At 41.8% G+C, this 72089-nt stretch overlaps 2 protein-coding genes across 3 annotated transcripts; both read left to right on the forward strand.

Annotated features, from left to right (window-relative positions):
• The first annotated feature begins 24171 nt into the window (after nt 1–24171).
• On the forward strand, nt 24172–26071 carry LOC121977626. The gene is made up of 6 exons (XM_042530092.1): nt 24172–24490; nt 25184–25298; nt 25367–25448; nt 25518–25569; nt 25643–25697; nt 25810–26071. The coding sequence occupies exons 1-6, from the start codon at nt 24173–24175 to the stop codon at nt 26031–26033; spliced, it is 846 nt and encodes a 281-aa protein (XP_042386026.1). The 5' UTR covers nt 24172; the 3' UTR covers nt 26034–26071.
• A 9894-nt stretch (nt 26072–35965) lies between these two features.
• Nucleotides 35966–37941, forward strand: LOC121975201 (beta-carotene hydroxylase 2, chloroplastic-like). 2 transcript variants are annotated; one of them, XM_042526685.1, is made up of 6 exons: nt 35966–36949; nt 37047–37106; nt 37176–37382; nt 37453–37578; nt 37653–37709; nt 37819–37941. In XM_042526685.1, the coding sequence occupies exons 1-6, from the start codon at nt 36539–36541 to the stop codon at nt 37897–37899; spliced, it is 942 nt and encodes a 313-aa protein (XP_042382619.1). In that variant the 5' UTR covers nt 35966–36538; the 3' UTR covers nt 37900–37941. The 2 variants fall into 2 exon arrangements, with proteins under 2 accessions (XP_042382619.1, XP_042382618.1); XM_042526684.1 differs by having other exon boundaries at nt 37653–37829.
• Nucleotides 37942–72089: the final 34148 nt, after the last annotated feature.

The following is a 72089-nucleotide window of genomic DNA, read 5'->3' on the forward strand; positions in this document are numbered from 1 at the left end:
AGTGATATATTGCCTTCTGAAAAGTAGTAGGATCTCTGCTACTAGTGATAAGTGTATAAGAAATCAAGTTTTCAAAACCATACCTAGTAGGTGGTTTGTGTAGGATCCTTGACTGCCGGCTAAATGAGGTGAATAGTCTTGAAAAAAAAGTTATAAAAATTCTCTTGCTATTGAACTTAGTAAGGATGCAATATTAATAAAAGTAAAACTAACATAAAAAGAATTACAAAAAGTAAGCATGCTAAGGAATTTTTACTTAGTTACAACGTATGTTGTTTGTTAATCCAAGATAGTTGAAAACTCCACTAAAAATCTCCTACGTGAAGGTGGAGTAACCTCTTAGAGACTCTGAAAGCTCATAAATGATTAAGACAGTTGTTACAATGGTTGATGAATAATCCTTAGCTCCAGGGGCTATTTATAGCCTCCTAGGAAAAGTTATCATTGTATTGATATGACTCGAAGGCGCTTACAATAGCATATAGGGTGCCTTCAATGGATTAAACTTCATCCATGTAGCCAACGGTCATCAATGGCTCTGTTGCGTTAGAAGTGCCTTCAATGTGATTGGAGGTGCATCGGATACTGTTCATATGAGGAGCCTCTAATCAACTAAGACACCTTGGATACTATTCATTTAAGGCACCTCAAGCACATTGGAGGCGCCTCAGGTCCTAAATTCAATAGTTTTGATGCTAAAACTCGAGGCACCTTCAAATGGAGGCATCTCGAGCACTATTCATCTAAATGGTCAATAGTCATATTGACCATTTTTTTCCTTGTACTCACTTGGGTGATACTCCGGCCGTCCAAAATTAAGCTCACCTAAATCTAACTCCGGCCTTCTACTCGAGCAGAATTCCTCCCTGATGTCTCATCCCTCGGATGTGCCATATGTGTTCCTTCTTATCCACACGTGTACTCTTCTGCATCTTTTTGTCTCTCGGATGCATTGAGCCCGTCGACTTACTTTTTGTGTCATCATTCTCGCTTGCTGCGTGTTTTTCTTGACTTCTTATGTTTTTAAGTTCTTATACACTCAAACACAAAGCATCAAAATTGTAGGACCTAGCTTAACGAGGTTGACTACATCAAAACTAACCCCGAGGTACTTACAGTTTGATTATACATTTGGTCCTTACTGTGGCTATAAAGTGAGGCTTCATGTGTTTTGTGTTGTTACAAGGAACACTAGATAGTCGAATCTAGTTTTAATGTTAACAAAAAAATCAAAGTTAAGTTGTGATCTAATAAGATTAATCAAGTGTGTAAGTGGCTCAACTAGAAAGTCCTAGTGGCACTAGGTAAGGGAAAAGTTTTAGTGAATACTAGGCAAATAGAAAGCCCTAGTAGGTCATCTGGACTAGATATTATGCAGAATACTTGGCAAATCAAGCATACCAAGTGGGAAATCTAGACGGGTCTGGAGAATCGGACATCTAGCAGGTCGATAGTTCTGGAGGACTAGATATCGAAAGGAAGTCCTACGGGTCAAAGGATCAAATGCCGAGTAGGAAGTCCAAACAGGTTTGCAGCATCAGATATTTGGCAAGCCAGGAAAACTCTCCTAAGAGAAGTAGGTACAGGCATGTTTCCTTGAAGGAAATAATAGGCGTCGGTCTGACTTAGGATTTCACTAAAAATTTAAAAGTCAGGATCTGACAATCCCGAGAATATCAACTTATTTTATGTTCGCTTCTATACTTGTGCTAACTTTGTGATATAGGAGCTTGAAATCAGGAGCTTGCTAAACTAGAGTACTCCTGGTGACTGTACAAGAACCAAGCGACCAGAAGTTTGGGCAACCGAGAAGGATTCAAGTGATCGGAGGTCTGGGTTGTTGGTTCAGCGAGGTCGGTAAGAGGGGATGGGTGAATTGCCTGCAAATAAAAAATACCCTCCTCAAGACTTTTCAACTCAAAAATTAATAGCAACAATAAAATGTAAAACAGCAGTGATAAAAGAGAGATAGGAAGTTCAACTTGGTTACAACCCAGGGAGTTGTTAATCCAAGGTAGTCGAACAACTCCACTAGAATGTTATTGGAGCAATCCCAATGGTCTGTGCGACCATGTGTTTTGGTGTTTAGACAAAGGGGTTAAGTTAGGTTCACCCTTGTATTTGATATGTGTATTTGAGTTGTGCAGGTTTACAAGATACACATGTGACTCAGGTTGATGGCTTCGGGTCCGGTGAAGGATAGAGCATCCGAGGGACCGTGGACAAGGCAGCGAAGACAAGGGCCGAGGGAAGCGACTTCGAGGCATACGCGAATGATGGCATTGGGACGAGCCGCGGGCTTGAACGCATCCGAGGGACGAGAGCCAAAGGAAGTAGGCTTGAAGGTAAGAGGTCAAGGCTGCAAAGAAGCATCAAGTGAGTCATAAGGGTGAGGGTACGAGTGCACGAGAGATTGTACTCGGACTAAAATCTGAGTTTTAGGATTTTACTGTAGCAATACTGTAGCGCTACTGTAGCAGTCGACTGCATGTTTTAGCAGTCGACTGGTACAGTCGACCGCGCGGTCGATTGGGTGCGAACAGAATGATTCTATTCGTTCGGTCAGTGTGGATCAGTTGACTGCATGTTTTGGCAGTCAACTGCACCAGTCGACTGCAAGTTTTATTAGTCGACTGGTATCAAGCCGTTGGGATGTAACAGTCGAATTTCCACAGAGGGCAGTCGACTGCATGTTTTGGCAGTCGACTGGTAGGCGGGGTTTTCAACCAGCAGCCTATATAACCAAAGTTTGGGAGCTTGGTTATAGTTGACGAAATAGAGGTGGTTAATCTCTATTAGTAGTCTACCTGTGCCCTAACTTGGAAAGAGTCCTTGGTGGGAGTTGTGATGAGGTTTCTCCACCCAGAAGGAGCTACGTGAGCTAGCCGGAGGTCTTCCGGAGAGTAATCCACTGACGGATAGGGATCGTCCACCTCAAGGACACGCCGTGGAGTAGGAGCTTTATCTCCGAACCACGTAAATGATTGTGTAGCTTGGTTTGCATTCTTTCTTGTCTTTAGTTTAATTTCCTTTAGCTTGTTTGTTTTGTATATTCCGCTGCGCATACTAACAAGTGTAGGAAGATCAATCGATTTAGGGGCGCCGTTTATCCAACCCCCCTTCAAGTCGGTCGACCGATCCCCTACAAATGTCTCATTCACTGTAGGCGGAGAATCCTTTTATACACACTAAGAACGCTCAGAAGTTGTTAGGAACTTAATACAGAGTTGATTGATTTATTTCTAGCTCCAGGGGCCTTTATATAGCTCTTGAAAATTCTATCTCGGGTCTTGAAGGCGCCTCCAAGAGGGTTGAGGGCGCCTCTAATGGATTTGACCAGATAAAACCTTATCTGGTTCACAAACGCCCATCTTGACTGGGTCTAAGGTGCCTCCAATGCCCTTGAGGTGCCTCCAAGATTGCAGTCAGCGCAGGCGCCTTCAGCACTTCGTTGAAGGCACCTCCAGCTAGCTTTTTCAGCTCCTTTTGACTCCTTTTCTTCTTCCGAAACTCCGATTTCTTGGGTGATTGCGGCCAACCGAAATAGAGTTCACCCAAACCCAATTTCCGGCCTTCTTCTCGAGTAGGCTTCCGACCCGGCTTCTCATCCCTCAAACGTCGCGCACGTTCTTCTCATCTACCGGTGTACTCTTTAGCAGCTCTCTCATCCTTCGGACGCACCGAGCCCGTCGGCTCCCTTCCCGTGCCGTCCTTCTCGCTAGTTGCATCTTCCGCTCGACTTCCTGCGCTTCTAAGCTCCTGCACACTTAGACACAGAGATCAAATAACAAGCAGGGCCTAACCTAACTTGGTTGATCACATCAAAACAACTACGGGGTCCAACAATCTCCCCCTTTTTGATGTGCATTAATCCAAGTTTAAGTTAGGAAAAAAAATAGACAAACAGTAATTTATAGAAATTACTAAACTAACAGTTTAAGCATAAAGATTGCAATAATAGAATTTGCAAAACTAACAAAAATTATTTTTTAAATTTTTAACTCTCCCTAACTTGTTCTTATCTCTCCCCCTTTGATCACAGCAAAAAATGGGGGTTATAATTATCAAGTGAAAGATTTTCTAAGTAAAAAAAATTCAAGTAAAAAAATGATTTTAAAGCCCAAGTGCATTCTCAAAATCATTTCTAAGTAAAAAACTTTTAAAAGTTTTCTAAGTAAAACTTAGGTAAGATAATTTTCTGAAAAAAGGTAAATACACATTTATAATTTCAGAAAAAAAGTTAACCAAAAAATGTTATTTGAGAATCTTTCTTTTAAAAATGTTTGAACAACTTTTTAAAACATTATCTAATTCTAATTTTAAATGCTTTACTAGAAAGTTAATTAAACATTTTATTTTAATATTTTGGCTTCTAGATCGTGGCGAGACACTAGGCATTCTTGGTTATTGGAGCAACAATCACTTCCTTAGACAAAGTCTCATAAAGAAACTCACTGTTTAATTTTCTTGCAGAAAGCTCTAACTTACAAAATTTTAATCTAGCAAAGATTTTAGAACCCAGTATAGGTTCCTTCCTACTGGATTATATAAAAACTTAGGGGGTACATAATTTCTGGAAATTTGTCTAACTTGTCCCTGATGTTTTCTAATATACCAATTCAATTTTTCATAAATTTTAAGTTTTGATTTTAGAAATTTATTTGAGCATACATTATTTTAAAATTTTTCAATTTGCATTTTCAAACTGTCATTCTCTGATTTTAAGTTGTTAAATAACTCTAAGGGCATGATTTTTCTAATTCCAATTTCAATTCAGCATTTTCTTTTTCTAATTTTGCTAGATCTTTCATAAGCACTTCGATAAATTGAAAAGACTGAGTAGAGGTGAGAGCACGTACCTTACTTACCTCACTTGGTGATGCTCCCCCTTCATCGTCGCTTTCCTCTTCTTATTCTCCCCCTTGGTCTATGCTCATCTCTGATCCCAAGTCATCTTCAAAGAGATGGTTGGACATTAGTGCTACTCCTGAGAAGGCTTCGGCTTCTGACTCGGAGGATGAAGAATCATCCCATGTAACCTTCAGACTCTTGCGTTTGGAGGACTTTGGTCTTTGAGACTTCTCCTTGTCCCTTTTCTTTAACTTTGGGCAGTCATCCTTGATGTGCCCTTCCTCGTTGCAGTTGTAGCATCGGGCCGCCCTTCTGTTACGTTGATGCTTCCCAGACTGCCATTTGAATTTGTTAGCCTTAGTGAAATTATTTAATTTCCTTACCAATAGTGTCACTTCAGTTTCATCGATCGACGCTTCTGAGTCAGGATCGTCCTTTTCGGCTTGTAGTGCAACATTGAGATTTGGCTTCTCTACTTGTTTAGGCTCTACAATTCGAAACTCATGAAGTTTAAATGTAGAGAATAAACTTTCTAAAGTACTTACCTCAAAGTCCTTAGAGATGTAGTAAGCATCTACTAAGGACGCCCACTTTGGAGTTCTTGGGAAGACATTGAGCGCACACTAGATAGAATCTCGGTTCATTACCAATTCTCCGAGATTGGTCAGTTGAGTTATCAGCTCCTTTATTCTTGCTTGGAGTTGTGCTACCTTCTAGCCGTTGTTCATCCGGAGATTTGTCAACTGGGTCCGAAGAATGTCGCGCCTTGCTAACTTCGCTTCTGAGGTGCCTTCGTGGAGCTCTAGGAATCTTTCCCAGAGGTCTTTGGCGGAGTCATAGCTTCCGATCCGACTTACCTCCTGGGGCGACAGAACGCTGAGCAAGTGGAACTCAGTCTTTCTGTTAGCCACGAAATCAGCTTACTCCTTCTTCGTCCAGTTGTATTCTTCCTTGTCTTTAGGGGTTGCAAAACCATATTTCATAATAAGAAGAATATCAAATTCGGTTTTGAAGAATACCTCCATTCGGCGTTTCCACGTCGTGAAATCTCTGTCAAATTTCGGGGGGTGAATGCTGGTTTCGGCCATCATCTTGATATTTGTTCTTCAGTCGGTGGTTAGTCCTTCTAAGGCTGTCGGGCTCTGATATCACTTGTTGGTTCAGCGGGGCTGGCAAGAGGGAATGGGTGAATTGCCTGCAAATAAAGAATACCCTCCTCAAGACTTTTTAACTCAAAAATTAATAGCAACAATAAAATGTAAAACAACAGTAATAAAAGAGAGACAGGAAGTTTAACTTGGTTACAACCCAGGGGGTTGTTAATCCAAGGCAGTCGAACAACTTGTAAAATACTGGAAAATGGCGAATAATGATAAGAGAATTTTTCGAAATTTTTAGAAATTTTTCGGGAATTTTTCGGAGCTCGTATGGACGAGTTAACCGGGACAAAAATGGAGTTCGGAAAAGCCTGTTTAGGCTATCCCATTTAAATGAGGAAAAGTTGCATTTTTCTTTTTCCTTTTCTTTTATTTTTTTTTCTTTTCTATTTCCTTTCTTTATTTTTCTTCGTTCCCTGCTGTTTCTCCGCCGAAACCGTGCCATGCCCTAATCTTCTCACGGCCTTTCCTTCTTCTCCTCTCGCCCGTGCCTTAAGCCACTAGACGTCGACCCCTCCTCTCTTCTCATACTTCCTTCCCGAGCCGAACCTTTCTTCCTATTTGCGCCAGCGACGCCCACTGCCGCCAGCGACGCCACTGTGCCTTGCCGGCGCCCCATCTTTGTGCCCTAGCGCCGGCAACGCTCGAGTGATCGCCGACCGAGTCTCTTTTCTTCTCTTCTTGCGCTGACACTGACTCCCGACTGTAGGCACCTCCGATCTCCTCTTCGCGACATTTTTCTTCTGCCATAGCGCCTGTGCCGTAGTCGCCGAGTATCGCCGACACCACCTGGCACAACCGAGCCTCTCCCCTCTACCGATCTCCGGTTCTTCTCCGATTGAAGACGTTGTCGGCTATCGCCGGAGCTGCAGAGACCCTCTATCGCGGAGGTCATGCCCTAGCCCTCTGCTGTGATTTGGCAGCACAACTGCCACCTTCCTTCCGTGCCCTAGCAGCGATTCTTGAAGGTAAGGGTTGAGGATTTGATTCTATGTTCAGTTATGGAAGCGTTGATTTTGATCTAGGGGTGTTGGGTTGCAGATTGTTAGTTGTGGCAATTCTTATGGGGTCGAGGATTGCTGCTAGAGTTCGTACAAGTCATCTTTTCCGGCAGCAACCTTCTCCAGCAGCGTATCATCAGCTGAGGATTCAAAGGAGGTAAGTTGTTAGTTAAATGTTATGAATCAAGAATTTGAGTTGAATTCTTGGTTGTGGTTCTATGGATATTGATTTGGAATGTTTGAATGGACAGGTGCAGCGGGTTTACTAGGGTTTTGGCTGAGTTTCCAGCAGCATACAGTTTCATCTCTTCAATTGTGGGTCAATAACAATTCATCTGGTTTTAGGACATTGATTCGGGATGAGCACTTCGACATAGAGGTTGATTAGCTCGATCTGCATTGGAGGCGGGTACCTCTTGACTTATCTTTTATGATATTGTCATTGGATATGCATAGTATTTTATAACTACAAGCAATGAACATGTTTGCCTTTGGTATGTCACTGTTTGATATCCATAGCATGTTAGATTTGTCGCCTGTGAAGTATCCGTACTTATATCTCGTGATTTGTTACCATGAGTATCTTGTTGCCATGAGTACTTAATTACCATGAGTATCTTAGTTTCTAGAATAAGTGGCATACCATGTTTTACTGAGGTTAGGACTAGGTTCTGGACTTTTGGTTTCAGTCATGTGTATCGAGATTATCTGATACTTAGGTTTTATGCCATGACTGGCATGTGTACCTCTATTTGTATATCATATATGATTCGTGTACCTAGACCTTGATTCTTGATATGTGCATATTGTTGGTACATATGTTATGGAAGGAGATATGTTTAGGATCTAGGTTGCTATACCATAGAGGACCTGTATGCCCTAGATCTGTGGATTTGACCTACTGATACTGTGGTACCCATATTATATATATATGGATTTTTCTATGCTGATCAGGATATACCATACTTGTTATGTTCAGGACATATGTTTTGATATTCTATCTGACCTGTGTACTCTAGATTTTGGTCTGTGACCATCGCTTTTACAGTACCCATTTTGTATATATGGATATGGTTATGTTGATCAGTTTTTGCTATGCATAGTGACATGCATCATGATTGCATGCTGTGCGATTGTCGGCTCCACTATGGTTGAGCACATCGCCAGTTACATGTACTGCACACACCACCACTCATGGGTTAGTGGTATATCAGACAGGTGTGTGGCAGTTCTGCTGTTTGGCTCCGTTGGTCCGAGGACTCGGTGGTAGCCGTGACAGTTCCTTCTGTTTGGCTCACCGGCATTTAGTGTAGCAACGTAGTAGCCGCAGTGGACTCTGTTGCTCCGTTAGTCGGTGGCTCGGTGGTAGCCGGGCAGAGATACCTCCCGTCACCGTGTCAGGGAGTTGAGAGCATTGAGCTCCCCATTTATGATTTGGGGTCACAGGGCAGGAGTACTCAGAGATCCCGTCCACTCGGTCACTCATCGGGAGCAAAGTGCGCAGTTGTCATAGCCCTACCCACTCGGTCTCGCTATTTGTGTGTGAGAGGACTGACTGGCGTCAGGGGTGACCAGGACGCATCATTAGCATCATATGCATTGATGTATTTATATTATTGTGATTGTGTTTGCTGCATTTGGTTGCTGCATTTTGGTTGGATGCATACCTTTGACCTGCATACAGGATTATTGACACTTTCAGTTTGACGACCCTTTTGTCTGGATAGGAGTTCCTGGTGAGTACAGCTTCCTCAGTTACCTTTCAGTTTTGCATATTCCCTATATATGATTAGGAAGTTGTATTCCATGTTTGTTGCTGTTAGATATATCTTACTACTCATGTCCATTGGTATTCGCTGAGTTGTTGAACTCACCCCCATTGACACTATTTTTTTCAGGTACCAGGTTATTTATGGTGTCGCTTAGAGCATCCTGTCTGCTGGTCCCCACGTCACATCAGAAGACTTATCGGTTTCACATATGTTTTGTTTGTTTTATGTATCAGTTTGTTAGCTCTGTACTCCGGTTTTATTTTTTGAGTGTTGATGTTGTTATGTGGTATTTTGTATTTGTTGTTGGTTGTGTAAGCCTAGCCGGCTAGCAGTTTTTGTGCTTTGGTTAGTATTGGGTTTCTGTCGTTTTCGTTGTGTTGGTTTTGTTCCAGCCGTGTGGGCTGATGATATATATATAACTGCGTGGTTGTGTGTATATTCCAGCCGCCTGTGGCTGATGTATATTATGTCTGTAGAAATTATGTATATTATGTCTGTAGATTGTCACCGGTACAGGGGAGGTGCTGCCGAAATTTCTTCGGACAGAGACTCTTCTGGGGCGTGACACAACTCCACTAGAATGTCTCCTTTACTGTAGGCGGAGAATCCTTTTTTACACACTAAGAACGCTCAGAAGTTGCTAGGAACTTAATACAGAGTTGATTGATTTATTTCTAGCTTCAGGGGCCTTTATATAGCTCCTGGAAATTCTATCTCAGGTCTTGAAAGGCGCCTCCAAGAGGGTTGAGGGTGCCTCCAATGGATTTGACCGGATAAAACCTTATCTGGTTCGCAAACGACCATCTTGACTGGGTCTGAGGCGCCTCCAATGCCCTTGAGGCGCCTCCAAGATTGCAGTCAACGCAGGTGCCTTCAGCACTTCATTGAAGGCACCTCCAGCTAGCTTTTTCAGCTCCTTTTGACTCCTTTTCTTCTTCCGAAGCTTCGATTTCTTGGGTGATTGTGGCCAACCGAAATAGGGTTCACCCGAACCCAATTTCCGACCTTCTCCTCGAGCTGGCTTCCGACCCGGCTTCTCATCCATCGAATGCCGCACACGTTCTTCTCATCCACTGGTGTACTCTTTCGTAGCTCTCTTGTCCTTCGGACGCACCGAGCCCGTCGACTCCCTTCCCATGTCGTCCTTGTCGCTAGTTGCGTCTTCCGCTCGACTTCCTGCGCTCCTAAGCTCCTGCACACTTAGACACAGGATCAAATAACAAACAGGACCTAACTTAACTTGGTTGATCACATCAAAACAACTATGGAGTCCAACATGGGTGACCAAAGAAGTATAAGTCATGACAAAGTCGGATCGGATGAGGCCTAGCTAGGATTGATCGGGGGTGACATAGGCAACCGGGAAGAGCTATAAAAGAAGTTGCGTACAGTAGCCTCAAAAGATGACTTGCGATCAACTTGCTCATCATTCTCTTGCTCCCGCGCTGCTTTAGAAACGCCGACACTATGCTGGGATGCTACTCCAACAAACACACACAAGTTCATATCTTGATTTGTCAGTATTCTTTATTTCATCTTTCTCTTGCCTTATTCTTTGAGGATGGTAAACGTATTACCGCTCCTAGTTCTTTGTAAAGACGGATGGATAGTGAATTGTTCTTTAAAAATGATCACCAATCATGGACCTTGAACTAGTAATTATGTGACCGTGAAATAAGTAAAAACAAATGAGTATTTCTATGCTTGTAATTTTTTATTTCCACGGCTAATCTTTGAAAAGATATAAGTGTTTCCAAAATCATGGAAAAATGACACATACTATTCACACCCCCCTCCCCTCTAGCATTTTTCTTCGATCCTACATTTTGAGTTAGCATTATAAAATCATAGGTTTCTAACTCCACCTGTACAACATCCTTATTGTTGCTGTAATTTTTTTGATGACCATTTCTTTTCCTCTTGAGTACGCTATAACATAACTTTTTCATCAAGAATTACATTTCTATTGATTACCACCTTGTTTGTATTAAGATTCCAAACATTGAAGTCTTTCACCCCTTTTTAATAACCCAGAAAAACACATTGTCTAGACTTTGCATTCAACTTTGATATGTCTTGACTAGAAACGTGCATGTAGGTTATCGACCTCATTGGCAACGACGACGGAGACATAGGGTTCAAGGAGGAGGAGGAGGGTACGACGGGGATGGTCGAGATCAGAACCGATCGAGCCAAGAATGTGATCATCCTAATGGGTGACACCGGAGTAGGACACCAGCCTTCTGTTGATACAGTCTGACCTGGATGTTGTTTTTCTGTTGACACTGATTTAAGTTTGTATCAGATAATTAACTCAGATTAATTACTAATCCAGGTTGACTAGGTTGACCTGATTGAAGCAGTTGGAAAGTCCTGGTGAGTAAAGCCAGGTGAAAACCCTAGTGAGTGAAGCTAGGTGCAAGTCCTGGTGAGTGAAGCCAGATGAAAACCCTAGTGAGTGAAGCTAGGTGCAAGTCCTGGTGAGTGAAGCCGGGCAAGGAAAAATCCAGATGGATCAAGGGTGATCGGACATCTGGTGTTGAAAAGTCCAAGAAGAAAACTTGGCATGCGGAGTCAGAGAGGGTTCGGTAGCTCGTTCTCTAGGACCAGATGAAGTCGGAGAGGGCTAGGGAGCTAATTTCTCCGGACTAGGTCGAGAGGGCTCGGACCGATCGAGAAGGCTGGATCGGTCTGCGGACCGATCCGGTGGTTACTGATCGGTCCGCCGACCGATCAGAATGTCGATGGCTACCGAACGTTTGCGATCGGTGCGGACCGATCGAAATCGATCGAGCCCATCGTGATTTTGATCGATGCGGACCGATCGAAATCGATCGATTTTTTGCGATCGGTGCGGACCGATCGAAATCAATCGATAGCCTCTCGAGATTTTCTTGATCGATGCGGAGACCGATCGAGGGCTTTAAGCAGACGGCGACATCTGATCGGTCGGGGACCGATCAGATAGGCTGATCGGTCCACGGACCGATCGAAGCGCCATCTCTGAGCGACGTCTGATCGGTCCGGGACCGATCAGATTAGTTCTGATCGGTCCGCAGACCGATCAGATGATCGCGTGGTTCATGCAGACCGACCCACGGTATTGTTTGCTTTGCATGCACTTTTTCTGATTGCCGTATTTGTATTCACCCATTTGTTTTTAACCATTTGTTGTGAGTCTTTATAGCTTGCAGGTTGCAGGTCACATTCTCATGTTTGGATTCAAATTAAGCTTCATTAAGAGAAGGAGACAAGTACCCTTTTCACTGTAATTTGCTGCAACAGATGCATTTGAGGCATCAACGTTCTCTGACGAAATCTGATTACGATTGGGCTGCTCAGTTTGACCTCTAGCTATTGGTTCGTATCCAGAGACGCCAGTGATTTCCATTGGCATGGGTTCAGAGAATCAGAAGAGGAGGAGGTGTGATTGGCTACGCCTGGCTGGCAGCAGCGATTCTGCAGACGGCGGTGATTCGAGCCAGTGAAGCAGAGAGACATAAGAAGGAAGAAGAGGAGTTCAGAAAGGAGATTCTGAATTCTCTGTCTTTTGTGATCAAGCCTTCGAGAAAGCAAGTTGGTGAAGCTGTGAGCTCTTTGCTGAGAAGGTTGATTGTGCGCTCTCTGCTCTGTTCTCTTCTCCGAGTGGCTGTAAGCTCATCTTAATATTTTTCTCAGCCACTGTAAGTCTTGTGCTTAAATCTATAATCATCTGAGACTTTGTTGAGAGGTTGCTCCACCGAGAAGGAGACATCTTTAGCCGGATCTTGTCCGGGGTGTGATCTACCGAAAGATCAAGGAGTCGTCCTCCTTACGGACACGCCGAGGAGTAGGGGCAAGTTATCCCCGAACCTCGTATATCCTTGTGTCTGCTGTGTGTTTGTTTTCTTCCGTTTTAGTTTTTCTACTTCCGCTGTGCTATGCTAACAAAGTTCTTGAAGAAATTTCTGTTTAGTGTTTTTCAAAGAGGCTATTCACCCCCCTCTAGCCATCTAAGATCCCAACAAGTGGTATCAGAGCCTGGTGCTCTTCATCTGGACTAACATTCCAAGGAGCAACAAGATGGCCATGAAGGAAGGATTCAGCACCAACAGACCACCCTTCTTCGATGGAGCAGATTTCCAGTATTGGAAGAGCCGCATGGAGTATTACCTCAAGACCGATATCTCCATGTGGTTCTCCGTTAAGGAGGGATTCTCACCTCCAAAGGATGAAGAAGGTAAGGAACTTGACTCATCGAGATGGTCAACCGAGCAAACTCGCAAGGGACAAGCCGATGCCAAGGCGGTTGTCACTTTGCAATGTGGGATAGCCAAGGATCAACTTGTCAAGGTTGGTCCTTTCACAAGTGCGAAGGATCTATGGAACAAGCTCATCGAGCTCCAAGAAGGGACTCGAGACTCTCGGATCGCCAAGAGGGATTTGTTCCTAAACCAACTACAGAACCTTGTCATGAAGGAAAATGAAACTGTAAGTGAGATACATGGAAGGTTCAAGGAGATCATCAATGGTCTCCATTCGGTGGATGAACGAGTAGAAAACCGTGACCTCGTAAGGTATGCTCTAAAAGCTTTTCCTAGGAATGCCTTGTGGTCATCTATGGTGGATGCCTACAAGGTATCCAAGGATTTTTCCATTGTTAAGTTAGATGAATTTTTTTGTGAAATGGAATTACATGAACTTGTTAACAAAGGGCAAAAAGAGAAAGGTATTGCTTTGGTTGCAGAAGAAAAGAGCAAGGAGGGAAGAAGGAAGAAAGAAAAGAAGAAGGAGAAAGAAATTGTTTCATCTTCATCCTCCTCCGAGTCCGATGATGAAGGTGAATCATCATCAAGCGAGATGGCCAACTTCGTGAGAAGAATCATGAGAAGGAGCAGAAGATACAAAGGGAAAGGTAAACCTAGTGAACAAAATATTGACAAAACTAATGTTACATGTTATGAGTGCAGCAAAAAGGGACACTATCGGAGCGAGTGTCCGAAATTAAAAAGGAAGGAGGAACGAGCCAAAAAGAAGGAGGAAAGAGTCAAGAAGAAGAAGGCTCTAAAAGCTACATGGGATGAGTCTTCTTCAAGTTCATCTGAGGAAGAGAAGAGGGAGAAGAGTACACGGCAGTTAGCCCTCATGGCAAGAGAGGAGTCCGAGTCCGAGAGTGAGGACTCAAGCTCTTCAGCCGCGACTTCATCATCTTCGGATGATGAAGAGGTAACATCTCCCCATTTAGAAAAGTGTTATAAAACAATTGCACATTTGTCTACTTCCCTTAAAAAATCAAAAACAGAAACTAAATTGCTAAAAGATGAAATAGAGAAATTAAGGGCCCTTAGGGAAGATGAGGTCGATGACCTTTATCAAGAGGCCCTAGAGGATGAAAACAAAACCTTGAAGGGTGAAATTGAGAAGCTCAAGAAAATGCTTGAGAAATTCTCAACCAGCTCTAAGACCTTAGACATGATTCTAAATGCCCAAAGGGCGGTTTACAACAAGGCTGGATTAGGATACCAACCTAAGGAGTCTAGCTTTATTTCTTTAGTGTCAAGAACCCAATTTCATAGATCGCATGTTTCTAGGGTTCATGAGACTAGGAAGAAGGTAACAAAGGCATGGGTGCCTAAGTCTTTCATTGTAGATGCATTAGGTCCCAAGATTTGGGTACCTAAAACATCTATCTTTCGTGTCTTGTAGGCATTGGTAAAGGGGGAGCGTCTATCAACTTGGTTTGTTGATAGTGGATGCTCCAAGCACATGACCGGGGACAAGTCACTATTTTCTACCATTCAAAACAAAAATAGAGGTAATGTGTCATTTGGTAACAATGGTAGTCTTAAGGTTGTAGGAGTTGGAGACATTCATATATCCGAATGTCTCCATATCAAGAATGTCCTTCTAGTCAAGGGATGACTTTTAATCTCCTAAGTGTCAGTCAATTGTGTGATACGGGTTACACAATTGAATTTCATTCAAGTCAATGTTTGGTTAAACACATTGACACACTTGACACGGTACTAGTAGGCACAAGGGTTGATAATATTTATCAAGTATCGTTTAAAAGTGCTACTAATGCTTTGATTAAGTGTTTCATGTCAAAAGAAGAAGAGTCTTGGCTATGGCATAGAAGGTTGGCACATGTCAATATGAAGAACATCCGGAAGTTGGCCAACCAAGGATTAGTGCGAGACTTACCCAGCATCAAGTACCACAAGACCAAACTATGTGATGCATGTCAAAAGGGTAAGCAAACAAAAGGTGTTCATAAAGGTAAAAGCATTGTAAGTACATCTACTGCTTTAGATTTATTGCACATGGACCTATTTGATTGCAGTAGTGTAATATCATTGAATGGAAGTAGATATTGCTTGGTAATCGTTGATGATTTTACTAGATACACATGGACTTTCTTTTTGAAACATAAGGACCAAACTATAGATATTTTTATTTCCTTTTGTAGAAGAACTGAAAATGAAAAATCAACAACAATTAAAACCATTAGAAGTGATCATGGTGGTGAATTTCAAAACCATAGGTTTTTAGAATTTTGTCAAGAAAAAGGGTATAGACATGAGTTCTCAACTCCAAGGACCCCACAGCAAAATGGGGTTGTGGAGAGAAAGAACCGAGTCTTACAAGAGGCTGCACGAAGCATGCTCAATGAGTACTCACTACCGAGTTACTTGTGGGCTGAAGTTGTGAATACAGCTTGCTATGTGCAAAACCGAATCCTGATACATAGGTTCTTTGGAAAGACTCCCCATGAACTTTGGTTTGGGAAACCACCTACAATTAAACATCTTAGGGTGTTTGGTTGTAAGGTGTTTATTTTAAATACCAAGGACCATCTTGGAAAATTTTCGGCCAAGGCTGATGAGGGGATACTAGTCGGGTATTCTCTTACCAGCAAAGCCTATCGAGTCTACAACAATAGGACCAAATTGATTGAAGAGTCCTCTGATGTAGCCTTTGAAGAAATCCCTAACTTAAATGATCAACCAAGGGATGTAGGAGAAATTCAATTTGAACTTAGAAATCTAAGTTTGAATGATCAAAATGAAGAACGAGTCGAAGTTGACTCTGATGTTGATGAGCAAAGGCAACAAAGAACTCAATTTGATCCTTTGCCTGATATTGAGTCCTTGCCTGTGCCTAGTGAGACCATTCATGAGGCACCACCAACACCAAGACAATCTAGGATAACCACTAGTCATCCCCAAGACCAAATTGTGGGAGATATCCAACAAGGGGTTAGGACTAGGTCATTCTTTAGAAATGAGTCTAATGAAGTTGCATTGATTTCAGAGATTGAACCAAGACTAGTTGATGAAGCATTGCACGATCCTGATTGGATCATAGCTATGCAAGACGAATTAGGTCAATTTGAAAGGAGCCAAGTGTGGGACTTGGTTCCTAGACCGAAAAAGACCACCATTATTGGAACTAAATGGGTCTTCAAAAATAAGTTAAATCAAAAGGGAGAAGTTGTAAGAAACAAGGCAAGACTTGTAGCCAAGGGCTATAGTCAAGTCGAAGGTCTCGATTATGATGAGACTTATGCTCCCGTGGCACGATTAGAGTCCATTCGTTTGATGCTAGCTTTTGCTGCACATAGAGGTTTCAAACTCTATCAAATGGATGTTAAATCTGCCTTCTTAAATGGTTTCATTAAAGAAGAGGTTTATGTTGAACAACCACCGGGGTTTGTAAGTACCGAAGCTCCAAACCACGTGTACAAGCTCAAGAAAGCACTTTATGGGCTTAAACAAGCACCACGAGCTTGGTACGAAAAGTTGTCAACATATTTACTAGAAAAGGGTTTTGTGAGAGGCCAAATAGACCCAACACTATTTCTGCGTAGAGATGGTGAAAATATTTTTGTAGCCCAAGTATATGTCGATGACATAATTTGTGGCTCAAATAACAAGGGCTATTTGAATGAATTTATTTCTCACATGGAAAGTGAGTTTGAGATGAGTCTAGTAGGAGAATTGACATTCTTCCTTGGACTTGAAATCAAACAAACTCGAGATGGAATTTATGTCCATCAGGCAAAAAACACTCAAGAGATGCTTAGAAAATTCAATATGAGTGACTCTAAGGAAGTGTCCACTCCAATGGCGACAAACACTCGCCTTGACAATGATGAGAGTGTGAAACCAATTGATCTAACGCAATATAGAAGCATGATTGGTAGTCTTCTATATCTCACAGCTAGTCGACCGGACATACTCTTTGCTGTGGGCATGTGCGCTAGGTATCAAGTCTGTGCCAAGGAATCTCATTTAATTGCAGTTAAGAGAATATTGAGATACCTTAAGGGCACAATTCGAGTAGGTCTATGGTACCCTCGTACAGAGTCTTTTGACTTGATAGGCTATACCGATTCCGATTATGCTGGGTGCAAATTGGATCGGAAAAGTACTAGTGGGGGCTGTCAATTTTTAGGTTCATCATTAGTTAGTTGGTCAAGTCGGAAGCAACATTGTGTTGCTCTCTCCACGACCGAGGCCGAATATATTGCCATGGGAGAGAGTGTATCACAGTTGTTGTGGATGATACACACCCTAGAGGATTATGGACTTTCTTATAAGGGTGTACAAGTGCTATGTGACAACATTAGCACGATCAACCTAACTAAAAATCCAGTCCATCATTCAAGGACCAAGCACATTGAAGTGCGTCATCACTTCATAAGAGATCACGTAGCTAGGGGAGACATTGTGCTCACATATGTGGAGTCAAAGTCAAACCTAGCCGACATTTTCACCAAACCCCTTCCGGAGAATGAATTTAGTCATTTAAGGAGGGAGTTGGGAATGTGTTTGGCTCTTTAGGTCATTAGAACTTCACCATGATCAATAAGGACTATTAAAATGACAAGAGTAATTGGGACAATAATTTGGGCAACTTGGGAACATCTCACACAAACTATAAGGTTTAACAAAATATTTTTGTTTGCTAGAAATGGGGTGAGATGCTAGGATCAACCCAATTATTCAAAATGTATCATGCATCCCTTGAATAATTAGGTTGAAGAGACATTAATTGAGTATGGGGAAGGCCATTACATAATTCATGTGTATTTGACTCCTAGATCTTACTCATATATTCCAACCAAGGAATCTTGGTTGGACTTTTGCCTAGAAATTTTTCTAATCATGGTTGATGGTTGATGGTTGATGTGTTGATTGGTATTGTTGTTTGGTTCATGTCATGACTTTTGATTGATAAAACGATAGGTTATTAAAGGAAATAATAATAAATTGGATATATTTTGACAAACTTGAAACTAAACATAACAAGAATCAAGAATTTCAGCTTTCATGCCTTGATTGCAAATTAGGACAAGTTGTCTATTTTGACAAACTTGAAACTTGTCTGAAATCTCAGTGTTTGTAGTCGAATTTGAAAGTCTCAAATTATAAACAAATTCACACCATAAGAGCCCATCGTTAGGACATAGTTATGCTTGTAGATTCTCAGGGTTCTAGATATTGATTTTGAAAGTTTTACTGGAGAAACTTCTACGAACTATCAAACATATCTAAGGATTTAATTCAGTATCAGACACTGATCGGGCTACAGCCCGATCAGGAGAAGATGGATCGGTCGACAGACCGATCCAAAAACTTCCCAACCTTTCTGTCTGTAATCTGATCGGTCCAGGGACCGATCAGGTTATTTTTGTGCGCCTCACTGATCGGTCCAGGGACCGATCAGGATAATCTGATACGCATAAGGCTCTTCTGATCGGTCCATAGACCGATCAGTGGTTCCATTGGTTAAGTCTGTGACTTAGGGGGCTTACTGATCGATCTCTGATCGGTCTACGGACCGATCAGGAAGTTCCCTGATCGGTCCGGGGACCGATCAGCTTCGCTGAATGCTACTGATCACCTTCTGATCGGTCTACAGACCGGTCAAGAGGTTCCCTGATCGGTCTGGTGACCGATCAGGGGGCTTCGGATACCTTCTGATCGGACAACCGTCCGATCATTTCTTCACTGTACACCCATCTTAACCCTTAAAACCTCCCGATCCCTTCTTTCCCTCATTCACGCGAACCCTAGCCGACTCTTCCCACCAGCCCACCCTTTCTCTTCTCTTTGCACGCCGAAGCTCCAGCCCTCGGAAGCCCTAGCCGAGAGTTCAATGGCTCCAAGGTAACTCCTACCTCTATAGAACTTGGCATTGTGTTTTCATTTCTCATCTTCTGTTGTTGTGTTTGTCTCGATTCTTAATTGTTGGTGGCTCCTGTGCTTTTCGTTTTTCCCATTGTATCCCCTTAGGAAGAAACCCACTGATGGTGAGGGAACCTCTAAGGAACCAACCAATACATCCAAATCCAAAACTCCTGCTGCTCCTTCCCGACCCCAACCAGCTAGTTCCAGTAGATTCCCAAACCGCCAGTCTGAGCAAGCTTTTCAACAAAGGACATTCAAATTACTCCCTTGTAGGTCCGTGGATAGAAAATTCATGGACGAATTTTGCCCACAAGTGTCCGAAATCATAGCATACTACAAACTCGATTCACTAGTCTACTTGGAACGGGATATCAACTATGACTTGGTCTCTGAGTTCTATAATAACCTTCATGAGACTAATGATCAAGGTTTTAAAACAAGAGTTGCTAAGCGGACTCTTGATTTCAGTATCTCATCTTTCTTTGAGTATCTCAATTGTCGGAGGTGTTCCGGTGATGTCTTTTCGATATTTCCTGACTTACCAGATCAGTTACCTCCACCGTTTGATATCTCACCTGACGATATATATGAGTACTTTTTCAGACAGCCTAGACAAGGTTTAGATGAGCTAGATGTTGACTTCCCTACTTTTGCGGCCTTGAGATTATCTCCTCAAGATTACATTCTTTTTAAAATTGTCACGAACTGCCTTCTACCTATCACATCTAAACCATTATCTGAGATCCGATCATATCATTGTCTTATGCTTTATGGTTTGCGTCAGCGTCTCGATTTTGATATCATGTCGAACATCTACTCCTCGATCGTTTCATATTCTCAGCCTAGCGGCTTCACTATTTATATGCCTTATGGGCATATAATTACTGATTGGCTTGAGACCCTTCAGGTTGATGTCTCTAAGGGTAGAATAATCAAAATGGTCAGGCAGGATTGCCGACTTGGGAAACGGGCATTTTCCAAGTCTGGAATCATAGGGCAAAATGGGGATGTTCAGTGGAAGGATGGGAGAGCTTTAGGTGAGTTACCACGGGGACCTCCACGACAGGTTGCAGCTGCTCCTGCTGACATTGGCGAGGCGGATCCAGACCTGCGCTGGCAGATCGCTGAGTTGGAGAGCCGATTTGATCGTCACGAGGAGATGGTGACTGCTGAGTTCGATGGACTACGCATACGGATTGACCAGCGCTACGATGACCTGCGCGGGCATATTGACCAGCGCTTCGATGATATGCGCAGTCATCAGGTGGTGACACAGCAGTTGCTACTCGGATGGATGGCACGCTACCCGCCTCCGCAGTCTTACCCAGGCTATTCATCCTCCAGCGTGCCGCCTCAGGATTTCACCCTTCCTGCCGATGATGATGATGCTCCTCATGTTGAGGACGTTGATTGATATAGTCTGTGTGTCACCTTGTCTGTATGTATTTTGGATGTTATTTGTTAGTCTGATCTGGATGTTTGCACTTCTGATGCTACTCATATATTTATGCTACTCGGTTTTATATTTGCTTGCTCCTTATTATGCTTCATTTTCTATATTTTTTTTAATATGCTGTTCCTATGCCATGATTTGATTGTATCTTTTATCTTTCTTACTGTCGTATTGTGACCTTAGAGGGAACTCTAGGTCAGTTAAAATAAGGCAGTATGGATTAAGGGGGAGCCTTTTTAGTTTTTGTCACCTCATTTGCACCTTTTCGGTGTTTGATAAAGGGGGAGAGGATACCTAAGTTTAGAAATGTATGAAAGCTTGATTTTAGGGGAGAGGATAACGGGAAGGATCTTGATTCCCGTCCTTGACTTGGTGGTGTATCCGTCTTAGGGGGAGGATCCTGATTTCCCTAAAATTATGGGTATATGAGCATTTCTGATCTAAACTTAAATCGTGTTGTTGATACAGTCTGACCTGGATGTTGTTTTGCTGTTGACACTGATTTAAGTTTGTATCAGATAATTAACTCAGATTAATTACTAATCCAGGTTGACTAGGTTGACCTGATTGAAGCAGTTGGAAAGTCCTGGTGAGTGAAGCCAGGTGAAAACCCTAGTGAGTGAAGCTAGGTGCAAGTCCTGGTGAGTGAAGCCAGGTGAAAACCCTAGTGAGTGAAGCTAGGTGCAAGTCCTGGTGAGTGAAGCCGGGCAAGGGAAAATCCAGATGGATCAAGGGTGATCGGACATCTGGTGTTGAAAAGTCCAAGAAGGAAACTTGGCATGCGGAGTCAGAGAGGGTTCGGTAGCTCGTTCTCTAGGACCAGATGAAGTCGGAGAGGGCTAGGGAGCTCATTTCTCCGGACTAGGTCAGAGAGGGCTCGACCCGGACTGAGTCAAGAAGCTGGATCGGTCTGCAGACCGATCCAGTGAAACCTTTATACCTGATCGGTCTGCCGGCCGATCAGGTGTCGATGGCTCGAGCGTTTGCGGTCGATGCGGACCGATCGAAATCGATCGAGCCCATTTTTGATCGACGGCCGCATCGAAATCGATCGATGCCCATGATTTCGATCGGTGCGGGCCGATCAAATCAATCGATAGCCCTCGAGATTTCTTGATCGATGCCGAGACCGATCGGGCTTTAAGCATCGGGACAGCGACATCTGATCGGTCGGGGACCGATCAGTTAATCTGATCGGTCCACGGACCGATCAGGGCATCTTCGAAAGAGGGGCTGATCGGTCTGGGGACCGATCAGATTAGTTCCTGATCGGTCCGCAGACCGATCAGAGATGATCCAGAAAGCGTGGTTCGGTCTGCAGACCGACCCACGGTATTGTTTGCTTTGCATGCACTTTTTCTGATTGCCGTATTTGTATTCACCTATCTGTTTTTAACCATTTGCTGTGAGTCTTTCTAGCTTGCAGGTTGCAGGTCACATTCTCATGTTTGGATTCAAATTAAGCTTTATTAAGAGAAGGAGACAAGTACCCTTTTCACTGTAATTTGCTGCAACAGATGCATTTGAGGCATCAACGTTCTCTGACGAAATCTGATTACGATTGGGCTGCTCAGTTTGACCTCTAGATATTGGTTCGTATCCAGAGACGCCAGTGATTTCCATTGGCATGGGTTCAGAGAATCAGAAGAGGAGGAGGTGTGATTGGCTACGCCTGGCTGGCAGCAGCGATTCTGCAGACGGCGGTGATTCGAGCCAGTGAAGCAGAGAGACATAAGAAGGAAGAAGAGGAGTTCATAAAGAGTATTCTGAATTCTCTGTCTTTTGTGATCAAGCCTTCGAGAAAGCAAGTTGGTGAAGCTGTGAGCTCTTTGCTGAGAAGGTTGATTGTGCGCTCTCTGCTCTGTTCTCTTCTCCGAGTGGCTGTAAGCTCATCTTAATATTTTTCTCAGCCACTGTAAGTCTTGTGCTTAAATCTATAATCATCTGAGACTTTGTTGAGAGGTTGCTCCACCGAGAAGGAGACATCTTTAGCCGGATCTTGTCCGGGGTGTGATCTACCGAAAGATCAAGGAGTCGTCCTCCTTACGGACACGCCGAGGAGTAGGGGCAAGTTATCCCCGAACCTCGTATATCCTTGTGTCTGCTGTGTGTTTGTTTTCTTCCGTTTTAGTTTTTCTACTTCCGCTGTGCTGTGCTAACAAAGTTCTTGAAGAAATTTCTGTTTAGTGTTTTTCAAAGAGGCTATTCACCCCCCTCTAGCCATCTAAGATCCCAACACCTTCCTCCGAAGCCATCTGCAACATGTTTTGGATTGAATACAGAGATGAATAAAAAGGTGTTTGAAGAAAATTCGATGGCATAACTTCGTTTCAAGTATGAATCACTTTCCTTAGAGAAATTTTATCCTCACTATGTTGCTGCTAGGTTTAATGACAATAATGACAAATTTCCTCCAGGATGCTCAAAACAAAATAAAATTTATGAAACCTTTGAGAAAGGTTGTGGAGACACCGGCTCATGAAAGAGTATTAAAATTAAAATTAAGAGTGCTTAATTCCAAAATTAATTTTCATGTCCATTTTTAATATATATATATATATTCCACTTGATTACCCATCAAATACAACATTGCAGATGCACATCCCTTAATAAGTTTATCAAACTTCTTCTTCTTTTTTAATGTCGAACTAAACATATATCACTAACTATATTCAACAAAAGGTCCTCGTGAAGGATTTGTTTATGGAGCACACCGAATGACCTCTTAATGACATGGAGAGTCCTATATTAGTGCCGCAAATAATTTTTTTTTTCTCAAAGCGGTTATCTTTTCTTGCTTTCTCCTCAAACCCCCCTTCTCGTAAGCCCGTAGAATAATTATTATCTTGTCTGATATCAACGTCGCAACAATCGTGAAGAAATCACAAAAGTGAAATTGAAGAAAAACAAGAGAGAAAAGACAAAGAGTTTCATTAACGTAGTTCGACGACGTGCTTACTCTACAAAATGGGCCAGAAATGATTCAATTAGAATTCTGTATTTGTTTTAGGTAATAATCCTATTTATACAACTCAAAGTCATACACATACATGGTATTTTGAATCAAAAATACCAAGTAATAACACAAATCCCGTAAATCTCGACGCCTTTGGATGAAGCACGACCAGGTCGTGCTTCTTGGTATGCCCGTGCCATAGGCATGCCCGTTCCCACAAACTCGAATACGACCAACCCATGTTCGGGGGCATGGTTGTGCCATGGAGCACAGCTTAGCCGTGCTATGTTATACGACCATGTGGTGAAGTTTTCAACATGATCGTCATAACCCACAATAACTGACATAGCCTACCCATGCCTCCCAACATGATCATGCCCCATGTCAACTTAAATATGAGTCATATTCGACAAACTACGATCATAACTAGTTGAAATGGTTTAGCAAGTTGGTAATCCTTTTCAAATACTCATATGAAATAGCCATTGGACTTCAATCTGAATATCATTTGTAACTTAAAATTTGGTCCCTTTTCCATTTACCTCATTATTGATTATGAATTCCTACAAGGTTGAGAATCTTCCCTGATTTTAAACTCTTTCAAGAACATTTTACATTAATTCAGAAAAATCAGAACCCAAAAATAGATTGAAGCTTCAAGCAGTCCAATATTCTCCAAAGCAATTCCATGCATATTTGCAATGCAAGTTATGCCTCCACCTTTGCTTATTTCAGCAGTCATCTCATTCTCTCCTTTCCATCCTTCATAAAAAACACCAATCAAAATCACAAACCTGATCACCACCAATGGCTTCTTCTTCTTCCTCACTTTCTTCTTCTTTTCCTTCTCGATTTCTCAGCCCGCCACTTCGCAACAACTCTCCATCTTCTCGTTGCTTCACCGTCACAAATCCGAAAAGAAAAGCATCACCGCCAAAACCACTCTGCGCCAAACAACCTTCTTCCCCATTAGAACCCCATAAGGTTCCTTTGCCGCCTCAATCTGCTGTGGTTCGTAAATTCTACTCCTCTATAAATGGGAAAGAGTTGAACAGTCTAGAGAAGCTCTTGTCCAAGGACTGCATCTTTCAGGACTTGGTTTACTCAAGGCCCTTCAAGGGAAAGGTAAGTAAACTCGTGTCCTTGCTCCACCAATTATATATGCATTCAATGGACTTTAAGACCTGCGATGTAGGGCTATAAATCAGCTGAGCCTAGTTAAGTTTTTTTGTTGTGTTTAAACATGTTAAATAAGATAACTAAGTTAACTCAAACCGAACTTGAAATGAACTAAGTCATTCAAATGATTATTCAAATTTAATTTATTTTTTTTCAATGAGTTTAAATTTATTTCAAAATTGATTTGAACTAGATTTGTTTAAATGTTATGAAGCTATCAATTTAAGATTATTTGATTGTTTGAAACTTTAAATATTTAAAACTTTGTTTCATTTGTTATTGAGTTTATAATAAAAGGTCATTTGCTTATTTTAAAAGTTTTATTTATTTATTTATTTATCATGTTGATAAAATTTTATTGAAAAATATGGTTGAACATTATTCACAAACAGTTCATAATTTATATTGATAAATATTAATAAATTGAACATGTATGTATTCAAGTTTATTCATTTAATTTAACGAGTTATTTAAATTTATTTATGTAATTAACTTTACGTGTATTGAACGAACATAAATAAATTTTTATTGAATCGAACATTAATATTATTCATGAATGTTTGATACAGAGTATAAGCCATTACTTGATAAATTTTTATTGAATCGAACATTAATATTATTCATGAATGTTTGATACAGAGTATAAGCCATTACTTGAAGGATCTCACAAGGGCAATGGGGAAGAATGTGAGGTTTGTCATAGATGGAGTCTACGAGGGTCAAGAACTAACAGCAGCAGTAGTCTGGCACCTGGGTCAGTATAATCTGTTAATCGCCGAAGTAATTAATGGTGAAAGAACGCTGAAAATGAAACGGTTTCAGAGTGGAAGAACCAGCCCATTCCCTTAACCAAAGGCTGCAGTTTCTTCAAATGTTCCGGAGATGGCGAGCAGCAGCTCATCAAGTAGTCCCCATCACTTGTCTATTATACCTTCATTTCTATGTTGAAAATTTTAACTGTATGATTTACAAGGGAAGCTCATGTGTTCATCGAGTCGCCGTTGAAACTAGGCGATTTTGCGTTGGTACAAGTCCATTGAGTTCAAATAAGATGCCATTGATTTAGCTTCAAGATATTTGATAATTTGTTCATCTCAGGGGATGCTAAGGATCACAGTCCTTCTGTTCGATTTCCTTCCGAAGGTGACACAAAGTATGACCTAATTAATCACACTAGAGTTTCATACTGCAATTAATTAATTAACGTGAATCTGAACTTTAACTACTTACTGATCATCAAATTAAAATTAAATATATACTTGCAGGGTTTTTGCAGAAGCCTGAAGTGGTGCTTCATTTCGTGGGGATGATGTACAGAGTGTTTTTGCGCCCCATGATGCTGCCGCTGCTGGCGTATTACGCAAATCTGTGGCTTCGCACGGAGGGCCTTCAAGCTACGGTGCTTAAGATGATTGGCGGCGCCAAGAAGAAAATTATTGATTTCATATTTGTGAAAATAGTCATGTTCATTTGCTCGAAAGGAAAATAACAATTTTATCTCATATATTTTTTTTAATAACAAATTGATATGGGAGTTTTAGGGAATATAAAATTCAGTTTATGTATAGAGAAAATTATTAAAAAAAAAACATGAGACGACGTGCAGCCATGTGGGATCGCACGAGGGAGGTTGCAGAGACAGGCCCGGCACGGCGGGCGCCCATCCCAGCGAAGGCGCCGGCGTCCCATTTTAGAAAGTAGAGACACAGACAGCGAGATAGCAACGCGGCGCGACCACCACGTGAAACTGTCTTGGTCTCGAGTGAAACTGTCTTGGCCTTAATCTAATTAAGAAAGCCACCGTTCAAAGCCTCTTCATACAGGGACAGCTAGTGTATGCAAAATTTGTTTGCATGTGCTGCTAACCATGAGAGAAGAAATCGTAGGGATTTTGGTCACTCTCCATGTGATCAAACCAACCCAGAATAGTTAGGATTATCAAATATTTTTCTTTTGAGAATTACGAATTTGCCCTCTTAAATATATATATTTTTAAAAATAATACTTTAAATTTTCTCCAAACCTGAGATACAATTATTAATTGCGCATTGGCTGGCTGTCATTCCAGCCGAATCGCCAACCAAGAATAGTTCCTACGTGTCGTTTACGCCACGCCACCCACGATGAGTTCGGCGATCGAGCTCCAATTATTGGATTCGAGCGAGTCCCGTACCACTTTGTAACCGCTTATTTACAACCGGTGGGTCCCACTGTTGGAAGTTTGAACGCAGTGCCAACCGCCACTTTGGCCGCTAATTAATTCTCGAGATATTTCGGAAAGCGATTTAACTGAGTTTCCCTTTCACGTAAGAGAATGCTCCTCGTCCGCGTGGGACACGCGTCCTGAGCTGCACAGAGCAGTGGCATTGCTGCAAATAAAAAGCAATAATTGTGGCATTTTAGTCAATAGGATCGAGTTAAAAGCTCGAGGACACATATAAAAAATTTAATACATAAATTGAATTTTAAATGTATTAGATAAATGAATTATAAATGATCGATCTCTAAAATATCAATATATAAACATTTTTACTTGTACGTCCAATTTGATCGTCTGATAGGTGCCCAGATTTTTCTTTTATTATTTTAAATTCTCAATTATATTAATAAATTATTATTTTTAAGATTTAATGATTGAGTTATAGTATTAATAAAAATATATAATACTCTATGCATTTTTACCATGTACATTTCTGGGTAATCAACAAGTCCAAATATTCGTATTATCACTCAGATCTCCCTATTTATTTATAAGAATTGAAGCATCTGGTTATACATCCGATGTTTGGATCTATGAGGGTTACCAAAAATATACAAGTTATATATATATATATATACAGTTTTGTTTCGTTGCGGAACAAAACTTGTGGAACTGTGCAGACCGCCCTCGTGGCAAAGTCCGCGTCACGAGCTGAGAAAACGCGAAAACGCTGCCACTATTCCACTTAAGCCCTAACGCGCATTCCTCCTCGACTTTCTTCTCTTCCCGCTGCCGTCGCGCTCAATTCCTCTCCCTTTGCGTCGTTGGTTTTGCCCTCACCTTCCTCCTCGCCTTTCTTCTCGCCGTGGCCTTTCTTCTCGCCGCCGCCGCCGCCGCCGCCCTCAGCTTCTCTCCCTCGCGTCGCGGGTTTTGCCCTAACGCGCCAAGTTCTGTGAGGTTTCCTTCTCGTCGAGCCGCCGCCCTCTACTGATCCTCCCTCGCGGGTGCTGCTCTCGGCCGCCGCTCTCTACTAATCCTCCCTCGCGGCTGCTGCTCTCGGCCTTGCGTCGAGAAGACTTCGACGCCCCACTTGCCGCAGCCATCCTCGTCCAGCAGCTGTCGGCCTATCTAGGGTTTCCGTCTCTCAACGCAACCAATTTCTTTGCAGGTACAACCAGCAGCTGTCTCAAATCACAGATTCTGCAATTATGTTATCGTTTCTCATTTAAATTATTGTAGCAGTGTCCGCACCAGATTGATACTCCACTTTAATTTAACTTGAAGTTTTGTTCCTCTAAGCTGAATCTGTGATTTGTTATGTTATATTTTGCAATATATAGTTTTTTTGTTGAATTTAACAGGCATAGGAATTATCAAATGGGAAGAATTTATAAGATCAATTAACAATATCAGTGTGCATGATCAATGTTTTTATAAGTTTTGATGGTTTCTGTTTTGATGTAACATTTCTGTTCTTAGTCACATTGGCCAAATAACTCAACAGGCATAGGAATTATAACTAGACATTCTCCTATAATGTCTACTAAATTAGTTAGCTTCACACTACCCTTATGCGTGATATTATAAAGAAGTCTGCACCTAATTGTTTATTTATGGTTTCTGTAGTGCTTTAAGTTGCAATCAAAACTTTAGAATGCTCCATATATTGTCACTTGAATACCATATATATTTTCCATTACTTATGTAAATAATAATGAGGTTTTAATTATGGTTTTTATCTAATTATATTTTGTCAATTATAATGTGATGGCGCCTAGAAATGGAAGAAATTAGAGTTGATGATCAGGAATACATTCCCCAAGTTTCAGAAGATCGAAAGCCACAAATTGGAATGGAATTCTCATCACTAGAGGATGCATATTCATTCTACAACCAATACGCAAGAGAAGCCGGATTTAGTTCAAGGATGCACACGAGCAAGAAAAATAAAATAACAAATGAAGTAACATGGAAACAAATTGTATGCTTTAAAGAAGGGCATACAGATCTAATGCGGTGGAATAAACATGCAAAAGTTGATCAACTGACAAGGGAAAGAGCACGTGGGTCAGTTAGAACGGGATGTAAGTCAAATATTGCATTTGTCAAGAAACAAACTGGACCTAATTGGGTTGTCAGTAATTTTGTAGAAACCCATAATCATCCACTTGCAACTCCATCAAAGGTGCATTTGCTACGCTCACATCGTAATGTTTCTGCTGCAAAGAAAGCTTTAACTCAACAATTTTCAGAGGCAAATGTGCCAACTTGTCAACAAATGAGATTATTAGAGATAGAGTATGGAGGACCTGAGGGTGTAGGTTGCACAGAAAGAGATATTAGAAACTTTGAAAGAAATCTAAGGGATGAACAAAAAGGTATTGATGCTGAAACACTCATCGAGTTTTTTACATCTGAGCAAGAGAAGAATTCGGCTTTTTTCTTTGATTACCAGACTGATTCAGATAACAGATTTAGTAGGTGCTTTTGGGCTGATCATGTATCAAGAAGAGCATACAGTGTATTTGGTGATGTAGTGGTATTTGATACAACATATAACACCAACAGATATGGCTTGATTTTGGCACCATTTGTAGGAGTTAATCATCATCATCAAACAATTCTTTTTGGCTGTGGGTTTCTTAGTGATGAGAAAACTGATTCATTTGCTTGGTTGCTTACAAAGTTCTTAGAAGCTATGCCAAAGGGTGCACCAAACATTATCATCACTGATCAGGATCCTGCTATGACAAAAGCTATTGCACAGATTTTCCCTCAAACAGTACATCGATATTGTTTGTGGCATATATTGAATAAATTCCCAGATAAATTGGACCCTTTGACTTTCCGAAACCACTATCAAAACATAAAGAATGTCATTGCAAATTCTACAACACCTGATGATTTTGAAAAGTCATGGGAAGAAGCTATCAAGTGTGCTAACTTAGGGAATAATGATTGGTTGTCTTTGATGTATGAACTGCGACACAGATGGGTGCCAATATATTTTAGCCATATATTTTGTGCTGGAATGTCAAGTAGTCAAAGATCCGAAGGCTCACATGCATTTTTCAAGAGATATGTCTCAAATAAGAACTCATTGATGGATTTTATCACCCGTTTTAATAGAGCACTAAGACACCAAAGACATAATGAGTTGGTTGCAGACCATATTGATATGAATGAGCATCCTAAGATTAATACAAACTGGCCAATGGAAATTCAAATGGTTAAGGTGTACACAAAAAAGAAATGGCTTGAATTTCAAAGTGAGATGACCGAGAGTCATGGTTATTACGTGCAACATGCATTTACAGGTGTTGATTCAGTGGTTTACCATGTGATGAAATTTCAAAGTTTTTCTTCCTCCAAATCAAGGGTGCTCACGCATGATAAACAAAGAGATTACATATCGTGTAGTTGCACAAAATTCGAGTTCGAGGGCATTCCATGCAGGCATATGTTAGCTTTTTTTCGTATCAATCAAGTGTTTCATTTGCCCGATACATATATACTTAAGCGATGGACAAGAGATGCAAAAGTTGGAGCAGTATATGGTTTGGGTGAGCAAAATGTCATCGATGATCCAGATCCAGAAAGGTTTTTGATGTCGAGACATTCAAGGTTATCCTATAAAGCTTCAGTATTAATTGATGATGCATCTTTGACTAATGAGGGGACAACCTTTTTGGATGAACAATTTGATTGTATCTATAATAAAATTCAAGAGTTGAACATTAGTAGAGCATGCAGTGATAGAAGTCAAAGGAAGAAATCCATGGATGAGGGTATTGGTATTATTGATCCTTCTTTAGTTAGAACAAAGGGATGTGGGAAGAGATTGAAATCAGCGAAGGAGAAATCAACCTCAAATTCCAGGCTATGTCATGGATGTGGGCATCGAGGAGTGTCACATGACAAGCGTAATTGTCCAAATTTACAGCAAGGGTAAGTGTCGATTAATTCTGCAATTATATTATAATTTTACTTGCAAGAACAGATTAATTTTATTATATTTTATAAATATGACAATGTGTTAATTATCAGGTCAACTCAAGATAATTGTCACAACAGCGTTGACGATATATATGAACCAGATTTGGCATCTATATCTGGTATGACTAAAAATTTTCTGTTGAATTATAGTGTTTTATTGAGAAAATGGAATTAATAATTACTTTTATTGTTACAGGTTCTAATAACATGCATTAGGATGCTAACTATGGTTGGTATTCATCTATTTGCTTTGTTGGTATGTTTGATTGGTTTATTGTGTTTATTATATGTTTAGTGTTATGATATTAGTATACATTGCTCTGCACTTTATTGAAACGTAGTGTGTATAACTTTTGTTAATCCTTCACCTCTTAAATAAGATTGCATTCATACACATTATTCCTATTTATTAGTAATTTTCATTTACTTGACATTTTTCTTAGCCACTGGATTTACATGCGAAGTCTGGTGATAGAATATAAAGTTGCTTGGACACCTTGATGTGCTGGAAACCGACTTTGATATTGGTATAGACAGCTCTGCATTTTATTGAAAAGTACTCTGTGTAGAGAATGTTTATCATCCTTTGAGAATTAAAGAAAATACAAATAGGTATTTTAGTGTGGGTTTAAAATTTTGAGATTTGATACTTGCTAGTTTTTTACTTGCTGTGCGCATAAACCAGATTTCATAGCTTTGAGTGATTATGTGATTGTAGCACAGTACACAAAATGTACACAAACAATTAGAAGAGTAGTGAATGATATATTTTGTTATATTTTACAATCCTAAACATCATATTATTGCATAAAATAACCTCACAAAGATCAACTTCTTAACTTTATAGATCAAACAAATTTAGCTACATGGATGTCATATTATTTATTTCTTATATTGTTAATCTGATTCACATACTGCTTTAATTTTTATTTTATGTTGTGGTATCATATTTTTTATCATTCATATACTGTTTATATTGTTTATCCAATTAGGCTGATATTTTGCTGCGCGGATATCTTGGTTGGAAACTATTCGCTTACTCTTTTCAGCGTGGCGTTCAAGTGCTTGAAAAAGTTTGTAAGAGGCACAGAAGATGACAGTTTGGTAATTGAGTAGGAACTGTATTCCTAATGGATGTATTATCTGACATCAAAAACTATGTACTTTGGTAATTGAGTAGGAGTTGTATTCCTAATTTATGTATTATCTGACATCCAAAACTATTTACTTGTGGATGCTGGATGCAGTTCATGGAAATGAAAATCCTGACAACTCTTATGGCATTGTGTTTGATGTGTCTTTGATGCTACATATTTTTTCTTTAATTCTGGCTATATCTCTCATTGATTTCTTGTATGTGCCTTGCACATAAGATGACACTGAGATATATCTGTACACTATTAGTCATTTCTATTCTTTTTTTTTTAGATGTAGCACAGGCTGAAACTAGTAATAGTTTCATCTATAAGCTTCAATCTAGCAGAGAGGGCTCGGTAGCTACTCATGTATTTATGCTACTCAGTTTTATATTTGCTTGCTCTTTATTATGCTTCATTTTCTATCGGCTATTAATATGCTGTTCACTTGCATGTCTTGTTTGTCCTTTATTTCTTTATTACTGTCTTATAATACACTTAGAGGGCTCGGTAGCTCGTTCTCCGGACTAGGTCAGAGAGGGCTCGGTAGCTCGTTCTCTGGACCGGACGAAGTCAGAGAGGGCTTGGTATCTCGTTCTCAGGATCAATCCTATTATCACATAGGCGTTGGATCGGTCAACAGACCGATCCAGTGAGACTTTGATTGTCTGATCGGTGCACAGACCGATCTGGTGAAACTAGGTTTGCTGATCGGTCTGGTGACCGATCAGGAAACACTCAGTAGCACACTGAGTGTAATCTGATCGGTCTGTAGACCGATCAGGAAACACTCAGTAGCCTACTGAGTGTAATCTGATCGGTCTGTAGACCGATCAGGAGATGATGTCGCGAGAAGGAAAAATGCAGGGGATCGGTCTGTGGACCGATCGGTCTGTAGGACCGATCAGGCCATATCCTGATCGGTCTTGGGACCGATCAGGTGGGAGTGCGAGGAACCGCACTCATTAAGCCCTGATCGGTCTACAGACCGATCAGGCCATACCCTGATCGGTCTTCACGACCGATCAGACATCAATTATATAATTTATCATGTTTTGGGAAATAAAAATAACTCATTAAGCCCTGATCGGTCTGCAGACCGATCAGGCCATACCCTGATCGGTCTTCACGACCGATCAGACATCAATTATATAATTTATCATGTTTAGAGAAATAAAAACAACTCATTAAGCCCTGATCGGTCTGCACACCGATCAGGCCATACCCTGATCGGTCTGCACACCGATCAGGCCATACCCTGATCGGTCTTCACGACCGATCAGGCCATACCCTGATCGGTCTTCACGACCGATCAGACATCAATTATATAATTTATCATGTTTTGAGAAATAAAAACAACTGCGAATCAGAAGCAGAAGTATTTCCCATCCATGTAAAAGGAAAAGACCAAAAGTTTAGATAATTGCTGCAACCAGCTGCAGCATAATGTTCTGCTCATTTTAAGAACAGAGACCAATCCAAATCGACAGCCCATTTAGAGCTAAAATTGTATAGAGCAATTCATAACTAAATATGTAACATCAAAGACAGAATACAACAATTCAAAAAAGTTAAGATAATTGCTGCAACCAACTGCAGCATATGTTCTACTCATTTTAAGAACAGAGACCAGACAACCCATTTAGAGCTAAAATTGTATAGAGCAATTCATAACTAAATATATAGCATCAAAGACAGAATACAACAATTCAAAAAAGTTTAGATAATTGCTACAACCAACTGCAGCATAATGTTCTGCTCATTTTAAGAACAGAGACCAATCCAATTTGGCAGCCCATTTAGAGCTAAAATTATATAGAGCAATTCATAACTAAATATGTAGCATCAAAGACGGAGTACAACAATTCAAAAAAGTAAATATGTATAGAACTACTCAAAACAATTGATTCATTACAACTTACAAAATCCATCCAAAAATTAAAAAAAAAATATTCAAATGTCATCATCCATCATTACATTTCTTTATCACATTACAACACTAGCACTACTTAACTAGACCAACCAACAAACAAAACAAGTATATAGCCAAAAGAAATAAATTGACTATGACTAATATCCAAACCATAAGTGGTACATTCCAATTTCTCATATTATGTCCAGGATAAACAATGTGTTCACTTCCAAATCTTGACTCCGCTCTTGGCAACATCCTACAATGTATATCATTGGTGTCTACATTTAGTCCAGTATCGGACCTCACCCACTTTAACCATCCATGCTACCTACATCCATAATATAGTCTTCCTGGGTTCTTGATCGATCTAGAGACTAGCACAAATGCTATTAATCCGCAATCCCTGCAACGTACAGTTTCATATTGCGTTTGGTTGATGGTACTGTTACTTGATGATGCCATTCAATAACAACCTAAAATTAAAATTTCACAAAATTAAGTTAAACAATAGCAGTTTGCATAAGTAATGAAAAATATAGATGGTATTCAAGTGACAATATCTGGAGCATTCCAAAGAATTGATTGCAACTTAAAGCGTTACAAGAATATAACTATAGAAAGACTTGTATTGTATCTCAAAGATTAGTGAAAACTCTGTCAGCTAAACAACTTGTCAACTGATGTCGAACTTAAACAAATCGAGACTGTATATATATACACCTCTGCTCTCTTGTAGAAACAAAGAGTAAATTAAATTCAAACAAAATATAAAGATATTCAATCCACTTGAAACAGAGAGGCAACCATTTAAGTTGACCTTCAGTGCTTGAAATGACATGATCATTAGTAATGCTACTGCTACTTATCGCATTTCCTCAGCTTCTCAGGCAGCAATCAATCAATCTATCGTGATGTGTAGTAGGCCATAGAAAATAAATCACTTTGCTAGCTAGCGCTGATTGCATGAGCCTCTGAATGATTGGAGAAATCTAAGGTTCGAGTTGGACGATGATGAGCATCTGTCGATGGATTATTGTGTTCAACTTAAATTTGCTTTAACTCAACTTTAGAAAGCATGAAGACTTGGCCACAGTTCAACAGAAAAATTGTATATTGCAAAATATAACATAACAAATCACAGATTCAGCTTAGAGGAACAAAACTTCAAGTTCAATTAAAGTGGAGTATCAATCTGGTGCGGACACTGCTACAATAATTTAAATGAGAAACGATAACATAATTGCAGAATCTGTGATTTGAGACAGCTGCTGGTTGTACCTGCAAAGAAATTGGTTGCGTTGAGAGACGGAAACCCTAGATAGGCCGACAGCTGCTGGACGAGGATGGCTGCGGCAAGTGGGGCGTCGAAGTCTTCTCGACGCAAGGCCGAGAGCAGCAGCCGCGAGGGAGGATCAGTAGAGGGCGGCGGCTGAGAGCAGCACCCGCGAGGGAGGATCAGTAGAGGGCGGCGGCTCGACGAGAAGGAAACCTCACAGAACTTGGCGCGTTAGGGCAAAACCCGCGACGCGAGGGAGAGAAGCTGAGGGCGGCGGCGGCGGCGAGAAGAAAGGCCACGGCGAGAAGAAAGGCGAGGAGGAAGGCGAGGGCAAAACCAACGACGCAGAGGGAGAGGAATTGAGCGCGGCGGCAGCGGGAAGAGAAGAAAGTCGAGGAGGAATGCGCGTTAGGGCTTAAGTGGAATAGTGGCAGCGTTTTCGCGTTTTCTCAGCTCGTGACGCGGACTTTGCCACGAGGGCGGTCCGCACAGTTCCGCAAGTTTTGTTCCGCAGCGGAACAAAACTGTATATATATATATATATAAAAGTGTTTGTGGCAAGCGGCTGATCAACTTAACATTCTTAAGTCAATCATCCATTAAGAAAAATGTATATGTTAATTTAATTAGGTTAGTACTTAATCCCTAGATGTTTGAAAAATTGAAAAAGTGTTTGACAGCACTATTACCCTTGGGACAATCAGAGCATGTATCATAGTAAAAGATGATAATCCTCACCCTAAGATCCTTCAGGACTACCCCCACGCAATCTAGAAGGAAGGTAAATACTGGGCTTCACCCAACAAAACGACCCTTTGTGTGGATGTTAGGAGATTAACGAGGTATTGCGCACACGTTGGGGATCGATACCATAATCTATTTACAGCAATACCATATGTAGATACTAATTGTATCAGTTGTGGGGTGGCAACTAGAGTACATATTACAATAAAAGGTGTAGTCATCATCTTAACGACCCTCCGGCTCCACATAATCTAAAAATAGATAAATAATGGAGGTATTTGTTCTACCATAGTGACTTTCCATAGAGAAAATTAAACACCCAAGAAGATATTTTTTTTATTTGTTGAGAAATGATTTTAAGATCTATTACAACAAATAGTACTCATGTAGATAACAACTGGACTAATTTATGATAACTAATTAAAGTATATTGTAGCACATGTTGTAAAAGGAGAAATCTATCACCCTGTCATTGGAAGAAAGTAAATTAGGTATCAAATAAGCCCGGTATAAAAGGGTGTTTTTCATCGTTTTAGATTTAACCTTTACTTTATGTTACAAATCTATCACATAATTACAGGCTCAGCTACCCTCTGATGGTAAATATCAATTGTTATAGGATAAAAAAATCAATCGTTCTTAGAATAATTCACGACAACGCCACTGTATAAATCATCTAGGCATTACTAATAGTCCAATTGCTTTGCCATCCGAAATAGGAGCAGCCATGGCGGTCGTCGCTGCAATCTCCTGCCGTTTGCCTCACGGAACCTCAAGCGATTGCTTCTCTCTCTTCCACTCACTCCCTGTTCGGATCCCCCGCGGCAGGGCTACCACGCGCCAGCCGTGCTGTCGGAGAGCGGCCGCCTCTGTCCGCTTTGTGCTCAGGGAGGTAGAGTGGAAGGAGGAGGAGAGTAATGGGGGCCGCGTTTCTATGGCCGATGCTCTGATTAAGGAAGAGGTGGAGGTGAAAGGAAAAGAGGAGCTGCGAATCGCGTCTGACCATCGGATGGCGGAGAGAAAGGTGAGGAAAGAGGCGGGGCGGCGGACGTACCTAATCGCGGCGGTGATGTCCAGCCTCGCCATCACCTCCATGGCGGTCGCAGCCGTCTATTACCGATTCACCTGGCAAATGGAGGTTAATCTTGATTTCGTTCCCTTCCATAGCTAATTTTTCTACTCAATATATATATCTGTACTTTAGTTAGCGAAAGAGAGATCGATTTGTGTTGCAGGGCGGCGAGGTCCCGGCGACGGAGATGTTGGCGACGTTCGCTCTCTCCGTGGGCGCAGCGGTAAGAGGCTAGCTGCTCACCAAAACCCTCGTTTTCTTTAATTTCTTGGCCGGAATGATCACTGATCAGGTGGGAATGGAGTTATGGGCCCGTTGGGCGCACCGGGCGCTGTGGCACGCCTCTCTGTGGCACATGCACGAGTCGCACCATCGGCCGCGCGACGGCCCCTTCGAGCTCAACGACGTCTTCGCCATCGTCAACGCCGTCCCTGCCATCGCCCTCGCGGCCTACGGCTTCTTCAACCCCGGCCTCCTCCCCGGCCTCTGCTTCGGCGCCGTAAGCCTGCCCATCCAAATTAGTTAAGCTATCATCACTTCGTCTAACTGGCCGTGGCGAACACCTACAGGGCCTCGGGATTACGCTGTTCGGAATGGCCTACATGTTCGTCCACGACGGCCTGGTCCACCGAAGGTTCCCGGTGGGCCCCGTCGCCAGCATACCCTACTTCCGCCGGGTCGCCGCCGCCCACCAGGTACGATGCACTGCCCGCCACCGCCGACTCAACAGATGATGCATTATAAACTCTTTTTGCGTGGCTTCTGACAGATCCACCACATGAACAAGTTCGAGGGGGTGCCTTACGGTCTGTTCTTGGGGCCTGAGGTCAGGCCGCGCCTCATCCAGATAGATAATATTGCAGTGCACAAACACAGCGACATGGTAGCTAGGGAACAGGACGGAGTATATCTAACCTCGTCGTCGTTTGCTGCAGGAGCTGGATGAGGTGGGTGGCCTGGAGGAGCTGGAGAAGGAGATCGCCATGAGGAATAAGCTCTACAGCAGCTCCAATTGACCAACCTAAGCAGTGCAGTCGAGCTTGATCTTGTTTTTTCTAGTGACCATTCTAACGAACAGACCGCGTTGCGTATATTCTTACTCCATTATATTCTAATTTATTATCATTTGTGCAGCTGGATAATGTGCAGCTCAAGCAACGGCCGCGTTGGGTATCAAACAATTGAGAAGATTTCGTTGTGGAGATCTTTGTAATTGTACCCGAATTTGTCGGTTATTGTAATAATATATATATATACAGTTTTGTTCCGCTGCGGAACAAAACTTGCGGAACTGTGCGGACCGCCCTCGTGGCAAAGTCCGCGTCACGAGCTGAGAAAACGCTGCCACTATTCCACTTAAGCCCTAACGCGTATTCCTCCTCGACTTTCTTCTCTTCCCGCTGCCGCCGCGCCCAATTCCTCTCCCTCTGCGTCGTGGGTTTTGCCCTCGCCTTCCTCCTCGCCTTTCTTCTCGCCGTGGCCTTTCTTCTCGCCGCCGCCGCCCTCAGCTTCTCTCCCTCGCGTCGCGGGTTTTGCCCTAACGCGCCAAGTTCTGTGAGGTTTCCTTCTCGTTGAGCCGCCGCCCTCTACTGATCCTCCCTCGCGGGTGCTGCTCTCGGCCGCCGCCCTCTACTGATCCTCCCTCGCGGGTGCTGCTCTCGGCCTTACGTCGAGAAGACTTCGACGCCCCACTTGCCGCAGCCATCCTCGTCCAGCAGCTGTCGGCCTATCTAGGGTTTCCGTCTCTCAACGCAACCAATTTCTTTGCAGGTACAACCAGCAGCTGTCTCAAATCACAGATTCTGCAATTATGTTATCGTTTCTCATTTAAATTATTGTAGCAGTGTCCGCACCAGATTGATACTCCACTTTAATTTAACTTGAAGTTTTGTTCCTCTAAGATGAATCTGTGATTTGTTATGTTATATTTTGCAATATACAGTTTTTCTGTTGAATTTAACAGGCATAGGAATTATCAAATGGGAAGAATTTATAAGATCAATTAACAATATCAGTGTGCATGATCAATGTTTTTATAAGTTTTGATGGTTTCTGTTTTGATGTAACATTTCTGTTCTTAGTCACATTGGCCAAATAACTCAACAGGCATAGGAATTATAACTAGACATTCTCCTATAATGTCTACTAAATTAGTTAGCTTCACACTACCCTTATGCGTGATATTATAAAGAAGTCTGCACCTAATTGTTTATTTATGGTTTCTGCAGTGCTTTAAGTTGCAATCAAAACTTTAGAATGCTCCATATATTGTCACTTGAATACTATATATATTTTCCATTACTTATGTAAATAATAATGAGGTTTTAATTATGGTTTTTATCTAATTATATTTTGTCAATTATAATGTGATGGCGCCTAGAAATGGAAGAAATTAGAGTTGATGATCAGGAATACATTCCCCAAGTTTCAGAAGATCGAAAGCCACAAATGGGAATGGAATTCTCATCACTAGAGGATGCATATTCATTCTACAACCAATACGCAAGAGAAGCCGGATTTATTTCAAGGATGCACACGAGCAAGAAAAATAAAATAACAAATGAAGTAACATGGAAACAAATTGTATGCTTTAAAGAAGGGCATACAGATCTAATGCGGTGGAATAAACATACAAAAGTTGATCAACTGACAAGGGAAAGAGCACGTGGGTCAGTTAGAACGGGATGTAAGTCAAATATTGCATTTGTCAAGAAACAAACTGGACCTAATTGGGTTGTCAGTAATTTTGTAGAAACCCATAATCATCCACTTGCAACTCCATCAAAGGTGCATTTGCTACGCTCACATCGTAATGTTTCTGCTGCAAAGAAAGCTTTAACTCAACAATTTTCAGAGGCAAATGTGCCAACTGGTCAACAAATGAGATTATTAGAGATAGAGTATGGAGGACCTGAGTGTGTATGTTGCACAGAAAGAGATATTAGAAACTTTGAAAGAAATCTAAGGGATGAACAAAAGGGTATTGATGCTGAAACACTCATCGAGTTTTTTACATCTGAGCAAGAGAAGAATTCGGCTTTTTTCTTTGATTACGAGACTGATTCAGATAACAGATTTAGTAGGTGCTTTTGGGCTGATCATGTATCAAGAAGAGCATACAGTGTATTTGGTGATGTAGTGGTATTTGATACAACATATAACACCAACAGATATGGCTTGATTTTGGCACCATTTGTAGGAGTTAATCATCATCATCAAACAATTCTTTTTGGCTGTGGGTTTCTTAGTGATGAGAAAACTGATTCGTTTGCTTGGTTGCTTACAAAGTTCTTAGAAGCTATGCCAAAAGGTGCACCAAACATTATCATCACTGATCAGGATCCTGCTATGACAAAAGCTATTGCACAGATTTTCCCTCAAACAGTACATCGATATTGTTTGTGGCATATATTGAATAAATTCCCAGATAAATTGGACCCTTTGACTTTCCGAAACCATTATCAAAACATAAAGAATGTCATTGCAAATTCTACAACACCTGATGATTTTGAAAAGTCATGGGAAGAAGCTATCAAGTGTGCTAACTTAGGGAATAATGATTGGTTGTCTTTGATGTATGAACTGCGACACAGATGAGTGCCAATATATTTTAGCCATATATTTTGTGCTGGAATGTCAAGTAGTCAAAGATCCGAAGGCTCACATGCATTTTTCAAGAGATATGTCTCAAATAAGAACTCATTGATGGATTTTATCACCCGTTTTAATAGAGCACTAAGATACCAAAGACATAATGAGTTGGTTGCAGACCATATTGATATGAATGAGCATCATAAGATTAATACAAACTGGCTAATGGAAACTCAAATGGTTAAGGTGTACACAAAAAAGAAATGGCTTGAATTTCAAAGTGAGATGACCGAGAGTCGGTTATTACGTGCAACATGCATTTACAGGTGTTGATTCAGTGGTTTACCATGTGATGAAATTTCAAAGTTTTTCTTCCTCCAAATCAAGGGTGCTCACGCATGATAAACAAAGAGATTACATATCGTGTAGTTGCACAAAATTCGAGTTCGAGGGCATTCCATGCAGGCATATGTTAGCTTTTTTTCGTATCAACCAAGTGTTTCATTTGCCCGATACATATATACTTAAGCGATGGACAAGAGATGCAAAAGTTGGAGCAGTATATGGTTTGGGTGAGCAAAATGTCATCGATGATCTAGATCCAGAAAGGTTTTTGATGTCGAGACATTCAAGGTTATCCTATAAAGCTTCAGTATTAATTGATGATGCATCTTTGACTAATGAGGGGACAACCTTTTTGGATGAACAATTTGATTGTATCTATAATAAAATTCAAGAGTTGAATATTAGTAGAGCATGCAGTGATAGAAGTCAAAGGAAGAAATCCATGGATGAGGGTCTTGGTATTATTGATCCTTCTTTAGTTAGAACAAAGGGATGTGGGAAGAGATTGAAATCAGCGAAGGAGAAATCAACCTCAAATTCCAGGCTATGTCATGGATGTGGGCATCGAGGAGTGTCACATGACAAGCGTAATTGTCCAAATTTACAGCAAGGGTAAGTGTCGATTAATTCTGCAATTATATTATAATTTTACTTGCAAGAACAGATTAATTTTATTATATTTTATAAATATGACAATGTGTTAATTATCAGGTCAACTCAAGATAATTGTCACAACAGCGTTGACGATATATATGAACCAGATTTGACATCTATATCTGGTATGACAAAGTTTTTTCTGTTGAATTATAGTGTTTTATTGAGAAAATGGAATTAATAATTACTTTTATTGTTACAGGTTCTAATAACATGCATTAGGATGCTAACTATGGTTGGTATTCATCTATTTGCTTTGTTGGTATGTTTGATTGGTTTATTGTGTTTATTATATTTTTAGTGTTATGATATTAGTATACATTGCTCTGCACTTTATTGAAACGTAGTGTGTATAACTTTTGTTAATCCTTCACCTCTTAAATAAGATTGCATTCATGCACATTATTCCTGTTTATTAGTAATTTTCATTTACTTGACATTTTTCTTAGCCACTGGATTTACATGCGAAGTCTGGTGATAGAATATAAAGTTGCTTGGACACCTTGATGTGCTGGAAATCGACTTTGATATTGGTATAGACTGCTCTGCATTTTATTGAAAAGTACTATGTGTAGAGAATGTTTATCATCCTTTGAGAATTAAAGAAAAATACAAATAGGTATTTTAGTGTGGGTTTAAAATTTTGAGATTTGATACTTGCTAGTTTTTTACTTGCTGTTAATGTAGCACAGCGCATAAACCAGATTTCATAGCTTTGAGTGATTATGTGATTGTAGCACAGTACACAAAATGTACACAAACAATTAGAAGAGTAGTGAATGATATATTTTGTTATATTTTACAATCCTAAACATCATATTATTGCATAAAATAACCTCACAAAGATCAACTTCTTAACTTTATAGATCAAACAAATTTAGCTACATGGATGTCATATTATTTATTTCTTATATTGTTAATCTGATTCACATACTGCTTTAATTTTTATTTTATGTTGTGGTATCATATTTTTTATCATTCATATACTGTTTATATTGTTTATCCAATTAGGCTGATATTTTACTGCGTGGATATCTTGGTTGGAAACTATTCGCTTACTCTTTTCAGCGTGGTGTTCAAGTGCTTGAAAAAGTTTGTAAGAGGCACAGAAGATGACAGTTTGGTAATTGAGTAGGAACTGTATTCCTAATGGATGTATTATCTGACATTAAAAACTATGTACTTTGGTAATTGAGTAGGAGTTGTATTCCTAATTTATGTATTATCTGACATCCAAAACTATTTACTTGTGGATGCTGGATGCAGTTCATGGAAATGAAAATCCTGACAACTCTAATGGCATTGTGTTTGATGTGTCTTTGATGCTACATATTTTTTCTTTAATTCTGGCTATATCTCTCATTGATTTCTTGTATGTGCATTGCACATAAGATGACACTGAGATATATCTGTATAATATACTAGTCTGTATAATATTGAGTAGTTGTATTCCTAATTCATGTATTATCTGATATCAAGTTCTTCCTTTTCCTAATAAGTCTAATCTCACTGCTTAAAATGTGTTCTTTGCCCAAAATAACATCAAGTTCATTGCAAGCATTCAAGTACACTGCTGCCACCTTGATGAATTTTGCTCATCAAATTCATTGCAAGCAGAAGCATTCGGTTTGAAGGATGAGATGGTGTTTGGTTGCATGCAAGCAGAATCAGCGTTCATACCTGATGACGAAAACATGCAGGTGGCTGGTTAATGGACTAATCAAAAATTAGAAAAAAATGCCATATGGTAGAACATCAAGTGAAATAAACATGATAATAAACATAATTAATTATATAATTTATCATGTTTTGAGAAATAAAAACAACTGCGAATCAGAAGCAGAAGTATTTCCCATCCATGTAAAAGGAAAAGACCAAAAGTTTAGATAATTGCTGCAACCAGCTGCAGCATAATGTTCTGCTCATTTTAAGAACAGAGACCAATCCAAATCGACAGCCCATTTAGAGCTAAAATTGTATAGAGCAATTCATAACTAAATATGTAGCATCAAAGACAGAATACAACAATTCAAAAAAGTTAAGATAATTGCTGCAACCAACTGCAGCATAATGTTCTGCTCATTTTAAGAACAGAGACCAATCCAAATTGACAGCCCATTTAGAGCTAAAATTGTATAGAGCAATTCATAACTAAATATGTAGCATCAAAGACAGAATACAACAATTCAAAAAAGTTAAGATAATTGCTGCAACCAACTGCAGCATAATGTTCTGCTCATTTTAAGAACAGAGACCAATCCAAATTGACAGCCCATTTAGAGCTAAAATTGTATAGAGCAATTCATAACTAAATATATAGCATCAAAGACAGAATACAACAATTCAAAAAAGTTTAGATAATTGCTACAACCAACTGCAGCATAATGTTCTGCTCATTTTAAGAACAGAGACCAATCCAATTTGGCAGCCCATTTAGAGCTAAAATTATATAGAGCAATTCATAAGTAAATATGTAGCATCAAAGACGGAGTACAACAATTCAAAAAAGTAAATATGTATAGAACTACTCAAAACAATTGATTCATTACAACTTACAAAATCCATCCAAAAATTAAAAAAAAATATTCAAATATCATCATCCATCATTACATTTCTTTATCACATTACAACACTAGCACTACTTAACTAGACCAACCAACAAACAAAACAAGTATATAGCCAAAAGAAATAAATTGACTATGACTAATATCCAAACCATAAGTGGTACATTCCAATTTCTCATATTATGTCCAGGATAAACAATGTGTTCACTTCCAAATCTTGACTCCGCTCTTGGCAACATCCTACAATGTATATCATTGGTGTCTACATTTAGTCCAGTATCGGACCTCACCCACTTTAACCATCCATGCTGCCTACATCCATAATATAGTCTTCCTGGGTTCTTGATCGATCTAGAGACTAGCACAAATGCTATTAATCCGCAATCCCTGCAACGTACAGTTTCATATTGCGTTTGGTTGATGGTACTGTTACTTGATGATGCCATTCAATAACAACCTAAAATTAAAATTTCACAAAATTAAGTTAAACAATAGCAGTTTGCATAAGTAATGAAAAATATAGATGGTATTCAAGTGACAATATCTGGAGCATTCCAAAGAATTGATTGCAACTTAAAGCGCTACAAGAATATAACTATAGAAAGACTTGTATTGTATCTCAAAGATTAGTGAAAACTCTGTCAGCTAAACAACTTGTCAACTGATGTCGAACTTAAACAAATTGAGACTGTATATATATACACCTCTGCTCTCTTGTAGAAACAAAGAGTAAATTAAATTCAAACAAAATATAAAGATATTCAATCCACTTGAAACAGAGAGGCAACCATTTAAGTTGACCTTCAGTGCTTGAAATGACATGATCATTAGTAATGCTACTGCTACTTATCGCACTTCCTCAGCTTCTCAGGCAGCAATCAATCAATCTATCGTGATGTGCTAACAAACCTAGTAGGCCATAGAAAATAAATCACTTTGCTAGCTAGCGCTGATTGCATGAGCCTCTGAATGATTGAAGAAATCTAAGGTTCGAGTTGGACAATGATGAGCATCTGTCGATGGATTATTGTGTTCAACTTAAATTTGCTTTAACTCAACTTTACAAAGCATGAAGACTTGGCCACAGTTCAACAGAAAAACTGTATATTGCAAAATATAACATAACAAATCACAGATTCATCTTAGAGGAACAAAACTTCAAGTTCAATTAAAGTGGAGTATCAATCTGGTGCAGACACTGCTACAATAATTTAAATGAGAAACGATAACATAATTGTAGAATCTGTGATTTGAGACAGCTGCTGGTTGTACCTGCAAAGAAATTGGTTGCGTTGAGAGACGGAAACCCTAGATAGGCCGACAGCTGTTGGACAAGGATGGTTGCGGCAAGTGGGGCGTCGAAGTCTTCTCGACGTAAGGCCGAGAGCAGCACCCGCGAGGGAGGATCAGTAGAGGGCGGCGGCCGAGAGCAGCACCCGCGAGGGAGGATCAGTAGAGGGCGGCGGCTCGACGAGAAGGAAACCTCACAGAACTTGGCGCGTTAGGGCAAAACCCGCGACACGAGGGAGAGAAGCTGAGGGCGGCGGCGGCGAGGAGGAAGGCGAGGGCAAAACCCACGACGCAGAGGGAGAGGAATTGGGCGCGGCGGCAGCGGGAAGAGAAGAAAGTCGAGGAGGAATGCGCGTTAGGGCTTAAGTGGAATAGTGGCAGCGTTTTCGCGTTTTCTCAGCTCGTGACGCGGACTTTGCCACGAGGGCGGTCCGCACAGTTCCGCAAGTTTTGTTCCACAGCGGATAGTCCAAACTTTGCCAGCAGATAGAACTCACTGTATAAAATGATTCTATTCGAGCAACAATGCTAGAAAGGTGATTATACCCGCGTCTTTTATCGTTCGTTTCTTCTCATAGTATGTACTCAGGTTGTATAAAGAGAAGTAAATTGTGGGGTTTATTTATAGCTAATTATTAAGTAATTAGAGGGTGAAAGGATTTTTTTTCTTCTAAGGATATATATATGCTCATCAAGAATTGATTTCTTATCCATATTATAATATATTTGTCACCTTTTAACTAAGGGAACATCCCATATAAATTGTTCGAGCAACAATCAATCAGAATTAAAGGTTATCAAATTGATTGATAAGAGAGTAGCTGTCGATTAATGGAAATAATTTTTAATTCATTGATAAAAATGATCCATTAGTGTTTCACTAAAAAAACCAACTTTTAGTGGCTGACTTATTACATCGTTAATACATTGTTTTATGTAATTAAAGATGGATCAGCTACGAAGTATATTCTATCGTTTAGATTTCTATCATTGACATTTTTTGTGACAGAATATACAACGTCATCGTTGATTAGCAACAAAATATATATCCCATCGCTCAAAACAATGACGGATTGAGATATTCCGTCGCTATATTCTGTAAGCTAATTAGCGACGGATTCAAATAAAATTATCGTTAATTAATGATAGTAAAATATTATTTGTCGCTAATATCCTAAATGGATTTTAAATTTTGTAAACAAATTAGCGACGGTAAGTTAATAATTAGCGACGGAGATGTAATCTCCATCATTAATTTGATAAACGGAACTTGTTAATGTATTAGTGACGGATTTTAAAATTCATCCCTAATCTTCATTAAAAAAATAAAAAAAAATCCTCATTTTCCCTATTTACATCTAAATATAATCAAATAAAATCATCACAAATGATGATTTTCACAACAAACTCACAATGCAATCCATATCAACAAGTTCACAACACAAAATCACATTAACAACATCCATATTAACTTAAACAATATAGTCCATACACAAAAAAAGAAAGCATCCAAAACTAATAGAATCTATTGCATAGTACATTCAAAATTTAGGCAATAAGTTTATATTATCCATACAATACATCTTGATGAAAAATCTATTACAAAATAAAAAACATATCTTCCTTTAGATTTTGAATATTTGAATATGGCGATAGAAATATGCAATATCTAAAAATGATCATAAAAAATTATAATGTAATTAGAGATGCATGTAATTTTAAAAAAATAATAGAAATATTTTTGACAGAAACACATAGAATAATTAAAAACTAAGATAAAGAATAACATACATCAAAATGATCTACTTAGTAGAAAAATCATCAAGACCCTCGATCTCCTGGGACTCCAAACGACGCGAGTGCAACATCTCTGAATAGGGAGTTGATCCGGCGGTAAGAACAGGGGACCCCCTTTTCGAGAAGTCAACGCCACGTGGAGGTCAAAAGGTTAAAAGGATTATCGGAGAAGGGTGGGCCGACCGGCCTACCAGAGAGGGTTGAACCGACCGGACGACCAGAAAAGGGTTGGACCAACCGGCCGACCAGAGTCTAACTGAAAGCAAAGTCACCCCAGCGGGAGTCGGGGTTCCGACGCTCATGTTGAACAAGGTCGTATGACCGAGCGGGTGGGTATAAAGTAGCAATACTGCTAATAGTCCACGAAGCATACTACTGGGATTCTCCCGAGCGGACCGACCGACCAAACGTGATGGAACTGCCGACCGGCCGGACGCTCGGCATGAGGTAAGAAGAGACAAAAGGACAAGGGAACATCTTCTGACAGCGGCCATGTTCGACGAGCAGGCCATACACAGGATCTTATGACAGATGGCTCCGCTGTCCCATCAAAGACGTGCTCGGACTGTAGCAGTATGGTGTCAGGTGAGTTTGTCTGACAAGCCCAGGCTGAGGTATGGGTTGGGGACACGTACGCGCTTCGGTATGTGTGCGCGAGCCTCTTCGCATCTCTATATAAAGAGCCTCACCCTTCATTGGAGGTACGCATGCTGGCATATTCGGAGCCACTTCTTTGTTGTCCACTTACTGGACTTGAGCGTCGGAGGGTCGTCGCCGGAAACCCCTTCCCGGCCCGACTTCTTTGCAGGTTCGCCGGAGGTTCGTACGACCGGTCGGAGATCTACATCAGCAACTCGGAGAGTGCCACGTGCCCAGCGTCCGTTGATTCAGCTTTCGGACAGGATCAATTTGGCGCCGTCTGTGGGAACGCTCCTGAATCCGATCGGAAGCAATGGATGAAGCTGGACGACCGCACTCGGTGATGCTCTCGACAGAAGAACTAGACGCTCTGATCGAAACACGAGCAGCTAAGCTTGTGGAACAAAGGCAGAAGTCGCAGGCCGAGCGGATTGAGCAGCAAGCAACATCAGCATCAGGAGGCCGAGCGGAAGCACCGCAGGCCACGGTTCCATTTCATCGGGTCCTATTTCGCACTCCTGAAGCCGCAGCAGTTAATCGTGATCGAGGATCTTCATCAGATGAAGTACCAAGACGAGATAGCAGAAAAGGCAAGGCTCCCCAAGCGGATGCCTCGCCCGAACGGATCAACCGTCAATTCTCAGAGGCCATCCTGCGGGATCCTCTGCCGAAGCACTATGTGCCCCCGGCGATCGGTGAATACAACGAAACCACCGACCTGGACAATCATTTGGGTAAGTTCGATAACACCGCCACCCTTCATCAGTACACAGATGGAGTGAAGTGTCGAGTTTTCCTTACCACCCTCTCGTGATCGGCTCAACGGTGGTTTCGGAGGCTTCCGGACGGATCTTCCTTCACCACTTTGCAAGCAGTCGACGCTACCAGAAGACTAGCGTGAGCTTATTCGCCATCAAACAAGAAGCTCGCGAATCGCTCCGAGCCTATATCCAGCGATTCAACAGGGTGACCATGGATATTCCAACGACCACCTCGGAAACCATGATGAATGCCTTCACGCAAGGCCTCGTGGACGGGGACTTCTTCCGATCGCTCATTCGGAAGCCGCCCCGGGACTACGACCATATGCTACACCGAGCCAATGAATACATCAACGCGGAGGAAGCCCAAGCGGCACGAAGAAAGGAAACTCCCACTAAGCGGGCTCCCCCTGCCGAGCGGAAGCCGCACAATGCTCATCAGCCGCCCAGAGGACCGAGGGCCGAAGCAATCCGCTCCCCCCAGGCTAGGTCCCATGTACAAGAAGTAGCTGCCGAGCGGCTCAAACCAAAGAGGAAGGTATGGACCCCTATGTTATGCTCTTTCCATCGAACCGACACGCACAATACAAGGGATTGCCGAAGCCTTCCTCTGATTGCCCACCCCGTACCCCGGGGGGGGGGCCATCGCCGATCGCCATCATCCGACAGGCGACAGAGGCCTCGAGAAGCCGATCGGATGGCAGCCGACATGCGACAACAACAGACTCCTGAGCAACATCACACTCCGAGGCGTGAGAATCCCCGGATGTCTTGAGAGCGGCCCCGACCGTTCGCTCGGGAAGAAGAAAATAGAAGTAACACTTCCCGAGGCGAAATCAACATTATAGCTGGCGGGCCGACCGGAGGCGACTCTAACCGAGCAAGAAAGTCGAGCATCCGGCAGCTCCAGATCCATGCGGTCGGCTGCAGCCAGGAACGGGCGAGCGGACCCGAAATCAGCTTCGGGCCCAAGGACTTGGAGGGAGTCGAAGTGCCGCATGACGATGCTCTCCTCATCAAAGCGGTAATAGCTAACTATACTATTCACCGCGTTTTTATTGACACAGGAAGCTCGGTCAATATCATATTCAAAAAGGCCTTCGATCAACTACAAATTGATCAAGTCGAGCTGCTGCCCATGACAACCCCCCTCTACGGGTTTACGGGCAATGAAGTTCTGCCGGTCGGACAGATCCGACTGGCTATTTCGCTGGGAGAGGAGCCGCTCAGAAGGACGCGGACTGCAAACTTCATCGTGGTGGACTCCCCGTCGGCATACAACGTCATCTTGGGACGACCGGCTCTCAGTGAATTCCGAGCAGCCGTCTCCACCTTCCACCAGAAAATCAAGTTCCCGGTTGAAGACAAAGTGGGAGAAGTACGAGGAGATCAATTAGCAGCTCGGCGATGCTATGTCGAGATGGTCCGAGCAGAAGCCAATTCCTCTCGGAAGACGCCACGGATCGAGGTGAACGCTATAACTGAAAAACCTCCCTCTTTGATTTATGAAGAAAAAGAGGAAGTGCAGATTCACCCGACCCGATCGGAGGCCACCACGTTCATTGCGGCCGATCTGGAGGCAAGCCAGAAAGAGGAAGTGATCAAATGCCTCCAGAGAAACTGTGATGTCTTCGTCTGGTCGACGCATGAGCTGTCCGGAATTTCACCGAGTATAGCGCAGCACGAGCTTCACGTCTGACCGGACGCTCGGCCGATGAAGCAGAGAAAAAGGGACTTCAGCGCCGAACAAAATGCCATCATCCAAGCGGAGGTAGAGAATCTCCTGGAGGCCGGCCACATACGCGAGGTCCAGTTCCCGAGCTGGCTGGCGAACGTGGTACTAGTCTCCAAACCGGGCAACAAGTGGAGAGTTTGCATCGACTTCAGGGATCTCAACAAAGCGTGCCCAAAGGATTTTTATCCTCTGCCCCGGATCGATCAACTGGTGGACTCCACAGCCGGCTGCGAGTTGATATGCATGCTCGACGCTTATCAGGGCTACCATCAAGTGCCGCTCGCCCGAGTGGATCAAGAGAAGGTCAGCTTCGTTACAGCCGACGACACTTATTGCTACAATGTGATGCCATTCGGGTTGAAGAACGCGGGAGCAACTTATCAGCGCTTGATGAACAAAGTGTTCAAGGAGCAGATCGGGCGAAATCTGGAAGTATACGTGGATGATATTCTCATCAAGTCCGTCCGAGCACCCGACCTCTTTAAAGACATAGAGGAGACTTTCCGAACGCTGAGGAAGTATGGAGTTAAGCTGAATCCTCAGAAGTGTCTGTTCGACACAAAAGGCGGACGATTTTTGGGATATATTGTGACAGAGCGGGGCATCGAGGCAAATCCCAGCAAGGTGAAAGCATTACAAGATATGCCACCCCCAAGAAATCTGAGGGAAGTGCAGTGCTTGACCGGTCGGATAACAGCACTATCCAGATTTATTTCAAAGACAGCCGACCGGAGCTTCCCGTTTTTCAAAATCCTGCGCAAAGCTACTAAGTTCCATTGGGATGAGGAATGCGATCGGGCGTTCGAAGAATTGAAGACGTATCTGAACTCTTTGCTCGTGCTAGCTAAGCCAGCCGTGGGTGAGCCACTCTGTATCTATCTATCTTCAACTGAGCAAGCAGTGGGCTCGGCTTTAGTGAGGCCGAGCGGAGAAGAGCCCGTGTATTTCTTAAGCCATATTTTGAAAGACGCTAAATCTCACTACACTGGGCTCGAGAAGCTGGCTTTCGCTTTGGTCCTCGCCGCTCGACGCCTCTGCCCCTATTTCTTGGCGCATACTATCATCGTCCGGACGAATAGCCCTTTGGGAAGAGTGCTGTTGAACCCAGAAGCGTCTGGACGGCTCATCAAATGGACCACGGAGTTGAGCAAATTCGACATTCAGTATTAACCCCGTTCGGCGATAAAGGCGCAGTCCTTGGCAGATTTTATCACCGAAGTACAAAGGCCAGAGCCCGAAGCCATGTGGAAAATATTTGTGGATGGATCGTCCACTCGGTTCGGGAGCGGGATTGGTGTATTATTACTCTCTCCCCAAGAAGAAAAGATGCATTTATCAGTTCGGTTGGATTACAGAGCCACAAACAACGAAGCAGAGTATGAAGCCCTCATAGCCGGCTTGCAGGTAGCCCGGCATGTGGGGGCCGGTCGGGTGATGCTCCATTCAGCTAGCTAAACTCGCAAGTTCAATATCCCCGGTCGTCATCCAGCAGCCAATTGAACAAGTATCTTTGGTGGCGCACGTCGACCGGATGGAGGGCCTCACGTTTCCGAGCGATTGGAGGACACCCATCAAAGAGTTTCTCCGCTCGAGTGCTACACAGTCCGATCGGGATGAAGCCCAGCTATTGAGGAGGAGAGCCGGCCGGTTCACACTCATCGGAGATCAACTTTACAAGAAGGCTTTCTCCCGCCCGCTTTTGAAATGTGTGAGCTCGGAAGACGCGGCGTACATCCTCCAAGAAGTGCATCAAGGATCGTGCAGAGGGCATCCGGGCGGACGATCGTTGGCTAAGAAGATCCTGCTGGCCGGATACTTTTGGCCAACCCTGCAAGCAGACGCCGCTCGGACCGTCGCGACGTGCCTTTCCTGCCAGAAGTATCACAGCTTCTCCCACCGACCGGCGGAGGAAATGAAAGCAGCTACCGTATCTTGTCCGTTCGACTAGTGGGGAATGGATATTGTGGGTTCATTTCCTATGGCGACTGGTCAGAGGAAGTTTCTACTAGTGACTGTCGACTATTTTTCCAAATGGGTGGAGGCCGAGCCGCTGGCGAAGATCATCGAGCAAATGGTCAAAAAGTTCATCTGGCAGCATATAATCTGTCGGTTCGGCATTCCTCGCTGGCTCGTATCTGATAACGGGTGGCAGTTCACGGGAAAGTTGCTCGAAGAATGGTGCAAAAGCTATGGCATCGAGCAGCATTTCACGTCCGTGGAATATCCCCAAAGCAATGGGCAAGCCGAAGTAGCCAACCGGGAAATTCTTCGCATTCTGCGCGCTCGGCTCGACCATTTGGGAGGAAGCTGGGCGGATGAAGTGCCGGGCGTCCTATGGGCCATCCGAACGACCCCAAAGGAAGGAACGGGCGTCACTCCATTCCATTTGGTGTATGGCGGCGAAGAGGTGATTCCAGTTGAAGTTAGTGTCGAGTCCGTCCGGATCCAGAATTATGATGATGATAACGCCGAGCGGAGGAACATGAAGCTGGATTTGGTCGACGAGGAGCGAGCCAAGGCGTCCGTCAAGCTGATGGCGTACCTGCAAAGAATGAAGCAGAACTATAACCGGCGCGTGATCCCTAGAGCATTCCAAGTCTGCGACCTTGTCTGGAAGAAAGTAAAGCCGGTCGGCGACGTCGGCAAGCTGGAGGCTCCTTGGGCGGGTCCCTTCAAAATCATCGAAAAGCTCCGCTCGGGTGCTTATTATTTAGAAGACGAAGATGGACTGCAACTGGACCGACCATGGAGTGCGAATCATCTCCAGCCGTACCGAGCTGGGTGAGAGGTGCGCTGATGTAATTCATTTGGTGTATCTCTTGGTTGCCTGTGTTCTTTTAATGCAGGAAGCAAAATGACAACGCATTTGGCAATCTTCGCCGAACGGCAGTGTTGAAATTAGCCTTGAAGACCGTCGAGCTCCGACGTTAAAAATCGAGAGACGAGCCGGCGTCTATAAACCCTCCGAGCGGAAGACCGTCGAGCTCCGACGTTAAAAATTGAGAGACGAGCCGGCGTCTATAAACCCTCCGAGCGGAAGACCGTCGAGCTCCGACGTTAAAAATCGAGAGACGAGCCGGCGTCTATAAACCCTCCGAGCGGAAGACCGTCGAGCTCCGACGTTAAAAATCGAGAGACGAGCTGGCGTCTATGAACCCTTCGAGCGGAAGACCGTCGAGCTCCGACGTTAAAAATCGAGAGACGAGCCGGCGTCTAGAGACGAGCCGGCGTCTATAAACCCTCCGAGCGGAAGACCGTCGAGCTCCGACGTTAAAAATCGAGAGACGAGCCGGCGTCTATAAACCCTCCGAGCGGAAGACCGTCGAGCTCCGACGTTAAAAATCGAGAGACGAGCCGGCGTCTGTAAACCCTCCGAGCGGAAGACCTTCGAGCTCCGACGTTAAAAATCGAGAGACGAGCCGGTGTCTATAAACCCTCCGAGCGGAAGACCGTCGAGCTCCGACGTTAAAAATAGAGAGACGAGCCGGCGTCTATAAATCCTCCGAGCGAAAGACCGTCGAGCTCCGACGTTAAAAATCGAGAGACAAGCCGGCGTCTATAAACCCTCCGAGCGGAAGACCGTCGAGCTCCGACGTTAAAAATCGAGAGACAAGCCGGCGTCTATAAATCCTTCGAGCGGAAGACCGTCGAGCTCCGACGTTAAAAATCGAGAGACGAGCCGGCGTCTATAAACCCATCGAGCGGAAGACCGTCGAGATCCGACGTTAAATATCAGGTCACGCTGACTAAGATAATAAAGTCGACTGAGGGATCGTTTTGCCGAGCGGCCAAGTAACCAAAGGTACTTGGCGAATAGCTTGCGAAAAATTCCATTTGCGAAAAAGTATACCTTCATCCGAGCAGACTATCCACGCGAAATACTTCATAAAAACCCCTTTCGAATACAAGAAAGGTGGGATGAAAGGGAGAACTACGAGGAGAAGCAGGCGAATATAAACGGTAGTTAGCGAGCCGAGTGGACAACACGCATATGGATTAGCAAAGGGAAAGGCATAGCATTATAGAAACTAAGGCCGATCGGCCAAATTACAAAAAAGGTAGTCTTCGCCCGAGCGGCCGAATTACATCTAAATTTCTTATTCAAGATAATCGTACAGATCCTTCGGGATATTGTCAAGAAGAGCCACTTGATCTGCGGCCGGGATGGCGGCGGACTCGGGAAGTTGCCCCTTGGACTTCAAATATGTCATCGTGGCGGTCATAGCAAGGTCAAACGCAGCATACATCTGCTCGTAGACCTTCTCCGAAAATTCGGCCAAACGGATGTATTTCTGTTGCAGGGCAGCGACTCGTGGCCTCTTGCATATGGCTGTTAGCCAAATTGCGGAGGGGGATCATCGCGATGCGCGCCCGAGCGTCGGCCCACATCTCGGCTAGGGGTCCCTTCAGGGTAATTGTGTGCTCGGGCGCGGTTGGGCGATCGGCCTCGGGTAGCAATTCTTCAGTCGAAAAGTGAAGTGTAACCCGGACAGTGCGACCATGACCGGGGGTTGTCCTAGCGGATGACTGGAGAGGATCGGAAGCTGGCACCGAAAATTGAGATAAAATTGTTGAACGCTGGACTTGACGGGGAGCGGGCGGAAGGACGCTGACTGGAACGGCCTCAAGAGGGTCTGCCGGCGCGTCCAATTGAGATAGAGTCCGGTCGGAGGAAATAGCCTTGACCTCTGGAGCCTTGCCGCGAGCGGTTGCAGTAACCCGCTCGGGTGGTTGGACCGCAGACATGGCCGATCGGAGTGGAGTCTCCACTCGGCGCCTCTTTTGTCCGGGTTGTTCCTCTTCCTCCCAGGCAGAGCCTTCCTCTTGGACAGTTGGTCCCCCACTGGGGGTGGCTCCTCTTGCCACATTCTGTTGAGAGGCCTGAGCGACCGACTCTTCATGAGTCCCGCTTTCCCCTTCATGCGAGCCGACCGGCTGGATGCCGAGCGTCTCCATTTCTTTGGTTGCCGCGGCTTCGAGCACAGCTGCCTTCTTTTTCAGAATTCCAGCCATCACCGACTCCATGACAATGTTTGCTGCAAAGGAAAAAGGAGGAAATCAGTTAGCAATCAAAGCGAATGCACAAGTAAAAGTCTTACCGAAGCCGCTCGGGAGGGGTGTTCTGATCGGACTCAGCCCGAATATGTACATAACCCCTTCTGGAAGGAATTTGGTGATGTCGACCCGCAGACCGGCAAGCATATTGGCAGCGTGTAGATAATCCGGCCGGGTCTTGAATCTTTTGTGCTCTGGGGAGGTTGGTGGTCCGATCTGCCACTTCGTCAGGAAGGGGGCCCGCTCGGGCATGCGGAGGTAGAAATAAAATTCTTTCCAATGCTTATTGGAAGAAGGAAGTTTATTGAAGAAAACTAGGCCGGGCCGAGCCTGGAACATATAAGTGCCCAGCTCGGACTGTTTAGGGTAATAAAAATAATAGAAAACCTCCTGTCGGAGGGGGATAGTGTGGATTTTGAACAGGACAACGACGCCGCATAAAAGGCAGAAGGTATTGGGGACTAGGCTTCCGAGCGGAATGCCGAAAAAGTTGCAGACGTCAACAATGAAGGGATTAATGGGAAATCGTAGATCGGCTGTAAACTGGTCGCGGAAAACACAAAAGGCTCCGCGCGGAGGTTTATGAGGCCGAGCGGAAGGACCAGGTAAAATGACTTCGAAATCAGAAGGGATGTCAAAATTTTCTATCAAAAGATCGGCGTCGCGCCGATCGAAGCGCGACTCCATGGTAGTATACCATGGGCTGAGGGCTTCGTCTTATGGCTGAGAAGAGCTAGCCATTGTCCGAGCGGACGAAACCAAAAAAGATAAAAGGATAAAAGGAAGAAGACGGCAACGAAACAGTACCCCCGAGGATGAAAACTTGGGAAAGAAGTGCAAAGAAAATGCTAGAACCAAAGAGAGGAGGAAGAACCTTACGACGAAGAGGAAGATCGAGGAGAGAGCACCGGAGATCGCCGGAAACAGAAGCGTGAGATCGCCGGGAGTCCGGAGCGCAAGAAGCAGTGAACTCGCACAGACGCAAATGCGGCGAAGAGAGGAGAAAGCGAAGATTTTATAGGGCGGAGCCCGAGAGGCCTCCACCGTTGGATCCAGGTCGCTAGAATCGGAGCGTGCATCGGGCCCTTGATTTCGAACCTCCTCGGTCTCGTCGCCTGTGACGCCGCCGCCGTACGCTGACGGCAGTAATGCCACGTGGCATTCCGCCACAGGGGAGTATTTAATAAGCGCCTTATCAAGGCGCAGGGCGCGTGCTTGGCCTTAATGACGGAGATTGGTGCAACTTCCGAGGAAATCAGAAAGAGGGTGACGTTGACTGGCGTTTTGGCTACCCCTTTGATTCCGAGCGGATGGTAGCTGAAGGACGCCGTTCGGCTAAACTGATGGTCCAATCAGTCGGACTAATCGCCTCCTTCGACTAGACTTGACGGGGAGGCAAGTGATCCGGCGGTAAGAACAGGGGACCCCCTTTTCGAGAAGTCAACGCCACGTGGAGGTCAAAAGGTTAAAAGGATTATTGGAGAAGGGTGGGCCGACCGGCCTACCAGAGAGGGTTGAACCGACCGGACGACGAGAAAAGGGTTGGACCAACTGGCCGACCGGAGTCTAACTGAAAGCAAAGGCACCCCAGCGGGAGTCGGGGTTCCGACGCTCATGTTGAACAAGGTCGTATGGCCGAGTGGGTGGCCGCTCGACCGAAGGTATAAAGTAGCAATACTGCTAATAGTCCACGAAGCATACTACTGGGATTCTCCCGAGCGGACTAACCGGCCGAACGTGATGGAACTGCCGACCGGCCAGACGCTCGGCATGAGGTAAGAAGAGACAAAAGGACAAGGGAACATCTTCTGACAGCGGCCATGTTCGACGAGCAGGCCATACGCAGGATCTTATGACAGAGGGCTCCGCTGTCCCATCAGAGACGTGCTCGGACTGTAGCAGTATGGTGTCAGGTGAGTTTGTCTGATAAGCCCAGGCTGAGGTATGGGTTGGGGACACGTACGCGCTTCGGTATGTGTGCGCGAGCCTCTTCGCAGCTCTATATAAAGAGCCTCACCCTTCATTGGAGGTATGAATGCTGGCATATTCGGAGCCACTTCTTTGTTGTCCACTTACCTGACTTGAGCGTCGAAGGGTCGTCGCCGGAAACCCCTTCCCGGCCTGACTTCTATGCAGGTTCGCCGGAGGTCCGTACGACCGGTCGGAGATCTACGTCAGCAACTCGGAGAGCGCCACGTGCCCAACGTCCGTTGATTCATCTTTCGGACAGGATCAGGAGTGAACACTGCTACAAACGCTTACATATGGTGAACTTTCTCCTCAATTCGAGCATGTTGCTCGCGCATTTCCCGTGCCTCTGCTTCCCTCTAAACCATCGTCTCCTCTAATGACGAGAGTTCTGTTGGGGTTGCAAGGTTGCAAATATAGTCCTATATTGAAAACACATGGGAAAAATCATGGGTTTATAAGAGAAAAGATATCTCCATTGACATGAGGCCTTTTGGGGAGAGCCCAAGAGCAAAACTATGAGGGCTTAGGCCCAAAGTGGACAATATCATACCATTGTGGAGATATTTAAATTCTTTTCGATCCTACAATTGGTATCAGAGCCCGGACTGCTAGAAGGTTTAACCGCCGACTGTGCACAAGAGCTATGGTCTGATTGAACCATGTGGGTACAATATTGACCTCGAACAAAGAAAGTGGGGGCTCCTATGTTCGGATCAAGAGGACTAGACACCAGGTAGGAAGTCCTAGTTGCAGCTAGGCAAGGAAGTCCTAGTAGGTTGGGTAGACCGAGGGGCAGGAAGGCCTGATGGGTCGAGGATCAGACGTGGGAAGCTCGTGGTCCTTTGTTTGAGGGGGGAATTGTTGGAGTTGCAAGATTGCAAACATAGTCCCATATTAAAAACACATGGTAAAGATCATGGGTTTATAAGAGAAAAGATATCTCCATTGGCATGAGGCCTTTTGGGGAGAGCCCAAAACAAAGCCATGAGGGCTTAGGCCCAAAGTGGACAATATCATACCATTATGAAGATATTTAAATTCTTTTCGATCCTACAAGTTCAGTTCACAAATCTTAATTTTCCACCCGTAATGCTTATACCTCAGTAGATGAGGAGGAGTAACTAGGACGCCTCCTTATCCCCTAAAGCCCTCATCCGGTAAATGTCATTAACCTCATCAATAGAAAGAGGTTGCAATGTCATTGCAATCAAAATAATGATTTTATTAATCTCCACATAAAGTTTACAAATATATTCACGAAATTAATATTCTTACGTTAATTGCTGAAAAACGTCGATCGACAAATGACACATCCTTTTGCTTATAGGTCTTGTTAAATACCTCCTAACAAGTGGCAGGTCTCTGTAATTCAACATCCTACGTAGAGAGAATGCAAATACATTAAAACTAATAAAAAACCTATGTAAATTTTTTTTTATATAACTTAATTTTAAATTAACCAAATCAAAGGCATGCTCTATGATAGAACGGGATCCGACAGTATGCTTTGTGGATCCGATACTCGACCTAGCAGACTCTGAATTACGATTGCCTTGAGTAATCATTGAATTTGACTGTCAATGTTGGGCAGTCCAAATGGCTCTAAAACCCTCCCAAACTGCAACCAAGACCTCAGATGGTTTGGTATCCCTCATCCTCCACTTGTATAACATGTCCCTGTATAATTTAGCACATTAGTTGTTCTAATATTTTTAAATTCGGCCTCGTGGCCCTCATCCCAAACATACATTTTTTGCAACAATAGATTTTGAGAATTAGTACCTGTAGATCCATTGCGGCTGATAAGAGGGGGATGAATTATCCTGTACAATAAAAAAATAACAAGTATACCTTTCTAAAACTGTTGGACTTAAATAATTACACACTTAATTAAAATGATAATAGAAGTAAGAAGAGTGTGAGACAAACAATTTACTTAGTTTGCAATCAGAAGATTGCTACTCCAAGGAAAGTAGACTCACTATGAAGATCTCCTTCTCGAACATAACGTCAGAAGCAAAGAAACCTCGTACACGAAAATAAAGCTCGAAAATGAAAAGTAGAATGAAATTCAAAGTAAAAAGTGTGTTGTTCAAAATGAAGAAGACGAGAGCTCAATTTATAGCCCACTAGTCAAATCTGACCGTTTGTTGACGTGGAACGATCCGGGCGCCCCCAGTGTGGTAAAACTTTATCTCCACGCAACAGCCAAGAGATAACATTTTATCCATCTCCGGGCACCCGGAGCAGGTCCAGGCACCCGGACTATTGCTGACGTAGACCCAGAAGTTGATCCGCAACGTTGAGACGCCCATTCGATCACTCTAGTGGTCCGACGCCTTCTTTAGTCACTTGGGTGATTTCGGCCAACCGAAATTGGGCTCATCCAAACTCATCTTCCGGCCTTCTCCTCGAGCAATATTCTGCTCCGACTTCTCGTCCCTCAGAAATGTTGTACGCTCTATTCTCGTCCTCCAGCGTACTCTTCCGCAGCACCTCGTCCCTTCGACGCACTGAGCCCGTCGACTCTTTTCCATGTCATCTTCTCACTAGCTGCATCTTTCGCATGACTCCTTATGCTCCTAAGTTCTTGTATACTTAGACACAAGGATCAAATATAACAGAACCTAACTTGACTTGTTTGATCACATCAAAACTATCACGGAGTACTTTAATCTCTCATTTTTAAATGTGAGCAACCCAAATTATGTTAGGGTAAAACAAAATAAAAAACTGTAAAATAACAAGTACATAATTTGCAATTAATAAACATATTATGTAATGTAAAAAATTATCTATCCCTGGACTTAATATATAATTCTTCCCCTTTGATCACATTAAAAATAAGGGTATTCTTTGAAAATAAATTCTAAAGGATACAAAAACTGTGACTAACATTTAGAAAAATTATGAAGTGGAAATATGAATTTTGTGATTTGTAAGCCAGTTTTGGAAGAAATAATTTTAAAAATATTTTTTGTTATCAAAAAATTATAAAATTTTTTATAACGGTTAAACATATTTATTTAAAACAGTGATAAGATTTTCAGAAATAAACAAAATTAGAATAAGTAGTAATTAATTATTCTAATAGAGAGATATATTTTTTAATAAAATGTTTTAAAAATAGATTTTGAGTTTAAAAAATCTTGCAAAATTTTTTGAGTATGTAAAATAGTAGGTATTCTTGTAAAAAAAAATAATTTTTTAAAAATTGTATGTTCAAAAATTTTTAATATTAAAAATTATTATTTTGATAAAAAATTCAATAATGGTTAAAATTTTGAAAATATTTTCTTTAACAGATAACATAATATATTATCACAGAAAAATAATATTTTTAAAAGTAACTTTGTGAAATAATTTTAAATTAAAAAATATAATTTTTGTTAAAAAATTATAAAAATAATACAATGGTAAAAAATTTTAAATTTTTTTTCTACAGATAAGTAATGAAATCCTCTTTCTCGAAAAAATTAAGATCAAATTAATTTTGAACAGAAATTATATGAAATAATTTATTTGAAAATATTAGACAATTTTAAGCAAAAAATATTAAATCAAAATAAAATATGCATAAAGATTTTAATTTAAGCATGATTTTGAAATGCAATATAGATTCCTCCTAGATTAATCAAATATTTTCTGGGAACTAATTGTTTTTCTACTTTTATAATTTGTCTCTTATGATATCTAAAATACAATTAAACATCCAATGATATTTAAAATTGTTTTCTGGAGCATGTAAAAAGTTTGAGCCTGAATTATCTTTTTCTAGCAATTCTATTTTATCTTTTAATTTTGTATGTTCAGCTATTAATTTTTCAAATTCTTCTTTTAGGCACGCATTGTCTATTTTACTTTCTAAATCAATATTAACCTTTTTCAGGGAGGCAACCTTGGTTCATAATTTGCATAGGGATTTACTTAGCATGTTAATACACTCGAATAATTGATCAGGAGGAAGTTGACATACCTTACTTACCATGTCGGTTTCGTTATTCGATGCTCCTCCTTCGTCGCTTCTTTCTTCCAAAGACTCTCCTCCTTCATCTATGCTCATCTCGGATTAGCTTTCTTTGTCTTCAGGTAGGTATTCGGCTATAAGTGTTGTTTCAAAAATTTCCTCGGTCTCAGATTCTTCTGACGACAACTTCGTGTCCATCGAGGAGTTGGATTCAACTTCTTTTGGTTCTTCATAGAGCTTCAAGATTTTTTTGCAAAGTCCTTTTGCACTCTTGTAGTTGCTGATTCTGTCGAGTTCCTGAGCAGGCAGAATGCTCAGAAGGTGAAACTCAGCCTTATCATTAGCCATAAAATCGTTGCATTGATTTTCAATCCATCGATGCTCCTCAAGTTCTTTTCCTTCTTCACTTTTGAGCATATCAAAAGCGTACTTAATCATTAGTGAAATATTAAAATCAGTTTTAAAATATACCTCCATTCGACATTTTCAAAACGCGAACTCCCCCTCAAACACTAGTGGGTAGATGCTAGCTCTGGCCATTTCTTATGCTTCGGTTGGCGGTTAGCCCTTATGAAGTGTTCTCGCTCTGATGCCAATTGTAGATCCCTTACGGCCGGTAAGAGGGGGGGGGTGAATTGCCTGTACAATAAAAAATAATAAGTATACCTTTCTCAAACTGTTTAGCTTAAATAATTACACACTTAATTAAAATGATAATAGAAGTAAGAAGAGTATGAGACAAACAATTTACTTGGTTTGCAATCAAAAGATTACAACTCCAAGGAAAGTAGGCTCACTATGAAAATCTCCTTCTCGAACACAACGTCGAAGGCGGAGAAGCCTCGTACACGAAAATAAAGCTCAGAAATGGAAAGTAGAATGAAATTCTAAGTTCAAAGTGTGTTGTTCAAAATGAAGAAGACCACTGTGTTAGAGTAGGTGCCTTGCAAAGCCAACTATTGGCTAGGGCTTTATGGACTCTTGTAAATAAACAACCTTTATTTTAATATAATTCAATTCAGTTTGGCATTACTTTATCTTTATACCCATGCTATATGCATAGATAAAGTCCTTAAGTATACTATAGTGAGATGCGGTGGTACATATGATGGTCATCATGAAATACATTAATATTCATTGTATATTCTAAATTTGTTCTTAGTCAATTGGTTCGCCTAATAAATAAGGATACAAGGCTGCTTGAGCTAGAGACTAACATCTGTGATGTAGTGTACCATGTTTCATTGGTAAGGATATAGAGATATTCAAACATACAGATGGGTGATCATATGATGAGTTCATCGAACATCCCTCACACAGACTTTCCAAGTGGTTATCATTTATCGAGTGGATAAGTCTTTGGTTGTGGTTGTACACTAGTAGTCCTTATGACCCAGGACAATACTGAGACTCTATATGCTGGGGTTGTACTTTGACTCATTTATTGACTCTAATAGGGTCATCAGGTGGTGAGATTGGGTGTAGTAATGAAACATATAGGAGTCAGTGTATTGTAGTCGGAGATTCACCGCACACCTACAGGTGTGGATATCCTATGTAATATATTATTTTATAGTGAATGAAGTCTCAGATCAGAGCTGTAAGATGTACTTTAGGAAATGAGTTTCCTAATTACACATGCGATGTCACTATAAGATATATCACATAGTTGTCGAATCAATATACAATCCTCGATGTACTAATGGTTGTAGATTTGACCGAGATATATGAGATTAAGGGACTGGACTGTACGTTAACCATAATCGACTGGATCTTGCAGATACTATTCAGTGATACCTAGGGAATCATGAGGTGGTGCTGCTAGACGCTCTTACCATGATTCGTTGGGTGTTAATCAGAATTAGTTTTGACGTCCTATAATTAAGGAGTTAATTATAGGATGGGGCTATTAAGGGTATGTCCGAATAAAGGACAAGTATAGTCCTGAATCACAGAGAGTTGTGAACCCATGACTAGTTGTATCCCTGAACTATTGAGGGTCACACAAGTATTGGTTTCCCTATTTCCCATTGAGAAATTCAAATTCAAGTAGTTAAATTTGACGAATAAAGTTTGATGTGATCAAACAGTGTATTGACAAATAAAGTTTGATATGATCAAATGTTAGATTGATTTACAATCAATAGAAATAAAGAGAGTGGAAGAGTTCCATACAAAGTATATAAATTTGATTTATATTATTGTAATAGCGAGCAAATATGTTTGTCGTATCAACGATATTGAATCATTGATATGATTACAATGAACTTATATTATTGGGTTCTAGAAAAGTTTTAAAATTCCAATAGGTAAAGATGGAAGAGACATTAGGCTTTAAAAGTTTAAGCCTAAAAGAAAATGTAATATATTAATGTTTGCATCATGAGGAAATGCAATACATAAAATATTACATCATGAAATTAAAAAAAAAAATTAATTAATAATAAATGAATTTTGGTTCAACGTGTAGGGAAAGAAAAGAGAAAATTGTTTTTGTTTTTTTTTCATCACCTCTCCACGTTATCCATTTTTCCCACCATCTCCTCCACTCATCCCATTAACTCCACATTTGGCAGCCACGTTTTTCCTTTTGAGAATTCCTTTAAGAGGTGAGAAGTGAAGTTTTTTTTTTCCTTCTTCCTTCCTCGGAAAAAATCTCCGATGGATTTTCTTCCGTGGAGTGTTGTAAGGTTCTTCACTTGGAGAATTTTGGTAACCACTTTCAAAAAAAAAAGAAGATAGAGATGTTTTTCACTCTCTTCCATCGAAAAGTTCAATCTCCTTATTTGTTACTTCTCCTCTTCGAGAAACATTGCCGATGCCCACCTTCTTCCAAAATTTCGGAAGGCGTAGCTCCTTGTTGAGAGCTATTAGACAACCCCTTGTGAAGAGGTAATTGGGCAACCCTTTCCTCATCTTCGAGGAAGTCATTTTGATCGTCTAGAAGAAAAATGACACTTGATCTCTAGTGTGATCAATTGTTGGAAAGAGGACTCTGATCGTGGACCGGATTAGATGAAGGAAGTACGAGCTCATAACAACAACGAGGAGCTATTTCGCTACAATCGGAATAGTTGGAGTCATCCTCAAACACAGGTTGTGTTGGTGCAGCAGAGGCCGGCAAGAGGGGGGGTGAATTGCCTGCAATAAAAATTATATCCTCCTCGAGGCTTTCAACTTAAATAATAAAGCAACAGTTATGAAATTCAACAGAACTAACATAAACAGAAATATAAGACTCAGCTATTTACTTGGTTACAACCAAGAAGGTTGTTAATCCAAGACAGTAAAAGAGTGCACTAAAAGAAGTCTCCTTCTCTGAAGGCGGAGTAGCCTTTTACACTTGAAGAGCACAGAACTGTTGCTTAGGAAATGAGAGTACAAGAGTTGTATTTCAAGATCGTTCGTCTTCGTTCACTATTTTCGATATCTGAAGAGCTACCCGAGACCCTCTTTATATAGGGGTACTCGAGCTTATCAGTTCACCTGATCCTTCGGGATCAAGTTTGACTCGAGCGATCGATCGATCCCCGTGTTCGATCGACCGATCAATCTAACTGCATACTTTGCATCCAGTGCTCGATATGTGATCGCTTGTTCGGCCGACCGATCCTTTGTTCGGTCGACCGATCCGCCAACGGTCTTCGCTGAGTTGGCCTCAGATTGCTCGATTTGGTCTCGGATAGACTTCGTCGGCCGACCGATCGGTTCGGCTGATCGATCGCCCCCAACGGTTGGTCGCCGACGTGGCTTCCGACGTGTCACCAACACCGGATCGGATATCGAAGGGTTCGGCCGACCGATCAAGGGTTCCGATCGAACCATTGACAAGTCAACTTCCAGCTGACTTGTTCCGGTTCGGCTTGGGTTTCGGGCATCCATAATAGGGCTCACCCAACCCAAGTCCCGCCTTTTCCTCGAAAGCTTCCGTCCCGGCCGTCCCTCGAATGCCGCAAGACGTTCTTCTCGCCCACCGAGTATCTTCCGCAGCCTCTCGCCCTTCGACGCACCGAGCCCGCCGACTCCCTTCCCGTGCCTTCTAGCTATGTCTTCCGCCCGACTTCCTGGCTCCTAAGTTCCCCGCACACCGCATACGTGGTTCGATAAAACGCATGACCTAACTAACTTGGTTGATCACATCAAAACTACCACGGGGTCCAACAATCTCCCCCTTTTTGATGTGCATCAACCCAAGTTCAAGTTAGGGTAAAACAGACACAAAAGGTAATTTTAAAGAAAAAATTACTAAACTAGCATATTAAGCATAAGTTTTGCAATAAGTAAAATTGCAACATTATAAAAGAATTAAAAATTTAAACTTTTAAATTTTTCCTAACTCCCCCTAAACTTGTACTGAATTAAAAATTTAAACTTTTTAAATTTTTCCTAACTCCCCCTAAACTTGTACTTTTCTCTCCCCCTTTGATCACAACAAAAATGGGGAAGAAATTTCTTTAAAAAAATTTCTAATATGATTTCTTAGAATTTTCAAAAAGAATTTCTAAGTTAAAAATCTATTTTTTAAGTAAAAAATATCCGAAATTTAGAAAAGTAAAAAAAAATGTTTATGCACTTTCAAAGCATTTTAATTTTACTTTTAATGTTTTTCCAGAAAGTTAATTAAACATTTTTATTTCGATATTTCGACTTCCAGGTCGTGGCGAGGCATTAGACCTTCTTGGTTATTGGAGCAACAACCACTTCCTTAGACAAAGCTTCCATTAAGAAACTCAAAGTTTAATTATCTCACTGTAAGCTTTTAATTTTTGAAAAATTAATCAAGTACAGATTTTGGAACCCAGTAAAGGTTTCTTACTACGGGATTCTTTAAAAACATAGGGGGTATATAACTTTTAAGAATTTTCCTAAGTTGACCCTGATGTTGTTTAATGTACCAATTCAATTTTCCATAAATTCTAACTTTTGATTTTGGAAATTTCTTTAAACATGCATCACTTTTCAAATTTTCAATTTCATTTTTTAATTTTGTATTTTCTAATTGCAATAACTCATTTTCCAAATTTAAATTTTCCAAACTTATTTTTAAATTGGCAATTTCTTTTTCTGATTTGAATAGATCTTTAGATAATGCTTTAATAAACTCAAAAGACTGTTTAGGGTTTAGGACACGTACCTTACTTACCTGTTTGTCGGTAGCTCCCCCTTCATCATAGCTTTCCTCTTCTGTCTCTCCCCCTTGATCAATGCTCATCTCTGAGTCTGAGTTATCTTCAAAGAGGTGGTTGGCCACCAATGCTACTCCCGAGAATTCTTCGACTTCTGACTTGGAGGATGAAGAGTCGTCCCATGTTGCCTTCAGATTTTTGTGCTTGGAGGAATTTGGTTTCTTATAATTGGTCTTTGTCTTCTCCTTTTGCTTGCACTTCAATTTTGGGCAGTCCTCCTTGATGTGCCCTTCTTCGTTGCAATTGTAGAAATGGACTGTCCTTCTCTTTTGACGATGTTTACTTGACTACGATCTAAATTGGTTAGATTTAAAAAACTTGTTAAATCATTTTACCATTAACGCAGCTTCGTTTTCGTCAATCGTCGCTTCGGAGTCGGGATCGTCCTTTTCAGCTCGTAGGGTAATGTTGAGGTTCGACTTTTCTACTTGATTTTCTGTAATTCGATATTCGTGAAGTTCGAAAGTTGAAAACAAATTTTCTAAACTACTTACCTCAAGATCCTTAGAGATGTAGTACGCATCTACTAAGGATGCCCATTCTGGAGTCCTCGGGAAGGCGTTGAGCGCGTATCGGATGGAATCCCGGTTCGTTACTTCTTCTCCAAGGTTGGTTAGTTGCGTGATCAGTTCTTTGATCCTTGCTTGGAGCTGCGCTACCTTCTCGCCTTGGTTCATTCGGAGGTTGGTCAACTGGTTCTGGAGGATGTCGCGCCTAGCTAGCTTCGCTTCGGATGTACCCTCGTGAAGCTCTAGGAATTTCTCCCAGAGATCTTTCGCGGAGTCGTAACTTCTGATTCGGCTTACCTCCTGAGGTGGCAGAACACTGAGGAGGTAGAATTCCGCTTTTCCGTTGGCAACGAAGTCGGCTTGCTCCTTCTTGCTCCACGTGTTTTCTTCTTTATCTTTAGGAGCTGCAAAACCATATTTCATAGTAATTAAAATATCAAAATCTGTTTTAAAGAAAACCTTCATTTTTCGCTTCCATGTAGCGAAATCTCCGTCGAACTTCAGGGGATGGATGTTCGCACCGGCCGTTTTTCTGATCTTTGTGCTTCATATGGCGGTTAGTCCCTCTGAGGCTGTTGGGTTCTGATACCACTTGTTGGTGCAGCGGAGGCCGGCAAGAGGGGGGGGGTGAATTGCCTGCAATAAAAATTATACCCTCCTCGAGGCTTTCAACTTAAATAATAAAGCAACAGTTATGAAATTCAACAGAACTAACATAAACAGAAATATAAGACTCAGCTATTTACTTGGTTACAACCAAGAAGGTTGTTAATCCAAGACAGTAAAAGAGTGCACTAAAAGAAGTCTCCTTCTTTGAAGGCGGAGTAGCCTTTTACACTTGAAGAGCACAGAACTGTTGCTTAGGAAATGAGAGTACAGGAGTTGTATTTCAAGATCGTTCGTCTTCGTTCACTATTTTCGATATCTGAAGAGCTACCCGAGACCCTTTATATAGGGGTACTCGAGCTTATCAGTTCACCTGATCCTTCGGGATCAAGTTTGACTCGAGAGGGATCGGTCGACCGATCCCTAGGTTCGGTCAACCGAACCTGCTGTACCTGCACAGCTTTGCATCCAGGTGCAGTCTCTGTGGATCGAGCTTGGGTTTGGTCGACCGATCCTTTTGTTCGGTCGACCGATCTGCCAACGATCTTCTGCTGAGTTGGCTCGATCAGATTGCTCGACTTGGTCTCTGGATAGACTTCGGTTCGGTCGACCGATCAGAAGGTTCGGTCGACCGATCAGCTCCCCAATGGTTGGCTGCTTGACGTGGCTTCTGACGTGTCACCAACAGCTGGGATCGGATACTGAAGGGTTCGGTCGACCGATCAAGGGGTTCGGTCGACCGAACCATTGACAAGTCAACTTCCAGTTGACTTGTTCCGGTTCAGCTCCTTGGGTGATTGCGGCCTACCGGAATAGGGCTCACCCGAACCCAATTCTCGGCCTTTTCCTCGAGCAGGCTTCCGTCCGGCTTCTCGTCCCTCGAACGTTGTGTACGTTCTTCTCGCTCCACCGGAGTACTCTTCCGCAGCTCTCTCGTCCTTCGGACGCACCGAGCCCGTCGGCTCCCTTCCCGTGCCGTCCTTCTTGTTAGCTGCGTCTTCCACTCGACTTCCTATGCTCCTAAGTTCCTGCACACTCAGACACAGGGTTCAGATAAAACACAGGACCTAACTAACTTGGTTGATCACATCAAAATTACCACGGGGTCCAACAGGCTGTTTGGAAGGTATGTTTATGCTTGTACTATGATTCATATGTATGTTAATGCATGTTAATAGTTTTATTTATGTTATGCTTAAATGATCTAATATGTTTATTTTAAATATTTTAGCATGTATAAATAAAATGATTAAATTAGCATTATATGAATCAATTACATGATAGTGTATCTTTGTTATGCTTTTAGGATCTTACTTATACGGTTAGATTGTAATGCATGCTTAGATAAAGATCATGCTTATGTTTGTTTTAAAATCATACAAACATTCCTTTGATTTAATTGTTAAATCACAAATAAAATTTTAAATTTCCGCTGTGCATAGGAGTATAGAAATATGATCACCGAATTTCGAATCCAGTTCCAACACACTGGTTGAATCTGATCGTTTGCTGACATGACACGATTCTAGCACCTAGACCCTCTCCGGGCACCCCCAGTGTGACAAAACTATACCTCCATGCAACGACTATACAACGACCAAGAGATAACATGTTATTCATCTCCAGGCGCTCGGACCCGCTCTGAGCGCTCGAACTGTTACTGACATGGTCCCAGAAGTTGATCCACAACGTCGAGGCGCCCATTCAAGCACCCTGGTGGTCCAGGCGCCCGGACCGTCTGGGAGCTCGGACCAATTTGTAACGACCCGCCTCCTACTGACTAGGCTGTGAGGGCGATCGCTACATTATGCTGTGCTAAATTACTATTGCGGAAATCTGTATTGATTAAAATTTTGCTAAACTGATTACTGTAAAATCTGAACTTAATATTCTAAGTGTACCTAGGAGTTGTACACATGCTAGGGAAGATAATCTATGCCTCTCGGATGACCTGCTAGCTGTAATCATGCATTTCAATCGACCCATGTATCGATTGGGATGTCGGATCGATCCAGTGATCGATCCAGTTTGATACTGGCACGGAAGAAGACTCTGGATCGGTCGACTGACCAATCCAGTGGCTATATGGCTTCTGTATGCAGCTGGATCGGTCCACCGACCGATCTAGGAGTACACTGATCGGTCGGTAGACCGATCCAGTGGCTCTATGGCTTCTGTATGCGGCTGGATCGGTCTACCGACCGATCCAGGAGCACACTGATCGGTCGGTAGACCGATCCAGTGGCTTTGATGCTCACTGTTCGCACCTGGATCGGTCGGCTGACCGATCCATAACAGACGCCAACTCTCGTTATGATGGATCGGTCGGCTGACCGATCCAATGGCACAACTAACTCGATCGATCTCAGATCGATCCGGTTCGATTTCGCACTGAAACTTTGATTTCAGCACTAGTTCGTGCCAAAATCTCATATAAGAGTTCTAAAATCAATTGAAATAAGTTCTAACATCTATAACTAGCATTCGAACATAATTACTAACAACTTAAACAAATCTTCTATGGTTTAAACATTCTAAGGTCTAAAAGTGCATAAAGGTACTTGAGAAAAGAAACTAAGTTCTTAATTTGCTAAACTCCCTAAGGATCTTCATTCCAGGTTCCTGCCACACACACCATCACTGCATTGACCTTCAGCTTCCTCTGCTAATCCATTTTCCCTTTACCTTTATCTGCAGTATAAGGAAAAAGTATCTGTAAGCTTTAAGCTTAGTAAGAAACCATCTACCTCACAAAAACATGCAACGATGCAATCATGTTTTTAAAGAATGCTATTTAAAAACATGCACTGGATTTGTTAAAGCATGACATACTGAAGTTACATGGCATAAACACTGAAACATGGCATGCATAATAAAATCTAAGCATGGAGCTATCTCATGGTATCAACTAGGAGAACTAAACTGAAACTGAAACTAAAACTGAGCTAAAACTATATTCACATAACTAGATTACGAATTTGAAAGCTATTATCATAATAAGTGAAAATAGTAATCATGCTGCTGTTTGAGCCCGACAACTGTACTTGCTGTGCGCGCATCCCTAGCTAGACCCGGGTTTGCAAGTCCCGCATTTAGTAGGGTTTACTAGGTTATCTAAACCTAGGGACCGACTATGGGAGCCCAGCCCAATGGATATCTAATCCTCACTACAACAAAAACTGCAAACGACAACGAATATTATCCGTTGTTGTAGGGTAAAAAAACCGTTGTAACTGAGGGTGTTGTAGAATGTATTGCCCTACGACAACGGTTTTGAATCCGTTGTCTTTGTAGAAATTTGACAACGGTTTTTATCCGTTGTTGTTTATATGCCCAAAATTTTGCTACGAAGGATACGACAACGTTTTAAAACCGTTGTGGTAGATACGTTTTACAACAGATATAAACTGTTGTGGTAGATAATATTTGACATGTTTTGTTTTTTTAACAACAATTTTAATATATTTTACAACGGATAAAACCGTTGTCTTTTATCACTTTTTACAAAAAAAAATCGTTGTTGTTTACCTAGTTTTTACAACATTTTTAATTGTTGTCTTTAATGTTCATTAATACCAAACAACCAATCTTATTTTACTATAAGCAAACCACCAATACAAAACTAAATATTTACTACATTAAATCCAAAATAAACATCCATATATAATTCATCTTGTAGCCACATATACAAAAATATACAAAATGAGTTGTTACTCATCAAAATACACATGTTTTCCATTACTCTCCATATACACTAAATCACATGTTTTCCATTTGCTGTTCTCCATATGGCTTTTAATTTACAAAATAGCAAGGCAAGCTACATCTAAAAAAGCTCACTTCTTGCATAAAAAAAACTCAAGCCGCCACACGAATTGGCAGACCTGCATGAGAAAAGTTTAACAAAACTTATCAAATTCCAGAATTCCAAAAGGAGAATGTAATTAACCAATCTGTAGTGCATAGAAGGCAAAAACAAACCAAATGAAGGAAACAAAAAGTGGTGTTTATTAGAGAATAATAGTACATGGAATCTACTAGGAGCAGTGATACCTAGCTTAGCATAGTTTACTAAATAATTATCACTACATGCAGCTAACATTATTTAAGTGAACTATCATGAAAGATCAATAGAATCCATGCAAAGCGCATTACATCCATTAACATCTTGAAACAAAATATTCATGCAATTTTCTGTGCCTTTTTCCAAACTGCATTACCTTTGAGACCTGGTAGGCACAATATGCTTTTCCATTTTGCAAGTAACCAGTTGCCAGGAGCTGCAAATTGATCTGCAATATAACCAACTTATGATCTAAGAAATAAAACTTATGCAATACAAACTTATGCAATACAAGCAATTATAGGATTTCACATAGCTCTAATATAAAGCAATTCCATGACAACGGGCAATACCAGAATTCCAGAATTCTGATTTAGATTTATTCATATAAATCTACATAAAAAAACAAGCAATATAACCAACTTATGATCTAAGAAATAAAACTTATGCAATACAAACTTATGCAATACAAG

This window comes from Zingiber officinale, chromosome 4B (genome assembly GCF_018446385.1).
Source record: "Zingiber officinale cultivar Zhangliang chromosome 4B, Zo_v1.1, whole genome shotgun sequence".
NCBI classification, from domain to species: domain Eukaryota; kingdom Viridiplantae; phylum Streptophyta; class Magnoliopsida; order Zingiberales; family Zingiberaceae; genus Zingiber; species Zingiber officinale.

Excerpts from the sequence above, each read along its gene's own strand:
- LOC121977626 (XM_042530092.1), top strand. The coding sequence starts at position 24,173 with ATGGCTTCTTCTTCTTCCTCACTTTCTTCTTCTTTTCCTTCTCGATTT. Across the intron at positions 25,449-25,517 it reads GGCGAGCAGCAGCTCATCAA|GGAAGCTCATGTGTTCATCG; the intron begins GTAGTCCCCATC and ends ATGATTTACAAG. Across the intron at positions 25,698-25,809 it reads CCTTCCGAAGGTGACACAAA|GGTTTTTGCAGAAGCCTGAA; the intron begins GTATGACCTAAT and ends ATATACTTGCAG.
- LOC121975201 (XM_042526684.1), top strand. The coding sequence starts at position 36,539 with ATGGCGGTCGTCGCTGCAATCTCCTGCCGTTTGCCTCACGGAACCTCA. Across the intron at positions 36,950-37,046 it reads GATTCACCTGGCAAATGGAG|GGCGGCGAGGTCCCGGCGAC; the intron begins GTTAATCTTGAT and ends TTTGTGTTGCAG. Across the intron at positions 37,107-37,175 it reads CTCTCTCCGTGGGCGCAGCG|GTGGGAATGGAGTTATGGGC; the intron begins GTAAGAGGCTAG and ends ATCACTGATCAG.